Source organism: Bufo bufo, chromosome 1 (genome assembly GCF_905171765.1).
Source record: "Bufo bufo chromosome 1, aBufBuf1.1, whole genome shotgun sequence".
NCBI classification, from domain to species: Eukaryota; Metazoa; Chordata; class Amphibia; order Anura; family Bufonidae; genus Bufo; species Bufo bufo.
In genome coordinates, this window is record NC_053389.1 from 793,041,581 (window position 1) to 793,113,669 (window position 72,089).

At 45.5% G+C, this 72,089-nt stretch overlaps 1 protein-coding gene across 5 annotated transcripts; it reads left to right on the forward strand.

Annotated features, from left to right (window-relative positions):
- The first annotated feature begins 28,576 nt into the window (after window positions 1–28,576).
- Window positions 28,577–58,691, forward strand: LOC120986450 (nuclear factor interleukin-3-regulated protein-like). 5 transcript variants are annotated; one of them, XM_040415035.1, is made up of 4 exons: window positions 28,577–28,641; window positions 45,872–46,001; window positions 48,773–48,879; window positions 57,325–58,691. In XM_040415035.1, the coding sequence occupies exon 4, from the start codon at window positions 57,410–57,412 to the stop codon at window positions 58,406–58,408; it is 999 nt and encodes a 332-aa protein (XP_040270969.1). In that variant the 5' UTR covers window positions 28,577–28,641; window positions 45,872–46,001; window positions 48,773–48,879; window positions 57,325–57,409; the 3' UTR covers window positions 58,409–58,691. The 5 variants fall into 5 exon arrangements, with proteins under 5 accessions (XP_040270969.1, XP_040270971.1, XP_040270970.1 ...); XM_040415037.1 differs by lacking the exon at window positions 28,577–28,641 and adding an exon at window positions 28,884–28,982 and having other exon boundaries at window positions 48,770–48,879; XM_040415036.1 differs by lacking the exon at window positions 28,577–28,641 and adding an exon at window positions 28,884–28,982.
- The last annotated feature ends 13,398 nt before the right edge of the window (window positions 58,692–72,089 follow it).

Consider the following 72,089-nt stretch of genomic DNA (forward strand, 5'->3'; position numbering starts at 1 on the left):
AAATGGTGATGTCAACAAGGCCAAAGGAGGGTGGCAACCACATGAGGAGTCAACACAGTGTTCGAGTCACAGTGTAGGGAGGGTGGCAAGCAAATGAGGAGTCAACACAATGGCCCAGTCACAGAGTGGTGAGGTGGAAACCGCATGAGGAGTCAACATAGTGACCCATCACAGAGTGGTGAGGGTGGCAACCGCATGAGGAGTCAACACAGTGACCCATTCACAGAATGGTGAGGGTAGCAACCGCATGAGAATTCAACACAGTGGCCCCGTCACAGAGTGGTGAGGGTGGCAATCACAAGACGATTAAACACAGTGGCCCAGTCACAAAGTAGGGAGGGTGGCAACCACATTAGGAGTCAACATGGTGGCCCAGTCATAGAGTGGGGAGGGTGGCAACCGCTTGAGGAGTCAGCATAGTGGCCCAGTCACAGAGTGGTGAGGTGGGGGCAAAAGCAGTGGCAGTAACAGCACAAGATGGTGGGTGGCAGTAGAAGAAGATGGCAGCAGAGGCAGAAGGTGTATGGCATCAGGCGGGTGGCAGCATCAGAATAGTGGCTGAAGCAGGTGGCAAGAAGAAACGGGTCTTTTTTCACAAAGTTTGTGTGTGGTACCCAGAATTATCTAGTCTGATGCATCAGGCACTGGCATGTGGAAATCCTGTCTGATCCATGCCTGATTTATCTTTACAAAGGTCAGTCTCTCAACATTTTGGGTGGAAAGGTGAGTACTCCTTGGGGTAACTATGTTCCCCCACTGCACTAAACACCCGCACTCATACCACACTACTGGCTGGGCATTACTCGTCCAGTTGCGGCCACAAATCATGTTTGGCTGCCCAGTCGTCCAGGGGATTTTGGATATGGTGTGGCAGGGTGTAGTCCAAGTATACTACCACCTGCTGGTCCAGGTTCTGCTCCATGCCCTGCTGCTGCTGGTGGGTGGTTTCTTCAGTAAGAGGGTGAAGAAAAGTGTTCAATAGAGACTCCAGACTTTAGTTTCTGATGATGGAGCTGGTGCTGCTCCTGCCCCCCTCAAGCAGTCATGGCAGTGGAGCATGAGCGCAGAGGGTCCCCCGGTCAGACCTTTGTGAGGATGGACGATGGCGCAGCGACCAACTGACTACATAGGATGTTTCGATAGTAGTTGAGTTTATCCTTCCTCTCAGCAGGTGGAAAAAAGGCCCCCATTTTGGATTGGTAGCGAGGGTCTAACATGGTGGAGAGCCAGTAGTCATCCCTCTGCCGAATGGTGATCATACAGCTGTCACTAAGCAAGAAACTCAGCATGCATCTGGCTATTTGCGTAAGAGACTTGGAGGGACTCCCTGCCTCCATCTCCACTGCATACTGCCACGGTGTGTCGGGGTCATCTGCCTAGCCTTCCTCATCGCCCTCCCGCTCCTCTCCTGCCACTTGTGCAGATAAACCACTTATTTCTCTATATAGAAAGGTAATAGTGGCTCTCCCAGATCACTTCCTGGGGTGGTGCTCTTGTCTAAATTGGTTCACCCAACCACTAAAAGGTATAGGAATAGTCAAAAGTAAAGAATAGGCAGGCACTCTATATCTGTTTTTTATAGGATATTTATTTATTTGTTGTTGGTTATTTACAAAAGTTATTATTAAAAGTTTATTAGGGTTGCCACGTTGGTTCCTTTCTTATTAGTTTAAAATGTGAATTAGGGCATTGTAGTGTGAACTAAGTATGTTTTTAAAGTATTAGTTCATAGGAAAAAGGGCATAGTGATTGTGTGTAGTGCTGGAAAAAATTCCGGATGGTGGTGGGGGGGGGGGGGGGGGATAGTGAGGTATAGGTGTATTAGATAAAAATATGTAAAATCGATGAAAAAATCTACGAAAATATATAATCGATGAAAATAAATAATCGATGAGAATAAATAATCGATGAAACAATATAATCGGGAAAAAATACAAATTATATAGTTGATGAAAATAATCGATGAAAATAATCAATGAAAAAAATGAATGAAATGAAAATAATAAATTAAATAATAATTCTCGGACTATTATTTTCATTTCATTCATTTTTTTCATTGATTATTTTTATTGATTATTTTCATCAACTATATAATTTGTATTCTTTGGGGGCGAATTTACCCCACATTTAGCGCTGATTATTCAGCTCCGCGGGCTTGAACCTTCATGCAAGGGACTCCTATGATGACCCGCAACAAAGGGAGGACAAAATCGACGGGAACACCCGTGCCTTCACAGACCCTGCCGAAGCTTTTCAGGAACTCAGGCCGCAGCAATATGGCGGACCCGGCCCCTGCATCCCGGAGCCCAACGTCCTCTGAAGCCAGCAATACCTCGCTGCCACCGGACATTCAAGATCCAAGTCAGGCTGAACTTTATAAAAATATTGCCTCCCTATTCCGCTCTGAACTGTCCCAAGCAGTGGACGAGTTTTCCCACCAGATCCATGACCTGGGCACCCGGGTCTCTGACTTGGAGACGCGTACCGATGATCTATCGGACGCCCTACAATCAGATAAGGCGGATATTCTATCTCAAGCGGCACAGATCGCAGCGATGGAACTCAAACTAGAGGACCTGGAGAATAGAACCAGGAGGGGAAACCTCCGGATCAAGGGTCTGCCTGAAATCTTCACTGACCTCTCGGCCACTCTGTCGGCGCTGTTCCAGGCCCTGCTGCCGCAAGCTGATCCAGCGAAACTCCTGATGGATAGGGTTCATAGAGCCCTAGGGATACCTCGCTCAGATGCCTTGCCGAGGGACGTTATCCTCAAATTTCATCATCCGGGCACACGGGATCAAATTCTGGCTGCTGCCCGTAACCTCACTGAACTTCCCGGTCTCCCCTCTTCAGTGCATCTATATGCCTGGCTCTTTCTACCCTCCGCAGACGCAGGGACATGAGGCCGGTGACTTCGGCTCTGCAAAATGCCCAGGTGCGGTACAAATGGGGATTCCCTTTTTCCCTTTCTTTTCAACTTAACTCTCGGGATCATGTGATCCACTCACCCAGAGAGGGAATCGAGATCCTTCGGAAGGCAGGAGTTCCATGTGACCACGATCCAGCTCCAGAAGCCGCTCCAGAACCACAATGGCCAGCCAGGATCTGGACAACGATACCCTCGACTTCGCGGAGACCGACTTCGTCACCATCTGCTTAAGTCCAGGACTTCTGCTCTTGATCTACTGGCCTGTCATGGCATCAGGATCGTTGTTATCCTACCCTACGGTTCCGCTCCATACCCCTTTTCCCTTTTTCAGTATTACAGGACACTAGCTTTCATTTTATAGTCCTTTCATTAATAGCTGCTATTTTCCCAAAGCTTACCATCTAATAGGGACTCTGCGTGAAGGACTGTCATGTATGCCCCCATGTTTGGGTTCTTTAGGCTGGTTTGGAAGACTTCGTTAGAGTCCTCACCCCGCTCTACTGCACCCACCTATTTTTCTCAGGCCTATTTAGGCTTAGTTCTATATTGTTTTGTATGTTCTCAACTTATTATTCTTTTTTTTTCTTTTCTTTTTCTGTTTTTGTCTATGTCAGCGGAATTGCTCGTGTTGTTTTGTTGTATGGGTGGCGGCTGGAGGTGGCGCTCCTGAGGTGGATCGCACGGGCCCACTTCGCCTTTCCTACATACTCCTTGTTATCCTGCCATGTGTAAGTTGCTATCACACAACGTAAGGGGATTTAACTCCCCCAGAAAATGTAAGTCTGCTTTTTCTACATATATCAAACATGCACCTGATGTGATCTGCCTGCAGGAGTCCCACTTCACGCCCACCTCTCACCCCAAATATTTCCATCCACATTACACATGTTTCTATTCATCTACTTATGTTTCTAAAAGCAGGGGACCTATCATCTTATTGCATAATTCCTTCCCTTTTACACTACTGCACTCCATAATGGGAGATATGTAATTATTCTAGGCACCTACAGGGAAGAAACCCTGTGTATTGTAAACGTGTATGCGCCTACTGAGGATCCTATTGCTTTTTTTGTTTCTATGCATTCCATTATTGCACCTCTCACCTACCACAAGTTATTGTGGTGTGGTGACTTTAATTTTGTACCTAACCCTGTAATCGACCGCTCCACCCCCCCGGCTCAAATGCGCCCTTCATCCCACAACGTTAAAGTTAAGCAAGTGATGGAATCCCTGTCCTTGGCGGATACCTGGAGGGAGCACAATGGCCCCCAAAGGGGATATACTTCTTATTCTCCTTCTCATCAACTATACACCCAGATTGATTTAATCCTAGCTTCCTCCTCTTGCCGCCCCTCACTAGCCTACTCCAGACATGTTGTGTCCTCTTTATCGGACCATGACATGGTCATAGCTGATTTCGCACTAGTCAGTAACTCCAGTGTCCCTTTTACTTGGCGCCTAAATGAATCATTGCTGACCCGACCGGTTGTGTTTAATACATTACTGGACGAACTTAAACAGTTCTTTTTATTGAACAACACTCCGGACTCTGATCCTATGAACCTGTGGTTGACTCACAAGGCTTTCATGCGGGGCAAACTCATTCAGGTGGCATCAAGACTTAAAAAGGACAGATCTTCAGCTCAGGTTACACTAGAGTCTAAATTGGCTAAACTGGTGAGAGCCCATCAACAAACACCAACCCTATACCTACTGAAGGAAATAAAAGACACTAAAACTCAGCTGAATGCCCTACTTTCAAACAATACAGAAAAAGCACTCCGCTGGACGTCCTCCTACTATTACAAATATGCCAATAAACCAGATAAGATGTTGGCTCGCCAACTCAAGGCCACACAGAGACTTAATCAAGTTTACCAAATCCGTACACGGTCTGGTAGAACCACCACTCATCCAGACATCATATATACCACCTTCCAATCCTTCTATAAACAACTATACTCAGAACAAAATGGTGACCCCAGCGATAAGGCTGATGCCTTTCTTTCCTCCGCTTCCCTCCCAAGGGTCTCATCTGCAGCGTTAGAGGAACTCAATAGCCCCATCACGGCAGAAGAGGTGACCTACTCAATTAGAGCCCTGAAACTAGGAAAAGCCCCAGGCCCAGATGGCTATACAGCACTTTACTTTAAAAAATTTGCAGACCAGTTAATCCCCTTCATTACTAAATACTGTAACCATTTGTTACAAGGCTCCACACCCCCACCCGAGTTTTTAGCAGCCAAAATTACAGTGATCCCCAAACCACATAAAGACCCTCTCCTGCCCTCCAACTATAGAGCCATCTCACTTTTGAACATAGACAACAAGTTGTTCACCTCCATCCTAGCGCGTAGACTTAATGGAATTCTCCCCGGCCTGATACACAAGGACCAGGTTGGTTTCATCCCCAGCAGGGAAGCCCCGGATAATATACGGAAGGTGTTGGGCCTAGTTCATGAGGCGAACAGGACTTCAACTCCAGTAGCTTTACTAGCGCTGGATATAGAGAAGGCCTTTGATACAGTCTCTTGGGCCTATCTTTGGCGGACTCTCTCTCATTTCAACATTAGAGGCCCTTTTCTCTCTGCTATTCAAGCTTTGTACTCTTCGTCTCAGGCTAGCCTCAAATTACCTTCCTCACATCCGTCGTCCATACCAATTTTTAGAGGAACACGCCAAGGTTGCCCTCTCTCCCCAGCCCTTTTTGCCTTAGCCATGGAACCATTAGCGATAAAGATTAGATCTCATACAGACATAGCAGGGATCTCGGTTGGGGGTGTGGAGTATAAATTGAGCCTTTTTGCTGATGACCTTTTGTTAACACTCACCAATCCTATCATTTCATTTCCCTCCCTTTTGTCCCTTCTTAAATCTTTCTCAGCTGCGTCAGGCCTACAAGTTAATCAATCCAAGTTGGAACTTTTGTTGAGTAATGTCACTTTTCGGGTTTCTGAGATCCTTCAGAACGGGTTTCCATTTCTACACAACCTGCACTTCCTTCCATATTTGGGCATATCGCTGACCAAAACACTTAACACTCTATATAAATATAATTATCTTCCCATGTTCACTCAGATACGGAAGGACCTGCAGTCGTGGGAATCCCTTCCAGTGTCCTGGGTGGGTAAGATACATATAGTGAGAATGGTGGTCCTTCCACGGCTACTATACCTATTCTGCACCCTTCCGATCCCAGTCCCAGCGTCTGATCTGGGGGCTCTCCAGGCGGACATCCTTAAGTTTATTTGGGCCCATAAACAAGCTCGTATTTCTAAGCTTGTTATGTGTCGCCACAAGGCTCATGGTGGCCTTTCAGTGCCAGACTTAGCTCAGTACTACAGGGCAGCCAGATTAGCTCAACTGTTCCTGACACATCTCTCTGCACAAGCTCAACCTATATGGGTTACCTTTGAACAATCGCTGTTGGGGCCGTTCTCCTGAAGAGCCCTTATTTGGACCACCTCCTCGTTACCCTCTTCACTTCATACCAAATCCCAGTTCTCATATTACGCTTTGCTCCTATGGAGATCCATTAGGTTCAAACACTCCCTCCAATCCAAACCGTCCCCCCTAGAATACCTTTTGGGTAACCCGGCTTTCTCCCCTGGACTTCAATCTGGGGCCTTTTCGTGGTGGGTTGAAAAAAAATTGTGCTCCCTCCGGGATTTCCTAGTGCGGGGTAAAATCCTATCTATGCCTGATTTCCTTGAGAAATTCACCCCTCCAGCTTGTGAGCAATTCAATGTCCGGAGAGTATTCTCCTTTCTCCATTCCCTAAAGAATGGTTCCCATAAAATTGATTATACACCTTTTGAAAGGCTAATGTCCTTCTCTCCAGAGGCGTAACTAGAACTGACTGGGCCCCACAGCAAATTTTTGTACGGGGCCCCCCCCCCCACACACACTTACACACTTCTTCACAAACCGCCTCCTCCTGTGTAAACCCCTCTTATATGGCTATTTTGTGACTTTTTATTTACTGTCCTTTTTTAGCACAACTTTGTTTTTTATCATTTCCAGTTGCTGACGGCGTTTATATTCAACTCAACCCCTGTCTGATTTACCTCTACATATCCACAAGTATTTTATCCTCTGTACCTTTCATACTGCAGCCATGGACGCACTCATACACGCACTCTCCACATACATGGACGCAGTCATACACACACTCTCCACATACATGGACGCAGTCATACACACACTCTCCACATAAATGGACGCACTCATACACACACTCTCCACATACATGGACGCACTCATACACACACTCTCCACATACATGGACGCACTCATACACGCACTCTCCACATACATGGACGCACTCATACACGCACTCTCCACATACATGGACGCAGTCATACACACACTCTCCACATACATGGACGCAGTCATACACGCACTCTCCACATACATGGACGCACTCATACACACAGTCACCACATACATGGACGCACTCATACACACTCTCCACATACATGGACGCACTCATACACGCACTCTCCACATATACATGGACGCACTCATACACGCACTCTCCACATACATGGATGCACTCTCCACATACATGGACGCAGTCATACACGCATTCTCCACATATATGGACGCACTCTCCACATACATGGACGCAGTCATACACGCACTCTCCACATACATGGACGCACTCATACACGCACTCTCCACATATACATGGACGCACTCATACACACACTCTCCACATACATGGACGCACTCATGGACGCACTCATACACACACTCTCCACATACATGGACGCACTCATACACGCACTCTCCACATATACATGGACGCACTCATACACGCACTCTCCACATATACATGGACGCACTCATACACGCACTCTCCACATATACATGGACGCACGCACTCGTACACACACTCTCCACATACATGGACGCACTCATACACACACTCTTCACATACATGGACGCGGTCATACACGCAGTCTCCACATATACATGGACGCACTCATACACATACTCTTCACATACAGGGGTGCACTCATACACACAGTCACCACATACAGGGGCGCACACATATACAATACACATATATAGACACCCAGCTTTCCTGCTGTACCTCTCCCCCATACTCTAATGCCTTTGCACTTGTGCCATGCAGGATAGCAGGGAAGCTGGATGACATTTCATTATATAATTCACCCAGCTTTCCTACTGTACTGCAGGTCACAGGTGCACAGACTGGGAAAGCTGAATATTACCGCAGTAGTTCCCCTGACACTCACATCACTGGTGCAGTTGTGGCAATGCAACTGATGTTCAGCATGCTGGGCAGCATGGAAGGTTCAACTTCAAGCTGCAGGAATCGCGGGTAGAAAAGGGGGCGGGGCTATTATAGCTCCGCCCACATCGGGCCGTCCTGTTGCTGGTCAGTGTCCATCATAAGAAATGAGGAGGGGGAGAGGCGGAGCGATGTCCCTGATGTCAGGTCAGAGGTGCAAGTGCAGGAGAAGTCAGCTGCTCTGACAGGGGCCCGGGGTGACGAAGTACAGTGACTGCTCCCGGGCCCCTTCTGAGCTCGGGCCCCGAAGCAGCTGCTTCCCCTGCTTCCCTGATAGTAACGCCACTGCTTCTCTCTATATAAGCAGGGTCTACTGTCCCGGATCTATTCTACCCTCACTGCACCTCTGGAGGACTCTAAGCTTCGTTATATGTTGGAATGGGAGGCTGATCTGTTAGAGGAATCCAGTGTATCTAGATGGCACCAGCGCTCCCAGACACTCACTAAAGGGTCGTGGCAAACTACTCTGGCGGAGACCTCTATTAAGATCCTTCACCGGACATATCTGGTGCCGGCCAAATTACACCATTTCTATCCAGAGGTCCCCTCTACTTGCTTCCGGGGTTGTGGAGAGGAGGGCACGATGTTCCATACCTGGTGGACATGTCCCATAGCTTCCAGGTTGTGGGGTCGCATTTGTGATCTGCTCTCATCCTTGTTGGGGCACACCCTCCCCCCTACACCCTCAGTATTTCTGCTTGGAGACAAGCCATCTAAATTAACAAATGCTAAATTCAAGTTAGCCCAATTCATCTTGCTTGCTGCTAGGATCCATATTGCTTCTCAGTGGCGTTCCTCATCACTGAGCTATCAAGCGGTGATTGATAGGGTCAACAAGATTTACCAATTTGAACGGATGTCGGCTATCCGCTCGGATACATTTTCCTTGTTTGAGGGAGTCTGGGAGCCCTGGTCGTCCTCCCCCCACTCTGCCAATCTTTCTCTCTACCCTGAACTTTGATAGGTTACAGTATATTTTAATATGCAACTAAGAGATGGATATGAGTATGGGCCTTCTTTTTATTGATCGCCATCCGAGACTTAACCCATGAGATTTAGAACTGCATGACTGCTACCCCTGACTATATGATATTCCTCTTATTTTTGCTTAATTTATTGTATGTCTTTATGTTCTTTATATTATTTGTCTGGAATGTCTATCTGACTGGACACTACGTCCTTTATTTTATGCACAATGTACTGTGTACCTTATTATTGTGAAAAACTTTAATAAATACCATTGAAACATAATTTGTATTTTTTCCCGATTATATTGTTTCATCGATTATTTATTCTCATAGATTATTTATTCTCATCGATTATATATTTTCGTAGATTTTTTCATCGATTTTACATATTTTTTATCTAATACACCTATACCTCACTATCCCCCCCCCCCCCCCCCCCCCCACCACCATCCGGAATTTTTTCCAGCACTACACACAATCACTATGCCCTTTTTCCTATGAACTAATACTTTTAAAACATACTTAGTTCACACTACAATGACCTAATTCACATTTTAAACTAATAAGAAAGGAACCAACGTGACAACCCTAATAAACTTTTAATAATAACCTTTGTAAATAACCAACAACAAATAAATAAATATAGAGTGCCTGCCTATTCTTTACTTTTGATAATTTCTCTATATGTTGCTTGTGCGTGAATGTCCACCTTGTCCGCCAGTTCAGCCCCCACAGGGCTCAGGTGGCCTTGAGATGTAGGCGCAGCGGCTCCTGTCCCCTGGCCAGCCAGATTTATCAGCATCTGCTCCAGGATGTGAAGGAATAGAATGATGACATCCACCCCGTATTCCTGGCGACTGACAAATAAAGTGGCCTCCTCAAAGGGCCTGAGCAAACGGCAGGTGTCACGCATGAGCTGCCACTGGCTAACGTCAAAGTTACACAGGGGAGTGCTCCTGTCCGTCTGCATCATCAAGACACATTTACGGCCTTCCTCTGCTCATATAGTCGGTCCAACATGTGGAGGGTAGAGTTCCGAGTGGAAACATTGCATATTAGGCGATGTTTGGGAATGCTATTCTGCCCCTGCAGCTCAAAGAGGGCGTGCTTTGCAGTGTAACAGTGGCTGATGAGCATGCACCATTTCCTGGTAATTTTCAGGATGTCTTGCAGTTGGGTGGATGACTTCAGGAACCGCTTTACAACCAGATTAAAGACGTGCGCCATGCAACCCTCCTTGACACAGCGCAAACGCGATATTCTTCTTGTTATCGGTGACAATGGTTCCAATCTTCAGTTGGCAAGGAGACAGCAAGGATTCCATTTCCTCTTTTTTTTTTATAATTTTTATTCATTGCACCAGCACATTGTAATATATTACAAAAGTTTACAAGATAAGAGTAAGGATGGTACAAGATTCCATTTTCATCTTTTTATTTTTTTTTAACAATGACATATCAATCAATTTACAAATCAATATGTTCACATATTTGAAACCCCCCCCTCCCCAACCCTAATCCCTAACGCCCAATATCCCTGTCTGTTCTGACCAATCAGCTAATCCTACAATTCTAAGTTGAACCTGTTGGTATCAGCGTGATCCATATATATATCTCCCACGGAATTAGTCTATACATATTTTCCCTAGGGTCCCTTTGAGAGCCTCTATGTTATACCATTCTGTATACCTGAAATACTGCATAACTGTCTTAATCTTCCATTTCCTCTTGAAGAATGAGGAGCAGTTCCTCCCCAGTGTGACTCCTTTTGCCCAGGTGCACAACAACGTATCACTGCCGTGATCTGCATAGGTGGTATGCTGGAGGAGCACTCCAAATTGTGGCTACAGTGGAGGCTGAGGAAAAGGTTGGGGATGAGGAGGAAGTTGTCGCAGGACTCACAGCTTGAGAACGCAGAGGCAGCTGTGCCGTCACCTGGCCAAGTTGCTGGTGTGGTTGGGAAGGAACCACATTTACCCAGTGGGCCGTAAAGCACATATTTTGTGCTTGACTGTAGTTACAGCTCGAAACATCGCGCTGCCATGAACTTTAGCAGACACAGACTGGCTAAAGGACTGGCCCACCTTCTGTTAAACATAAGTGTGCAGGGCTAGTACAGCCTTTTTGGAGAAGTAATGACTGTTTGGGACTCTCCACCTTGGCTCGGCACAAGCCATCAGTTCTCTGAAATGTGCAGGATCCACCACATGGAAAGGGAGGGACTGTAGTACCAGCAACTTGGCCAGGAGCACGTTCAGCTTCTGCGCCGTTGGATGAGTGCACGCATACTGTTGTCTTTTTGCAATCGCTTCGGGGATCGATTGCTGATGAAATGAGTGACGAGGATTTGGAGGAGAAGGAGCATCAGGACCAGAAGATGATTGGAAGGAAATGCAGCCTTGACTGCTGGAGAAGAGGTGCGGGCCCCTGGGAGATGCAGCTGTTGCTGCATCAGGCTGTACCACTACATTAGCGCCATGGTTTTCCCAGGCCACTTTATTGTGAAGCCGCATGTGTTTATGTAGGGCCGTGGTGCCAACATTGGCATCCTGGCTGCACTTTACCTTCTACCCACAGATTCTACGAATGACCACGCTGACGTCCCCTGGCGACTTGATTTGAAAATTCCCACACTGGCAAAAATTGCATTTTCCCCCACCACTCCATGCTGACTGCCTGTTGCCACTGCCTCCTTGTACCTGTGTACCGCTAGTACCTTCCAGACAGGTAGGCTCCCGAGTAGAGTTGAGTGGACACCTGGAAGTTCGGGTTCGCAAAAATGTTCGAGTTCGGGACCCAAATTTGAACCCGAACCCTATTGAAGTCAATGGGGACCTGAACTTTTGAGCACTAAAATGGCTCTAAAAAAGTCATGGAAAGGGCTAGAGACCTGAAAAAGGCAGCAAAATATGAGAGCATGTCAAGTGCTCTGCAAACAAATGTGAATAGGGAAATGACTTAAAATAACATAAAATATGTAAAAATAAAAAATACTAATCTTGATCTAGGAGGAGGAGGTCCCTATGGAGTAGGAGGTTGAGGAGGCGGTGGATGTGGTGGTGGAGGAGGTAGCCAACACTGTTTTCTTTAGTTTTGTTTTTTGTTCAAATTTGAGTAGACCCCAAAACATTGGGAAATATAAAAAATAAAACAAAGAGAAAGTGCGCTGGAGTACAACAATGGCTGGGTGAGGCCGGTATACATGTTGGACAAGTTATTAAAGCAGAAGTATCGAAGGAAAGGAGGGGGCGCGGCAATTACCCACTCCCGACTTGGGGAGGTAGTGACGATAAAAAACAATACAGGACTCTTAAGATGCTCTGTTATTGGAATGAGTAATAAAAAATTACAGGGAATGTCACTGCGGTATTTTGGATGAGGTATACAGGAGAGGCCCTGCTGACTCTAGATAACTTCTGCCTGACCGCACGTCCCCGTGACGTCCGCGATCCAATTGGATATCTTCCCTATAAACTTTCGATGTTCTTTTATGTGCCTACCATGGTGATCACGGGGAATCAGGGTTCCATGCCGGACAGGGAGCCTGAGAAAGGGATACCACATCCAAGGGAGGTCAATGGCTGAAATCTGATCGGGTGGAAATGTGGGACAAGTTATTAAATTAAATTCAGCACATGCGCCAGGCAAGGGATGTGCGTCAAACCGGCTAGGCCCAGAGCTGCTACGAGATTTTGCCCATTATCGCACACCACCAGGCCGGGCTTGAGGCTGACTGGCACCAACCACTCATCGTTCTGTTGTTCCATGCCCGTCCACAGCTCCTGTGCGGTGTGGTGTGGGGTTTGTCCCCCAAACAGATAAGTTTCAAAACTGCCTGCTGTCGTTTCCTCTTTGCTGTGCTGAATTGGTGGTGAAGGTGTTACGCTGACCGGATGAGGAGCTGGTAGAGGATGAGGAAGCGGAGTAGGAGGTGGAAGCAACAGGAGGCAAAGAGAAACGCCCCTGCCACAAAGTACTGAGGGAAGGGGGAGGGCCAAACTGAGATCTTGCACCAGGGCCCATGAGCCATTAGCTACGCTCCTGCATAGCATTATGGGTGATCCCTACTTCCCAGGCTTCTTACTTTCACTTTGTAACATGTGTAGCAGCCATTTTAGAAAAAATCTGATTAATTACCACGAATCCCCAGGAAATTTGGATTTGTGACTAATCAAATTTTTCCTGAAATGGATCGAATTCCACTTTTGCCCAATTAAAAAACAAACACCTGTCTGAGGTCCCTCCGTCCCTGCGCTGTTGCTCCATTCTCAGCTGCATCCGGTCCCTGGCAAACTGGAAGTGGCTTGGTCCCGTGACTGGTGCAACCAGTCAATTGTCTCGGCAGTCACATGTGCTAGCACGGTACACCACTAGCAGGGACACGCTGTATTCTCACGTGACCGCTGAGGCCAGTGATTGACTGCACCAGTCACGGGACCAAGGCACTTCAAGTCCACCAGGAACTGGAAGCCGCCAGGAACGGGGCAGAGGTGGGACTGCAGACAGCTGTTTTTTGTTTTTTAGTCTGGACAACGCCTTTAAAGAGGCACTCCCATGCTTACCAGGCCCCTATTAGTCTCTATCTCCTGGTCCAGTCTCGTCACACAGAAGATGTCTGCTCAGCCGATCACTGACTGAGGCTGGTGGAGATCAGATCAGGAAGCAGAGACCAGAGAGGACCCGATAGGTGCTAGAGCGAGAGTGGTGGGATTCGGTGAGGGTGAGAATCCCTCCCTTTATTCCCCCCCCCCTTGGACAACCCCTTTAATTTTTGTATCGGGCACTGTATTCTTGATTGATCAGCTCTGTTCCTTCTCTGTACCAAATACAGACTCTTATGAATGGAGTTCAAGTCAGTCAGTCTTTTTATGCACAGAGAGACAATTAGGGGGCAGCCATCTTATCGACCTCAATGGTAGAGTGTTGTGGGCATGGTCTGTCACTGTGCAGGGAGGGGGATCATATCTAATAAGGTGCTTCATATCATTGTGAACCTGCTCTGTGATAATAATGAGATGACTGCTGCTCCAGGAAGTTTTAGCCTATTGGGAGTCTCTAGATAAAAAAGTCTAAATAAATAAGAAAAAACACTAATAAAAATACGTATAAATAAGTATTTATTCTTACTCGAAGCTATTACCTCCAGTAACCTAACACATGTAATAATATGTAGATGACTCATGTGTTCTGTATTGTCATATGTGCTATGTTTGTTACGTGGGTGTTACTGTGATAAGATGCCTTTGATGTGGGCAAATAGGGGCCCCGCTGTGTCTGTTTATTGTAATAAGAGGTAATTGGGCTCTCAGCAGTGATAATATGATCGGCTAATGCTTCATCTCGGGGAATGTAACAAGCCGAAATTGCTTTATTCAATGAAAATTTTATTATGTGCTGTAAATATTGTAATAACCATAACATTATAAGTCGAATGGGATGTACGTGTTTTCTAACTGTCCACGTGATTTACATTTAAGTGCAACCCTTTTATCCCTGCTAGAGTCCCGTGCAACTATTGACTGTATGCCAAGATGCATCCTCAGATTGCTGCTGTGCCAATGCACGTAAATATATCTAGTGTCCAGTGCAGAGTCCCAGCAAATCTAGTGGTTACCTGTCGTATCGCTGGTGAGACCACGTATTCAGCATCCTGAAGATACGCTGTCCGAGGTGGAGATGAGTGAATCAATTCCACACTAATCAAATTTGTTACAAATTTGCCAAAAATTCAGCTTCCAAACTTTTGGCGATTTCATACGGACAAATCGTGCAAAAACTGCAAGCGCCATCAAATTCAGTACACTATATATTAAATATATATTTTAAAGAGGACCTTTCACCGCTCCTGACATGCCTGTTTTAATAGCTTCATGCATTCCCCCATGTAATAACAATTCTGGGGCATCTAGTCTTATGGCTCTATGTTGTGCCATTCCTTTATTATTTATACTAGAAGTTATGAATGAATTGCTAGCAGCCTGCAGTAAGGGTACAGAGGGGTGGTAACCAGTTGGGGGAAGGGGGGGGGATGTACCTGCACAGTCTGACTCTATCCAATCAGTGCTGCCATTTTCAGACTGTGCAGGTACACCCCCCAACTAGTTACCACCGCTCTATACCCTTACTGCAGACTGCTGGCAATTCATTCATAACTTCTAGTAGAAATAATAAAGGAATGGCACAACATAGAGCCATAAGAATAGATGCCACCGGAATATGTGACACCGGAAAACCCTATAATAGTGAGGGGACACGACCACCGGCTCCCTGCACTTAATACGGACGGAGTCAGGGTCACCTACAATCAAGCCAGCAAGAAACACAAATAAAGGAAACAGACTTATCTGAGGAATCAGGAGAAGCAGCCTCCAGCAGTGAACACAATCCAGGAAGAAGTATAAACCGCAAAGTGAGGCAGTATGGGAGGGAATATAAAGGGAGACAATCAGTGCAAATAGGTGACAGCTGGGAGAAGGAAAGGAGATGAGAAAGTGAAACCAAAACAAAGAACATCATACAACAGGTAGAGAAGAACGTCTGCCAGATCTTCTGACAGAGCTGGCGGTGACAACAGGCCGCTGTGGAGAACACTATTATGGGAGTGGGGAGCTGTGCAGGTCACAGTTAACGGGGGGTGGGGCACTGCGGAGGTCACTGTTAAAGAGCTGGGCTGCTGTGAAGGTCAAAGTTAAGGGAGTGGGTTGCTGTAGAGGTCACTGTTAAGGGAGAGGGGTGCTGTAGAGCTCACTGTTATGGGGAACACTGTGGATATTATTTAAAGGGGTTCTGCACTTTCATTTAACTGATGATCTATCCTCTGGATAGATCATCAGCTTCTGATCGGCGGGGGTCCGACACCCGATCAGCTGTTTGAGAAGGCAGCGGCGCTCCAGCAGCGCCGCGGCCTTCTCACTGTTTACCGCCGGCCCACTGACGTCACGACTAGTATCAACTAGCGTGGGCGGGGCTAAGCTCCATTCAAGTGAACAGAGCCTTAGCCCCGCCCACGCTAGTTGATACTAGTCGTGACGTCAGTGGGCCAGCGGTAAACAGTGAGAAGGCCGCGCCGCTGCTGGAGCGCCGCTGCCTTCTCAAACAGATGATCGGCGGGGGTCCCGGGTGTCGGACCCCTGCCGATCAGAAGCTGATGATCTATCCAGAGGATAGATCATCAGTTAAATGAAAGTGCAGAACCCCTTTAACCTCACACAAAAACAATAAATGAAACAGTGGAAATATACCCTTGTAAAGCCGGGTCATCCTGCTAATATATATATATATAAGATAAGGACGGAGGATCACATCACCAGGGACGAGGGGCTTGCCCACAATGCTTTGCAGTCAACCTGACGGCCAACCTGGAAGGGGGATATTGACCGGTCTGTTTGATATTGACCGGTCTGTTTGACTAAATGTAAGGCCCCAAGCAGAGGCGCCATTCTGAGCTCAGGCACTGATGTATCAGACATACAAGGCAGATGGTTTAGAGTCGTTACAGGGACAGTGTGAGGGATTGGGAAGATATATTTAGTTAGGTAGATTAAATTACATGATAGAAAGACAGGTTTTATCATTAGGGACAGGATATTGTGTCTGTGCTTGAGCTGCACACTTTTAAAGTGACAGTACTCTTATAATGTGCAGGATTCAGCCTTTTTCCCTATTGCATAGCTTCCACAGTTCATGAAGCATCATCAGCAGGCTGCAGACTTGTGCAATTACGCTTTTTTTTTTCTCCAAATACCTATTGCAGTGTCTTCAATTAATAGTAATAATGTACAATAAGCGTATTTTCCAGCAGCACCAATCAGCACATATATTTTTATATTTGACTGTGTTTAGAACATGACATTGCTTCATCCGATACTACAGTGTGTGAATAAACCCCAGCAGAACAGGTATCTGCCTCCAATAAGGTATACATTTTGGGATTTTTTTTTAACTTTAAATAAAATAACAAATTGACGCGTTGTGTTATTAAACAGGCTGTTTGTTAATGCCATAGTTATATATGTCAGTGTCATTCTGACTTTACTATTGTTGTCTTTGCGTTAAAGAGCTTGAAAGGGGAGAGAGAGAACATTTTTGAACATTTTGTTTTAAAAATAAAGACAAGTGAAACCGATTGGTTGTTCCTTGACCATTCTTGGTGGCCCAGTGGTTTGATATTTAATGTCCCTTGTGGCTCAGTGGTTACTAAGTGAAGTGCACAGTACCTGATGATCCAGTGTTATTTAGACCCATTTATAAAGAATCCAGTTTTTTTTTTTTTATCCCAGTTACTCATTGTCCTATTGACCCATTGGTTTACCGTTTATCCCTTGCTCCCATAGCTCCTCCCTCCTATATATGTCACCCTGTGGTGGGAGGAGCAGATTCCATGTCACATAGCTCCTCCCTCCTGTCTGTGTCACCCTGTGGTGGGAGGAGCAGACTCCGAGTCGCATAGCTCCTCCCTTCTGTCTGTGTCACCCTGTAGTGGGAGGAGCAGACTTCATGTCAAATAACTCAGCTCCCCCCTCCTGTGTCACCCTGTGGTGGGACTAGCAGATTACATGTCACATAGCTCCTCCCTCCTGTCTGTGTCACCCTGTGGTAGGAGGGGCAGATTCATGTCACATAGCTCCTCCCTCCTGTCTGTGTCACCCTGTGGTAGGAGGGGCAGATTCATGTCACATAGCTCCTCCCTCCTGTCTGTGTCACCCTGTGGTAGGAGGGGCCGATTCCATGTCACATAGCCCCTCCCTCCTGTCTGTGTCGCCCTGTGGTGGGAGGAGCAGACTCCATGTCACATAGCTCCTCCCTCCTGTCTATCTCACCCTGTGGTGGGAGGAGCAGATTCCATGTCACATAGCTCCTCCCTCCTGTCTGTGTCACCCTGTGGTGGGAGGAGCAGATTCCATGTCACATAGCCCCTCCCTCCTGTTTGTGTCACCCTGTGGTGGGAGGAGCAGATTCCATGTCACATAGCTCCTCCCTCCTGTCTGTGTCACCCTGTGGTGGGAGGAGCAGACTCCATGTCGCATAGCTCCTCTCTTCTGTCTATGTCACCCTGTGGTGGGAGGAGCAGACTCCATGTTGCATAGCTCCTCCCTTCTGTCTGTGTCACCCTGTAGTGGGAGGAGCAGACTTCATGTCAAATAACTCAGCTCCCCCCTCCTGTGTCACCCTGTGGTGGGACTAGCAGATTACATGTCACATAGCTCCTCCCTCCTGTCTGTGTCACCCTGTGGTAGGAGGGGCAGATTCATGTCACATAGCCCCTCCCTCCTGTCTGTGTCACCCTGTGGTAGGAGGGGAATATTCCATGTCACATAGCCCCTCCCTCCTGTCTGTGTCACCCTGTGGTGGGACTAGCAGATTACATGTCACATAGCTCCTCCCTCCTGTCTGTGTCACCCTGTGGTAGGAGGGGCAGATTCATGTCACATAGCTCCTCCCTCCTGTCTGTGTCACCCTGTGGTAGGAGGGGCCGATTCCATGTCACATAGCCCCTCCCTCCTGTCTGTGTCGCCCTGTGGTGGGAGGAGCAGACTCCATGTCACATAGCTCCTCCCTCCTGTCTATCTCACCCTGTGGTGGGAGGAGCAGATTCCATGTCACATAGCTCCTCCCTCCTGTCTGTGTCACCCTGTGGTGGGAGGAGCAGATTCCATGTCACATAGCTCCTCCCTCCTGTTTGTGTCACCCTGTGGTGGGAGGAGCAGATTCCATGTCACATAGCTCCTCCCTCCTGTCTGTGTCACCCTGTGGTGGGAGGAGCAGACTCCATGTCGCATAGCTCCTCTCTTCTGTCTATGTCACCCTGTGGTGGGAGGAGCAGACTCCATGTTGCATAGCTCCTCCCTTCTATCTGTGTCACCCTGTAGTGGGAGGAGCAGACTTCATGTCAAATAACTCAGCTCCCCCCTCCTGTGTCACCCTGTGGTGGGACTAGCAGATTACATGTCACATAGCTCCTCCCTCCTGTCTGTGTCACCCTGTGGTAGGAGGGGCAGATTCATGTCACATAGCCCCTCCCTCCTGTCTGTGTCACCCTGTGGTAGGAGGGGAATATTCCATGTCACATAGCCCCTCCCTCCTGTCTGTGTCACCCTGTGGTGGGACTAGCAGATTACATGTCACATAGCTCCTCCCTCCTGTCTGTGTCACCCTGTGGTAGGAGGGGCAGATTCATGTCACATAGCTCCTCCCTCCTGTCTGTGTCACCCTGTGGTAGGAGGGGCCGATTCCATGTCACATAGCCCCTCCCTCCTGTCTGTGTCGCCCTGTGGTGGGAGGAGCAGACTCCATGTCACATAGCTCCTCCCTCCTGTCTATCTCACCCTGTGGTGGGAGGAGCAGATTCCATGTCACATAGCTCCTCCCTCCTGTCTGTGTCACCCTGTGGTGGGAGGAGCAGATTCCATGTCACATAGCCCCTCCCTCCTGTTTGTGTCACCCTGTGGTGGGAGGAGCAGATTCCATGTCACATAGCTCCTCCCTCCTGTCTGTGTCACCCTGTGGTGGGAGGAGCAGACTCCATGTCGCATAGCTCCTCTCTTCTGTCTATGTCACCCTGTGGTGGGAGGAGCAGACTCCATGTTGCATAGCTCCTCCCTTCTGTCTGTGTCACCCTGTAGTGGGAGGAGCAGACTTCATGTCAAATAACTCAGCTCCCCCCTCCTGTGTCACCCTGTGGTGGGACTAGCAGATTACATGTCACATAGCTCCTCCCTCCTGTCTGTGTCACCCTGTGGTAGGAGGGGCAGATTCATGTCACATAGCCCCTCCCTCCTGTCTGTGTCACCCTGTGGTAGGAGGGGAATATTCCATGTCACATAGCCCCTCCCTCCTGTCTGTGTCACCCTGTGGTGGGACTAGCAGATTACATGTCACATAGCTCCTCCCTCCTGTCTGTGTCACCCTGTGGTAGGAGGGGCAGATTCATGTCACATAGCTCCTCCCTCCTGTCTGTGTCACCCTGTGGTAGGAGGGGCCGATTCCATGTCACATAGCCCCTCCCTCCTGTCTGTGTCGCCCTGTGGTGGGAGGAGCAGACTCCATGTCACATAGCTCCTCCCTCCTGTCTATCTCACCCTGTGGTGGGAGGAGCAGATTCCATGTCACATAGCTCCTCCCTCCTGTCTGTGTCACCCTGTGGTGGGAGGAGCAGATTCCATGTCACATAGCCCCTCCCTCCTGTTTGTGTCACCCTGTGGTGGGAGGAGCAGATTCCATGTCACATAGCTCCTCCCTCCTGTCTGTGTCACCCTGTGGTGGGAGGAGCAGACTCCATGTCGCATAGCTCCTCTCTTCTGTCTATGTCACCCTGTGGTGGGAGGAGCAGACTCCATGTTGCATAGCTCCTCCCTTCTGTCTGTGTCACCCTGTAGTGGGAGGAGCAGACTTCATGTCAAATAACTCAGCTCCCCCCTCCTGTGTCACCCTGTGGTGGGACTAGCAGATTACATGTCACATAGCTCCTCTCTCCTGTCTGTGTCACCCTGGGGTAGGAGGGGCAGATTCATGTCACATAGCTCCTCCCTCCTGTCTGTGTCACCCTGTGGTAGGAGGGGAATATTCCATGTCACATAGCCCCTCCCTCCTGTCTGTGTCACCCTGTGGTGGGACTAGCAGATTACATGTCACATAGCTCCTCCCTCCTGTCTGTGTCACCCTGTGGTAGGAGGGGCAGATTCATGTCACATAGCTCCTCCCTCCTGTCTGTGTCACCCTGTGGTAGGAGGGGCAGATTCCATGTCACATAGCCCCTCCCTCCTGTCTGTGTCACCCTGTGGTGGGAGGAGCAGACTCCATGTCACATAGCTCCTCCCTCCTGTCTATGTCACCCTGTGGTGGGAGGAGCAGATTCCATGTCACATAGCTCCTCCCTCCTGTCTGTGTCACCCTGTGGTGGGAGGAGCAGATTCCATGTCACATAGCCCCTCCCTCCTGTTTGTGTCACCCTGTGGTGGGAGGAGCAGATTCCATGTCACATACCTCCTCCCTCCTGTCTGTGTTACCCTGTGGTGGGAGGAGCAGACTCCATGTCGCATAGCTCCTCTCTTCTGTCTATGTCACCCTGTGGTGGGAGGAGCAGACTCCATGTTGCATAGCTCCTCCCTTCTGTCTGTGTCACCCTGTAGTGGGAGGAGCAGACTTCATGTCAAATAACTCAGCTCCCCCCTCCTGTGTCACCCTGTGGTGGGACTAGCAGATTACATGTCACATAGCTCCTCCCTCCTGTCTGTGTCACCCTGTGGTAGGAGGGGCAGATTCATGTCACATAGCTCTTCCCTCCTGTCTGTGTCACCCTGTGGTAGGAGGGGCAGATTCCATGTCACATAGCCCCTCCCTCCTGTCTGTGTCACCCTGTGGTGGGAGGAGCAGACTCCATGTCACATAGCTCCTCCCTCCTGTCTATGTCACCCTGTGGTGGGAGGAGCAGATTCCATGTCACATAGCTCCTCCCTCCTGTCTGTGTCACCCTGTGGTGGGAGGAGCAGATTCCATGTCACATAGCCCCTCCCTCCTGTTTGTGTCACCCTGTGGTGGGAGGAGCAGATTCCATGTCACATAGCTCCTCCCTCCTGTCTGTGTCACCCTGTGGTGGGAGGAGCAGACTCCATGTCGCATAGCTCCTCTCTTCTGTCTATGTCACCCTGTGGTGGGAGGAGCAGACTCCATGTCGCATAGCTCCTCCCTTCTATCTGTGTCACCCTGTAGTGGGAGGAGCAGACTTCATGTCAAATAACTCAGCTCCCCCCTCCTGTGTCACCCTGTGGTGGGACTAGCAGATTACATGTCACATAGCTCCTCCCTCCTGTCTGTGTCACCCTGTGGTAGGAGGGGCAGATTCATGTCACATAGCTCTTCCCTCCTGTCTGTGTCACCCTGTGGTAGGAGGGGAATATTCCATGTCACATAGCCCCTCCCTCCTGTCTGTGTCACCCTGTGGTGGGACTAGCAGATTACATGTCACATAGCTCCTCCCTCCTGTCTGTGTCACCCTGTGGTAGGAGGGGCAGATTCATGTCACATAGCTCCTCCCTCCTGTCTGTGTCACCCTGTGGTAGGAGGGGCAGATTCCATGTCACATAGCCCCTCCCTCCTGTCTGTGTCACCCTGTGGTGGGAGGAGCAGACTCCATGTCACATAGCTCCTCCCTCCTGTCTATGTCACCCTGTGGTGGGAGGAGCAGATTCCATGTCACATAGCTCCTCCCTCCTGTCTGTGTCACCCTGTGGTGGGAGGAGCAGATTCCATGTCACATAGCCCCTCCCTCCTGTTTGTGTCACCCTGTGGTGGGAGGAGCAGATTCCATGTCACATAGCTCCTCCCTCCTGTCTGTGTCACCCTGTGGTGGGAGGAGCAGATTCCATGTCACATAGCTTCTCCCTCCTGTCTGTGTTACCCTGTGGTAGGCGGAGCAGACTCCATGTCACATAGCTCCTCCCTCCTATCTATGTCACCCTGTGGTGGGAGGAGCAGATTCCATGTCACATAGCTCCTCCCTCCTGTCTGTGTCACCCTGTGGTGGGAGGAGCAGATTCCATGTCACATAGCTCCTCCCTCCTGTCTGTGTCACCCTGTGGTGGGAGGAGCAGATTCCATGTCACATAGCCCCTCCCTCCTGTTTGTGTCACCATGTGGTGGGAGGAGCAGATTCCATGTCACATAGCTTCTCCCTCCTGTCTGTGTTACCCTGTGGTAGGCGAAGCAGACTCCATGTCACATAGCTCCTCCCTCCTATCTATGTCACCCTGTGGTGGGAGGAGCAGATTCCATGTCACATAGCTTCTCCCTCCTGTCTGTGTTACCCTGTGGTAGGCGGAGCAGACTCCATGTCACATAGCTCCTCCCTCCTATCTATGTCACCCTGTGGTGGGAGGAGCAGATTTCATGTCACATAGCTCCTCCCTCCTGTCTGTGTCACCCTGTGGTGGGAGGAGCAGATTCCATGTCACATAGCTCCTCCCTCCTGTCTGTGTCACCCTGTGGTGGGAGGAGCAGATTCCATGTCACATAGCCCCTCCCTCCTGTTTGTGTCACCATGTGGTGGGAGGAGCAGATTCCATGTCACATAGCTCCTCCCTCCTGTCTGTGTCACCCTGTGGTGGGAGGAGCAGATTCCATGTCACATAGCCCCTCCCTCCTGTTTGTGTCACCCTGTGGTGGGAGGAGCAGATTCCATGTCACATAGCTCCTCCCTCCTGTCTGTGTCACCCTGTGGTGGGAGGAGCAGATTCCATGTCACATAGCTTCTCCCTCCTGTCTGTGTTACCCTGTGGTAGGCGGAGCAGACTCCATGTCACATAGCTCCTCCCTCCTATCTATGTCACCCTGTGGTGGGAGGAGCAGATTCCATGTCACATAGCTCCTCCCTCCTGTCTGTGTCACCCTGTGGTGGGAGGAGCAGATTCCATGTCACATAGCTCCTCCCTCCTGTCTGTGTCACCCTGTGGTGGGAGGGGCAGATTCCATGTCACATAGCCCCTCCCTCCTGTCTGTGTTACTCTGTGGTAGGCGGAGCAGACTCCATGTCACATAGCTCCTCCCTCCTGTCTATGTCACCCTGTGGTGGGAGGAGCAGATTCCATGTCACATAGCTCCTCCCTCCTGTCTGTGTCACCCTGTGGTGGGAGGAGCAGATTCCATGTCACATAGCTCCTCCCTCCTGTCTGTGTCACCCTGTGGTGGGAGGAGCAGATTCCATGTCACATAGCTCCTCCCTCCTGTCTGTGTCACCCTGTGGTGGGACTAGCAGATTACATGTCACATAGCTCCTCCCTCCTGTCTGTGTCACCCTGTGGTAGGAGGGGCAGATTCATGTCACATAGCTCCTCCCTCCTGTCTGTGTCACCCTGTGTTAGGAGGGGCAGATTCCATGTCACATAGCCCCTCCCTCCTGTCTGTGTCACCCTGTGGTGGGAGGAGCAGACTCCATGTCACATAGCTCCTCCCTCCTGTCTATGTCACCCTGTGGTGGGAGGAGCAGATTCCATGTCACATAGCTCCTCCCTCCTGTCTGTGTCACCCTGTGGTGGGAGGAGCAGATTCCATGTCACATAGCCCCTCCCTCCTGTTTGTGTCACCCTGTGGTGGGAAGAGCAGATTCCATGTCACATAGCTCCTCCCTCCTGTCTGTGTTACCCTGTGGTAGGCGGAGCAGACTCCATGTCACATAGCTCCTCCCTCCTGTCTATGTCACCCTGTGGTGGGAGGAGCAGATTCCATGTCACATAGCTCCTCCCTCCTGTCTGTGTCACCCTGTGGTGGGAGGAGCAGATTCCATGTCACATAGCTCCTCCCTCCTGTCTGTGTCACCCTGTGGTGGGAGGAGCAGATTCCATGTCACATAGCTCCTCCCTCCTGTCTATGTCACCCTGTAGTGGGAGGAGCAGATTCCATGTCACATAGCTCCTCCCTCCTGTCTGTGTCACCCTGTGGTGGGAGGAGCAGATTCCATGTCACATAGCTCCTCCCTCCTGTCTGTGTCACCCTGTGGTGGGAGGAGCAGATTCCATGTCACATAGCTCCTCCCTCCTGTCTGTGTCACCCTGTGGGGGGAGGAGCAGATTCCATGTCACATAGCTCCTCCCTCCTGTCTGTGTCACCCTGTGGTGGGAGGAGCAGATTCCATGTCACATAGCTCCTCCCTCCTGTCTGTGTCACCCTGTGGTGGGCGGAGCAGATTCCATGTCACATAGCTCCTCCCTCCTGTCTGTGTCACCCTGTGGTGGGAGGAGCAGATTCCATGTCACATAGCTCCTCCCTCCTGTCTGTGTCACCCTGTGGTGGGAGGAGCAGATTCCATGTCACATAGCTCCTCCTCCTATCTGTGTCACCCTGTGGTGGGAGGAGCAGATTCCATGTCACATAGCTCCTCCTCCTATCTGTGTCACCCTGTGGTGGGAGGAGCAGATTCCATGTCACATAGCACCTCCCTCCTGTCTGTGTCACCCTGTGGTGGGAGGAGCAGATTCCATGTCACATAGCTCCTCGTCCTATCTGTGTCACCCTGTGGTGGGAGGAGCAGATTCCATGTCACATAGCACCTCCCTCCTGTCTGTGTCACCCCTTGGTGGGAGGAGCAGATTCCATGTCACATAGCCCCTCCCTCCTGTTTGTGTCACCCTGTGGTGGGAGGAGCAGATTCCATGTCACATAGCTCCTCCCTCCTGTCTGTGTCACCCTGTGGTGGGAGGAGCAGATTCCATGTCACATAGCTTCTCCCTCCTGTCTGTGTTACCCTGTGGTAGGCGGAGCAGACTCCATGTCACATAGCTCCTCCCTCCTATCTATGTCACCCTGTGGTGGGAGGAGCAGATTCCATGTCACATAGCTTCTCGCTCCTGTCTGTGTTACCCTGTGGTAGGCGGAGCAGACTCCATGTCACATAGCTCCTCCCTCCTATCTATGTCACCCTGTGGTGGGAGGAGCAGATTCCATGTCACATAGCTCCTCCCTCCTGTCTGTGTCACCCTGTGGTGGGAGGAGCAGATTCCATGTCACATAGCTCCTCCCCCCTGTCTGTGTCACCCTGTGGTGGGAGGAGCAGATTCCATGTCACATAGCCCCTCCCTCCTGTTTGTGTCACCATGTGGTGGGAGGAGCAGATTCCATGTCACATAGCTCCTCCCTCCTGTCTGTGTCACCCTGTGGTGGGAGGAGCAGATTCCATGTCACATAGCCCCTCCCTCCTGTTTGTGTCACCCTGTGGTGGGAGGAGCAGATTCCATGTCACATAGCTCCTCCCTCCTGTCTGTGTCACCCTGTGGTGGGAGGAGCAGATTCCATGTCACATAGCTTCTCCCTCCTGTCTGTGTTACCCTGTGGTAGGCGGAGCAGACTCCATGTCACATAGCTCCTCCCTCCTATCTATGTCACCCTGTGGTGGGAGGAGCAGATTCCATGTCACATAGCTCCTCCCTCCTGTCTGTGTCACCCTGTGGTGGGAGGAGCAGATTCCATGTCACATAGCTCCTCCCTCCTGTCTGTGTCACCCTGTGGTGGGAGGAGCAGATTCCATGTCACATAGCTCCTCCCTCCTGTCTGTGTCACCCTGTGGTGGGAGGAGCAGATTCCATGTCACATAGCCCCTCCCTCCTGTTTGTGTCACCATGTGGTGGGAGGAGCAGATTCCATGTCACATAGCTCCTCCCTCCTGTCTGTGTCACCCTGTGGTGGGAGGAGCAGATTCCATGTCACATAGCCCCTCCCTCCTGTTTGTGTCACCCTGTGGTGGGAGGAGCAGATTCCATGTCACATAGCTCCTCCCTCCTGTCTGTGTCACCCTGTGGTGGGAGGAGCAGATTCCATGTCACATAGCTTCTCCCTCCTGTCTGTGTTACCCTGTGGTAGGCGGAGCAGACTCCATGTCACATAGCTCCTCCCTCCTATCTATGTCACCCTGTGGTGGGAGGAGCAGATTCCATGTCACATAGCTCCTCCCTCCTGTCTGTGTCACCCTGTGGTGGGAGGAGCAGATTCCATGTCACATAGCTCCTCCCTCCTGTCTGTGTCACCCTGTGGTGGGAGGGGCAGATTCCATGTCACATAGCCCCTCCCTCCTGTCTGTGTTACTCTGTGGTAGGCGGAGCAGACTCCATGTCACATAGCTCCTCCCTCCTGTCTATGTCACCCTGTGGTGGGAGGAGCAGATTCCATGTCACATAGCTCCTCCCTCCTGTCTGTGTCACCCTGTGGTGGGAGGAGCAGATTCCATGTCACATAGCTCCTCCCTCCTGTCTGTGTCACCCTGTGGTGGGAGGAGCAGATTCCATGTCACATAGCTCCTCCCTCCTGTCTGTGTCACCCTGTGGTGGGACTAGCAGATTACATGTCACATAGCTCCTCCCTCCTGTCTGTGTCACCCTGTGGTGGGAGGAGCAGATTCATGTCACATAGCTCCTCCCTCCTGTCTGTGTCACCCTGTGTTAGGAGGGGCAGATTCCATGTCACATAGCCCCTCCCTCCTGTCTGTGTCACCCTGTGGTGGGAGGAGCAGACTCCATGTCACATAGCTCCTCCCTCCTGTCTATGTCACCCTGTGGTGTGAGGAGCAGATTCCATGTCACATAGCTCCTCCCTCCTGTCTGTGTCACCCTGTGGTGGGAGGAGCAGATTCCATGTCACATAGCCCCTCCCTCCTGTTTGTGTCACCCTGTGGTGGGAAGAGCAGATTCCATGTCACATAGCTCCTCCCTCCTGTCTGTGTTACCCTGTGGTAGGCGGAGCAGACTCCATGTCACATAGCTCCTCCCTCCTGTCTATGTCACCCTGTGGTGGGAGGAGCAGATTCCATGTCACATAGCTCCTCCCTCCTGTCTGTGTCACCCTGTGGTGGGAGGAGCAGATTCCATGTCACATAGCTCCTCCCTCCTGTCTGTGTCACCCTGTGGTGGGAGGGGCAGATTCCATGTCACATAGCCCCTCCCTCCTGTCTGTGTTACCCTGTGGTAGGCGGAGCAGACTCCATGTCACATAGCTCCTCCCTCCTGTCTATGTCACCCTGTGGTGGGAGGAGCAGATTCCATGTCACATAGCTCCTCCCTCCTGTCTGTGTCACCCTGTGGTGGGAGGAGCAGATTCCATGTCACATAGCTCCTCCCTCCTGTCTGTGTCACCCTGTGGTGGGAGGAGCAGATTCCATGTCACATAGCTCCTCCATCCTGTCTGTGTCACCCTGTGGGGGGAGGAGCAGATTCCATGTCACATAGCTCCTCCCTCCTGTCTGTGTCACCCTGTGGTGGGAGGAGCAGATTCCATGTCACATAGCTCCTCCCTCCTGTCTGTGTCACCCTGTGGTGGGCGGAGCAGATTCCATGTCACATAGCTCCTCCCTCCTGTCTGTGTCACCCTGTAGTGGGAGGAGCAGATTCCATGTCACATAGCTCCTCCCTCCTGTCTGTGTCACCCTGTGGTGGGAGGAGCAGATTCCATGTCACATAGCTCCTCCTCCTATCTGTGTCACCCTGTGGTGGGAGGAGCAGATTCCATGTCACATAGCTCCTCCTCCTATCTGTGTCACCCTGTGGTGGGAGGAGCAGATTCCATGTCACATAGCACCTCCCTCCTGTCTGTGTCACCCTGTGGTGGGAGGAGCAGATTCCATGTCACATAGCCCCTCCCTCCTGTCTGTGTCACCCTGTGGTGGGAGGAGCAGATTCCATGTCACATAGCTCCTCGTCCTATCTGTGTCACCCTGTGGTGGGAGGAGCAGATTCCATGTCACATAGCACCTCCCTCCTGTCTGTGTCACCCTGTGGTGGGAGGAGCAGATTCCATGTCACATAGCTCCTCCCTCCTGTCTGTGTCACCCTGTGGTGGGAGGAGCAGATTCCATGTCACATAGCTATTGACAATCTCAGACAACACTTGTTCAGCGGCTGTACCTTGTTACTTCTATGACATCACACATGTTCCAGACACACAGACACGGTATATCATAAGCTCAGAACAATCCATTGAGAAATGTCACTGAGTACAGGTATGATAGCTACGGATTCTTATACGCAATGTGTAGTTATTCAGACAGCCCTGTCCTTCCTTCAGTGACCCTGGGAGATCACACGGCTGCTCTACAAATGGCTGCTCTGTTTTCCTCTGCGGGTTACGTAAGTTCCCCTCCGGCTTCTCGTCTGAGCGCAGCTAATGTTACAGCATGTTACAGAACCAGCTCGCCCTGACCTCAATACTGGAGGAGAAGAGAGATGAGCGCTGGGAACTGAACACCAGTACAATACACGGTACTCCACCTCCAGACAGTGCACCGTATAATGGTAGTATCTATACACTGATAATAATCACACCGTATAATGGTAGTATCTATACACTGATAATAATCACACCGTATAATGGTAATATCTATACACTGATAATAATCACACTGTATAATGGTAGTATCTATACACTGATAATAATCACACTGTATAATGATAGTATCTATACACTGATAATAATCACATGTATAATGGTAGTATCTATACACTGATAATAATCACACCGTATAATGGTAGTATCTATACACTGATAATAATCACACTGTATAATGGTAGTATCTATACACTGATAATAATCACACTGTATAATGGTAGTATCTATACACTGATAATAATCACACTGTATAATGGTAGTATCTATACACTGATAATAATCACACCGTATAATGATATTATCTATACACTGATAATAATCACACCGTATAATGATATTATCTATACACTGATAATAATCACACCGTATAATGGTAATATCTATACACTGATAATAATCACACTGTATAATGGTAGTATCTATACACTGATAATAATTACACTGTATAATGGCAGTATCTATACACTGATAATAATCACACCGTATAATGGTAGTATCTATACACTGATAGTAATCACATCGTATAATGGTAGTATCTATACACTGATAATAATCACACTGTATAATAGTAGTATCTATATACTGATAATAATCACACCGTATAATGGTAGTATCTATACACTGATAATAATCACACTGTATAATGATAGTATCTATACAATGATAATAATCACACTGTATAATGGCAGTATCTATACACTGATAATAATCACACCGTATAATGGTAGTATCTATACACTGATAGTAATCACACTGTATAATGGTAGTATCTATACACTGATAGTAATCACACCGTATAATGGTAGTATCTATACACTGATAATAATCACACCGTATAATGGTAGTATCTTTACACTGATAATAATCACACCGTATAATGGTAGTATCTATACACTGATAATAATCACACCGTATAATGGTAGTATCTATACACTGATAATAATCACACCGTATAATGGTAGTATCTATACACTGATAATAATCACACCGTATAATGATAGTATCTATACACTGATAATAATCACACTGTATAATGATAGTATCTATACACTGATAATAATCACACCGTATAATGGTAGTATCTATACACTGATAATAATCACACCGTATAATGGTAGTATCTATATACTGATAATAATCACACCGTATAATGGTAGTATCTATACACTGATAATAATCACATGTATAATGGTAGTATCTATACACTGATAATAATCACACCGTATAATGGTAGTATCTATACACTGATAATAATCACACTGTATAATGGTAGTATCTATACACTGATAATAATCACACCGTATAATGGTAGTATCTATACACTGATAATAATCACACCGTATAATGGTAGTATCTATACACTGATAATAATCACACCGTATAATGGTAGTATCTATACACTGATAATAATCACACCGTATAATGGTAGTATCTATACACTGATAAGAATCACACCGTATAATGGTAGTATCTATACACTGATAATAATCACACCGTATAATGGTAGTATCTATACACTGATAATAATCACACTGTATAATGGTAGTATCTATACACTGATAGTAATCACACTGTATAATGGTAGTATCTATACACTGATAGTAATCACACTGTATAATGGTAGAATCTATACACTGATAATAATCACACCGTATAATGGTAGTATCTATACACTGATAATAATCACACTGTATAATGGTAGTATCTATACACTGATAATAATCACACCGTATAATGGTAGTATCTATACACTGATAATAATCACACTGTATAATGGTAGTATCTATACACTGATAATAATCACACCGTATAATGGTAGTATCTATACACTGATAGTAATCACACTGTATAATGGTAGTATCTATACACTGATAATAATCACACCGTATAATGGTAGTATCTATACACTGATAATAATCACACTGTATAATGGTAGTATCTATACACTGATAGTAATCACACTGTATAATGGTAGTATCTATACACTGATAATAATCACACCGTATAATGGTAGTATCTATACACTGATAATAATCACACTGTATAATGGTAGTATCTATACACTGATAATAATCACACTGTATAATGGTAGTATCTATACACTGATAATAATCACATGTATAATGGTAGTATCTATACACTGATAATAATCACACCGTATAATGGTAGTATCTATACACTGATAATAATCACACTGTATAATGGTAGTATCTATACACTGATAAGAATCACACCGTATAATGGTAGTATCTATACACTGATAATAATCACACCGTATAATGGTAGTATCTATACACTGATAGTAATCACACTGTATAATGGTAGTATCTATACACTGATAGTAATCACACCGTATAATGGTAGTATCTATACACTGATAATAATCACACTGTATAATGGTAGTATCTATACACTGATAGTAATCACACTGTATAATGGTAGAATCTATACACTGATAATAATCACACCGTATAATGGTAGTATCTATACACTGATAATAATCACACTGTATAATGATAGTATCTATACACTGATAATAATCACACCGTATAATGGTAGTATCTATACACTGATAATAATCACACTGTATAATGGTAGTATCTATACACTGATAATAATCACACCGTATAATGGTAGTATCATACACTGATAGTAATCACACTGTATAATGGTAGTATCTATACACTGATAATAATCACACCGTATAATGGTAATATCTATACACTGATAATAATCACACTGTATAATGGTAGTATCTATACACTGATAATAATCACACAGTATAATGGTAGTATCTATACACTGATAATAATCACATTGTATAATGGTAGTATCTATACACTGATAATAATCACACCGTATAATGGTAGTATCTATACACTGATAATAATCACACTGTATAATGGTAGTATCTATACACTGATAATAATCACACCGTATAATGGTAGTATCTATACACTGATAATAATCACACCGTATAATGGTAGTATCTATACACTGATAATAATCACACTGTATAATGGTAGTATCTATACACTGATAATAATCACACTGTATAATGGTAGTATCTATACACTGATAATAATCACACCGTATAATGGTAGTATCTATACACTGATAATAATCACACCGTATAATGGTAGTATCTATACACTGATAGTAATCACACCGTATAATGGTAGTATCTATACACTGATAATAATTACACTGTATAATGGTAGTATCTATACACTGATAATAATCACACGTATAATGATAGTATCTATACACTGATAATAATCACACTGTATAATGGTAGTATCTATACACTGATAATAATCACACCGTATAATGGTAGTATCTATACACTGATAATAATCACACCGTATAATGATAGTATCTATACACTGATGATAATCACACCGTATAATGGTAATATCTATACACTGATAATAATCACACCGTATAATGGTAGTATCTATACACTGACAATATTCACACCGTATAATGGTAGTATCTATACACTGATAATAATCACACCGTATAATGGTAGTATCTATACACTGATAATAATCACACTGTATAATGGTAGTATCTATACACTGATAATAATCACACCGTATAATGGTAGTATCTATACACTGATGATAATCACACCGTATAATGGTAGTATCTATACACTGATAATAATCACACTGTATAATGGTAGTATCTATACACTGATAATAATCACACGTATAATGATAGTATCTATACACTGATAATAATCACACTGTATAATGGTAGTATCTATACACTGATAATAATCACACCGTATAATGGTAGTATCTATACACTGATAATAATCACACTGTATAATGATAGTATCTATACACTGATGATAATCACACCGTATAATGGTAATATCTATACACTGATAATAATCACACCGTATAATGGTAGTATCTATACACTGACAATATTCACACCGTATAATGGTAGTATCTATACACTGATAATAATCACACCGTATAATGGTAGTATCTATACACTGATAATAATCACACCGTATAATGGTAGTATCTATACACTGATAATAATCACACCGTATAATGGTAGTATCTATACACTGATAATAATCACATAGTATAATGGTAGTATCTATACACTGATAATAATCACACCGTATAATGGTAGTATCTATACACTGATAATAATCACACTGTATAATAGTAGTATCTATACACTGATAATAATCACACTGTATAATGATAGTATCTATACACTGATAATAATCACACCGTATAATGGTAGTATCTATACACTGATAATAATCACACCGTATAATGGTAGTATCTATACACTGATAATAATCACACCGTATAATGGTAATATCTATACACTGATAATAATCACACTGTATAATAGTAGTATCTATACACTGATAATAATCACACTGTATAATGGTAGTATCTATACACTGATAATAATCACACCGTATAATGGTGATATCTATACACTGATAATAATCACACTGTATAATGGTAGTATCTATACACTGATAATAATCACACTGCACTGTATAATGATAAAGAGACAGTACTATTTTTCTGTGCAGGAATTAGGCATTTAAAAAAAAAAAAAAAAACTAATGCAAAGCTTCTACTGTTTAGGTAAGTATTACAATAAGCGTATTTTAGTGTATGAACAATATTTTGTCGCACAGTGGGAAACTGTAATTGCACCTGTTTTTTCCAAAAACATTTTGCAATTTTTCAGCAGTTTATTCAGTAAGTGTGCAATAAACCTATTTTAGTGCATCACCAGGAAGCAGCATATATATTTTGGTCGCAGAGGTTGCTATGTTGTGCTTTTTTCCGAAAAATCAGTTGCAAAGCTTCTACAGTTTATAAATGTACAGATAATATATTTCACAGCATCACCGTCAGTGTATATATTAGCTGCAGTTTTGTAAACAACTATTGAAAATTTTATTACAAAAATTTTATTTGGCACAAACTAGTGTACCTACCGTAACCTGACATATTGGTTTGTGTCACAGTTACTGCATGTCATAATAGTGGACTAACAAGCTGTGTCAGATCTCAGGCAAGCTCGGGTGTTGGAAGTGGTATTGTGGTCCCATGTGGTTAGCTGTATTGGACTTTGTCCAAATGCTATTTTTCTTTTTTCTAAAACATTAGTGAAAATGATCTTCCAGAAATGCATTTACCACAGTCACGTGCATTACCCCTAACGCACATTGTATTGAACTCTGTCCAAGTGTTAATTTTTTCCCAAAAATAGTAATGAAAATTGTCTTCCAAAAACTCCATTTACCAGAGTTTTGTACCTGACCCGTAATATACTGTGGTGGACTCAAATTCAATCAAACTGTCTAGATGTGCGAACAAGACCATCCTTCTCCTCCCCATGTCAGTATAACAGTCTGACCAAATTGTCATCACCGTCAACATCATCAGCCACTGTTTCTCCTGCGCCTCCTCTGCTCCGTTGTCAGTCATCCATAAAAGAATGTGTGGTCTCGGAAGCAGTAATCCACTTGTGTGCAAACTGAACTCCCACCTGGCCAAGTTGCTGGCACTGACGTACCTCTTAGCGGATTCCACTGGAACTGATGATGAAAATACCGTAATTATTTCCTTTAAAAAAAATAAAAATTCCATCTCAGCCGTGTACTGTCGTGGTCCACATGGTTCACTCCTCCCCCCCCCCCCTGTCACCAGGCAGTTTTTTGTAAAATGTTTAGTAGGCTGTTATTGGGGAAAATAATTCCTGTAGCCCCACGTAACATCACAATATCAGAAACAGCTGCTCTGACAGAATTGAAATTTAATAATGATATTGCAAAAAAGCTAGCTGACAAAAAAATTACAAATAAAAAAATGAAAAATCATATTACATGGAAAGGCAATTCGACAATTATCTGATATTGATACCTATGCACCTGTAAGTCTGTACAGGCAGATCCGGTATTAGTAGCATGAAAGTTTTTTTTGCAGAGGGCAGATAAAAGTGACCAGTGCATCGGCTTTGTCTGTGAAGGATTGCAGTTTGTTTTGAATAGCAATGCATTTTGGGGTATGGCGATGGGAACAGCTGGATGTACCTGTACTACAATATACAAAATCACTATATTAAATAATAAAATATTGGAGAAGATTTATAGATTATATGGTTGTGGTCTTGTCAGGTACAAAAGAGCAATTTGATGAATGTATTAATTATATAAATGAAAATCATCTTAATACGTTGAATACATATTGAATACCATGTTTTCTGTGGAATAGATGTTACGTAATGTCACGTGATATTACGTGAGAGGGGATATAATGAAAACTTTAGTAGGTAAAGCATTTTTTATGGTAGCAAATCAGGATCTACGATTATTATTATATGGTATTCATAATGGTAGGAATAATTCCAAGTATGTTTTTTTTTTTGTATAAGGCGTACCAAATTTTTCATACAAAGTTTGCATAATGGCTGTGCTTCATTGTACAATCATAACTGTGAAGGAGCAGGTCTTTTTTGGTTTTCCCTTATCTCTCTTTCAGCCATATTATTCCCCTTTTCAGCTGCACAGCTTGTAGCTGGCCAGCTAAGACCTGTCCTAGGTTGCTAATATAGCTTGTGTGTTTATACAGCTAGACCTGCCAATAACCTTAACACAGTTCCTATGTTTACAAGTTAAAGACAAAAGCAGAGTTATTTACTGTGACTTAATGTTTGGATGCCATATAACTGTTATATATATTGTCTTCACAGAAGCAGAAAAGATAATATGCCTTTAAGATTCATTATATAATGTAAAATAAGCTCAATGACACAGCAGAAACAACAGAAAGCATAGAGTTAAACTGTTGTTGCTGGGCAGGAGTCTTGACCAATCCTAGCCAGCCTCACACAGCCCAGGAGTTTTGACCAATTACAGCCAGCCTCACACACAGCTTGTGTGGGAAATTCCCCTAGCAGGAGCTGCTGAAATCATTATTCATCAAAGAGAGGAGCTGAACAGACACACACTCCACTAAGAGCAGAGAGGCCAAAATAGGTATTTAAAACAGTTATATAAGTTCCTATTGTTAATATAGTGATTAGAACTGTATACTGAACTGGTTATATGTATGTTTACTTACAGTTCCACCATACAAACAAACTACTGAGCCATACAATAATACAATCCAAAATTGCATACAAATGCGAACTGCTCATACTAGATCATAAGCAATTATATAGCGCAAATTGCAAACCAAGTAGAGCAAGTGAACTATTGGTTAACCTCAGATATACCTCTCAGAGAGATCATAAAGTGCCTAAATAACTTAAAGTGAGAGTACAGATACTGAAGAGAGAAATATATCCACCATTTTATGTTGAATGACAAGATTGAACAGTTGAACCACCATCTTATGCATTATCGCCATTTTATGAAACTTTATTCAACACCTGTTTTGCACATGGACTATCTGCTGCGGAGGTGGCAGTGTTATATATGAAGAAAAGTTGAAGTTAATAAAGAAGTTATTTCAAGCATTTGGTGTGCTCTTTAAAAATACTGCTTCCATAGAACGGCGCTAGAGGAATTACAGAGTAACAGACAGTCTGGTTAGACTAAAAGTCAGAGATATCAAAATTCTTCTAATGCCACAGCGCAAAAGGCACTATATAGTGCTGCGCCTGCGACAGTGAAACTATTGGGGCGAAGCAATAGCGCTCCTCAACTTACACAGTAAAGAGTGCATTAGAGCAGCGGAGCGCTGGCTTATGCCGCCGCGCAGCAACTGTTCCTTGAGTGAGCAAGCAAAAACACCTCAGCGGAGCTACCATAGAGGCCATAGAACGTGTGCATTAGTCAAACTGCAGAAAGAGTGCCAACCCTCCTGCGATCCCTAGAGAGAGAAAGAAACACATGGTGGGAGGCCAAAGTCCAGAGCTAGAGTGCCCGCACCGCTATCCACGGAGAGATCACGTACTGCAGCCAGCTAGTTTCCCACCACTAAGACCAAAGCCTGCAGCAGCGTATCCGAGCCAGTGCATCGCAAGTCTGCACAGAGCATCGCAAGTCTGCACAGAGCATCGCAAGTCTGCACAGAGCATCGCAAGTCTGCACAGAGCATCACAAGTCATCGCAGAGCATCGCAAGTCAGCGCAGAGCATCGCATCACAGCAAGAAAAGACACGTCTCCTTTAAGACTGACATTTGTTCCTGCTCTTCAGAATAAGGTCAGAGCTTTCCTTTTATTACTTATTATTGTACATAGGTTTTGGCATGAAGAGACATTTTCGTGTTCAGGAATAAAAGACAAAGGACAGTTTGTAATACACGGACTCTATTGCATTTAAAGTGAAAGTGATTTATTGCCTGCATCTATTGCTATTGCTTTTAGAGTGAAAGTCATTTATTTCTGTATTTATCAATATTGCCTTTAAAGTGAAAGCTCCTTTAATATTCTTATTGATTGTTATAGCATTTAAAGTAAAATCTCTGAGCCTAGTATTACCATGTCACTATTAGAGGATACAAAGATAGATAGAGTAGAGGGGTAAGAGCAAGAGAACCTGTCCGAGTTAGAAGAGTCTGATGCAGCATTAGTCTTGCCTCAAACAAATCTAGTACAAACAAGTGAACTAAGACGTTCATCACGTGCCAGAAAACCAACCCCAAAGATGCTGGAAAATCTGGAGCAAGAAGCAGCATTAAAGGAGAAAAAGTTTGCCCAAATGTATGATAAGTGGAAATTATACATTAGAGGCATTCGTGGAAAGCTAAAACAAGGAAGTATAAAAAGGAACTTGAGTGATATGGTAGAGACGGTAGAAGAATCTGAATCAGAGCTTATGGCAGCATATGTCAACAACACCTTCCCAGGATATTGTAAGGAACATGGACACATGTACTGCGGTCACTAAAGATTTAGTAAAGCTCATAAGAGAACTTTCATCTGCAGCTAACTATGATGAAGTTAAAGCAAGAAGTAGAATGAGTGAGCTTTTTATGAGAGACTATGCTAGGTCCTTAGGTGGAACCACAATCTCAAATGTAACTTCCTTTGCTAGCAGAAGTACTTCAGGCAAAAGAAAGGAATTAGCTGAACTTGCTGTCAAGAGAGCAGAAATTGAGATGGAAGCTGCCATTGAGGCACAGCGCTGTCAAATGGAAGCACAGCGCCATCAAATGGAAGCTGAAATGGAGGCACAGCGCCATCAAATAGAAGCTTAAATGGAAGCACAGCGCCAACAGATGAAAAGTCTGGAAAGGCAGAAAGAAGTTAAGATAATAGAAGCCAGACTCAGAGTACACGAAGAGGATATGAATCAGAGTAGTCATAGGTTCAAATCTGTACTAAGTGAAGAGGCAGACTTCTACTTTCCTACATACTCCCAGGAGAATGGAAGGAAATCTCCAGCACTTAGTGAGGAAATAAGTCATTAGCCTTTCATCCCTGCTCAGAAAGACAAAGAGAGGCCTAGTCCGGTGTCAGGAAAAGGGTGTGTGAATTTACTCTCTATCTCTACCAGAAAGGATAAAGAAAGGAACTCACCTAATTCAGAACAAAGTGAGAAAATAGAACCGGATGATTCTATTCCTAGATGTCACGGCAATGCTCAGGAGAGTGTTTAAACCATTGTCCCAGCAAGACAACAGAGAACAGTCCTAGCTAGACTTCCCGTTCTGGAACCTACTGTATTTTCAGGAGACGTACTGAAGTTCATAGAGTGGAAGGCAAGTTTTGAGATGATGTGAGCATCATTGCTTCAGTCCAGTTGACAAGTTATTCTACCTTCAGAGATATGTTGGTAGAGAAGCCAAGGAAAATCTTGAAGGTAACTTCTATAGAAAAGACGAAGAAGCCTACAAGCAAGCTTGGGGAAAATTGAATGCAAGATATGGTCATCCTTTCTTAGTACAAAGAGCCTTTAGAGAGAAACTGAATAACTGGCCTAAAATAGGTCCTAAAGAACACTTCAAACTCCAAAAGTATGGTGACTTCCTACAATTATACAGCAATGCCATCCCACATGTTCAAGGACTGAAAGTACTGAACAATTATCTAGAAAACCAGAGGATGCTAGCCAAGCTACCTGAAGAAGTGGCTTCTAGATGGAATCGCAATGTGACTGAACAGTTAGATCTAGGCAAGAATTTCCCAAGTTTTAAAGAGTTCTCTGAGTTCATCAATAAGGAAACACGTATAGCATATATTCCAGTAACATCATCTTACGTCTTAAAATCCTTTGAAGAAAGGCCTTCAAGAGAGATAAAACGTGCAAGAGCAACTAGCTTTGCAACCACCACAGCAGCTAAAGGTCCAGATACATACGAGATCAAGTTCAAAGTTACTACTGGGATCAATAGAGAGACAGAAGTGACAAATCTTCAGACTACCTTCAAGTGCATATTCTGTGGAGAGAACCACTCCATACACAAGTGCCAATTAAAGGAGAAGTCCCCAGAAGAAAAGAAGAAATTTATACTTGATAACCAACTGTGTTTTGGATGTCTAAGAAAAGGCCATGTTAGGCTACTTTCACACTCTCGTTTGGTGCGGATCCGTCATGGATCTGCACAAGCGCTTCTGTTCAGATAATACAACCGCATGCATCCGTTCAGAACGGATCCGTTTGTATTATCTGTAACATAGCCAAAACGGATCCGTCTTGAACACCATTGCAAGTCAATGGGGGACGGATCCGTTTTCTATTGTGTCAGTGAAAACGGATCCGTCCCCATTGACTTACATTGTGTGTCAGGACGGATCCGTTTGCCTCTGCATCGTCAGGCAGACACCAAAACGCTGCAAGCAGAGTTTTGGTGTCCGCCTCTAGAGAGGAATGGAGGCGAAATGGAGGCAAACTGATGCATTCTGAACGGATCCTTATCCATTCAGAATGCATTAGGGCAAAACTGATCAGTTTTGGACGAAAACCAAAACGCCAGTGTGAAGGTAGCCCTACTAAGAAGTGTAAGAAAAAGGCCACAAGCAGCATTTTCAAAGGACGCCATCCTACACCATTACATGAAGAACCTCCAGCTTATACAAAAGACGATATACCTCTAGATCGAGATCGCATACATACCTGTGAAACAGCCAATAAATGGGAGCACCTATCTGTCATATCTCATGAAATGTCCCCGCTGAAGGAGTTTGGTGTTGGACTGTTGATAGGTTACTACTGTCCTGAAGCCTTGGTACCACAAAAGGTAATCACAGGAGGAAAGGGTGAACCCTACGCTGTTCAAACTGATCTAGGATGGGGTGTTGTTGGAGAAAAACAGCAGATCGCAAACTCAAGACAGGATTGTGTCATCGAATATCTGTCCAAGAGTTACCAACCGGTAAGTCCAGCAAAAGTAATCGAGATCCTTGAATCCGACTTTGCAGACAAGTTCTAAAAAAAAGGGTGTATCCCAAGAAACCATAAAGTTCGTACACACTCTAGAAGAAAGTATTCAGCCCTAGCAAGATTGAAATGTTTGAAGAAAAGGATGAGAAGAGATCCCAAACTCAAGAATGATTATTTGAAATTCATTGAAGGTATCCTTGAAGAAGGACATGCAGAGAAAGTTAATAACCAACCTAAAGAAGAAGTGTGGTACATCCCACATCAAGGTGTTTACCACTCAAAGAAACTATAAGATTAGAGTAGTATTTGATTGCTCAGCAAAGTATGATGGTGTTGCATTGAACGATCAACTATTAAAAGGACCAGATCTTACAAACACTCTGCCTGGAGTACTCTGTAGATTCAGAAAGTATCCCGTAGCGGTCATGTGTGACGTTGAAAAGATGTTCCACCAGTTTCATGTGAAGAATGAAGATAGAGACTTCCTGAGGTTTCTATGGTGGGAGGACGGAGATACGGATCAGAGCCAGCAGAATACAGAATGAAAGTACACTTGTTTGGAGCAGCATCGTCTCCAGGTTGCGCCAATTATGGTATGAAGTACCTGGCCAATCAGAATGAAAAGGATTGCCCATCAGCAGGATAGGGCCGGCAATAAATAGCTATAGCTGCTGAAGAAAAACTTTTACGTAGATGATGGTCTCTCACAAGCAAGTGACATCTCACTTCTCTGTAATCCACCAGCACTGTACTGCTCTAAATGGAGCTCCGAGAATCATCATACATGAGATGGAGATTCATGGGAGCGATATATAACTACCTCGAAAAAATTGCAGGTTTAGGGTATGTTCACACGACCCGCATGTGTTTTGCGGTCCGCAAATTGTGGATCTGCAAAACGCGGATACCAGCCATGTGTGTTCTGCATTTCAAGGATAGAAGTGCCTATTCTTATTCACGGACAAGAATAGAACATGCTCTATATTTTTTGCGGGGCGGCGGAATGGAAGTACGAATGTGGACAGCACACGATGTGCTGTCCGGGATCCGCACCCATTCCACAAAATTGCTGAATGAATGCGGACCCATAAATATGGTCGTGAGAATGAGCCCTTACTAGAGAGGGCGTTTGTGCCAAGAAGTGGGAAGGATAGACATACTAGTTTGTTACCATGACACAATGTTGATTATGAAATCTGGTGCTATGGGTCTAAATGAGAGAAACATTTTTTTCCTCTTTTTTTAATGTTTTTTTTATATTTATGTTTTGCAATTTGTATTCTTGAAGAGGTTGTCTCACTTCATCAAATGGCATTTATCATGTAGAGAAAGTTAATGCAAGGCACTTACTAATGTATTGTGATTGTCCATATTGCTTCCTTTGCTGGATACATTTTTCCATCACGTTATGCACTGCTCGTATCCTGGGGGATCTAACCATCGCTGCAGCCCAGATACAAGGTGGCCAGGACGGGAGCTGCTGCGATATGCGGATTCCCACAGTCCCGGCCACCAGAGAGGCCAGAACTTTTTCCTAGTGTCCAAACATGACCACTGCTGATGGATTGCAGGGTGGTCGTAACCATAGAAAACACACAGTGTATAATGTGATGGAAAGATGAATCAATGTCAATGTTTTGTGTGGCAGCAGCAGCGAGGCAGCACCCCAGCAACAAGGCCTGGTCCTATTGGCACCTCCAGATTTGTTCTTGCCTGGTTCTCACACCAGGTCCTTATCCGCCTCCTCCTCTATGGACATCCTCCCGTCCCCAATAGCAGCAGGGCAGAGCGTCACTCCCACTCACCCTCCCTCCAGGCAAAATTGTATTACCTAGAAATGCTCTGTACACAGCCCACCACAGCTTTCGCTGCGCAGACGCCTGTCACCCGCGTATTGGACCAGGAGGCCCTCTCTGCCCCCGCTGAGTCACAGACCTCCTGCTGTCTCTGCTATGACAAGTAGCAGAAGCTGCAGCAGCAGCTAATTCAGTTTGATGAACATGATAGAACAGTTTTTTCATTCGCTGTTTCAACCTGATGCACATCAGCAAATGGATACGCATCGCCTGAACAACTAGGTTCATTTATTCCTAGACTGGGACCTTTCTCTGGCACATACCCTGTTCACTGACCCCATGGACTCTGGAGGGGCAGATTGGAACAGCGGCCAATGAATAGATCTGCCATTGCTAACAATAGCTATTTATTGCCGGCCCTATCCTGCCACTGTCTGCCTGTCCATCATGTTCTATACTATATTGCTACTGTTGCTGCCGTCGCAACTGCTGCTCCCAGTACTATTACTCCTACCTAGCCGCGCATCTCCTATCCATCATGTTCCATTCTGTGCTGCTGCTGTGGGTATTACTGCCATTACTACTACCCCTACAGAGCCACACATCTCCTGCCTTCTCTGTCAGGTTCCATACTGTGCTGCTACTGCTCTGTTATTATTACGCCTACACAGCTGCATATCTCCTACCTGTCAGGTTCCATACTGTACTGCTGCTGCTGCTGCGGCTATAACTGCCACTACTACTATCTCTACAGAGCCACACATCCCTTTCTTTGCCTGTCAGGTTCTATACTGTACTGCTACTGCTCTGTTATTATTACGCCTACAGAGCCGCACATCTCCTACTCGTCAGGTTCCATACTGTACTGCTGCTGCCGTGGCTATTACTGCCATTACTACTACATCTACACAGCCACACATCCCTTTCCTTGCCTGTCAGGTTCTATACTGTGCTGCTACTGCTGCCGTTACTATTATTCCTACAAAGCTGCACATTTCCTACCCGTCATGTTCCATACTGTGCTGCTGCCGTGGCTATTACTGCCATTACTACTACCCCTACAGAGCCACACATCTCCTGCCTTATCTGTCAGGTTCCATACTGTGCTGCTACTGCTCTGTTATTATTACGCCTACACAGCTGCATATCTCCTACCCGTCAGGTTCCATACTGTACTGCTGCTGCTGCTGCGGCTATAACTGCCACTACTACTATCTCTACACAGCCACACATCCCCTTCCTTGCCTGTCAGGTTCTATACTGTGCTGCTACTGCTGCCGTTACTATTATTCCTACAAAGCTGCACATTTCCTACCCGTCAGGTTCCATACTGTGCTGCTGCCGTGGCTATTATTGCCATTACTACTACATCTACAAAGCCACACATCTCCTGCCTTATCTGTCAGGTTCCATACTGTGCTGCTACTGCTCTGTTATTATTACACCTACACAGCCGCACATCTTCCACCCGTCAGGTTCCATACTGTACTGCTGCTGCTGCCGTGGCTATAACTGCCACTACTACTACCTACATAGCCACACATCTCCTTCCTTGTCTGTAAAGTTGTACACTCTGCTGCTACTGCTGCCATTACTATTACACCTACACAGCCGCACATCTTCCACCCGTCAGGTTCCATACTGTACATCTGCTGCTGCCATTTGTATTACTGCCATTACTACTACCCTTACACAGACACACATCTCCTATGCATCAGGTTCTATACTGTACTACGATAAAGATAAACCACGGCACTCATTATTGTAAGTTGAATCAATTGTTTTTTTTAATCATCAATCCATTAAGGAATAGATAATATATAAACTGTCTCTATACTGTACTACTGCTGCTGACGTGGCTATTTCTGCCACTACTACTACCCCTACTCAGCCACACATCTCACATACTGTGCTGGTACTGCTGCCATTACTATTACCCCTGCAAAGCCTCACAGCCTTCTCTTGTCCATAAGGTACTGTACTGCTACTGCTCCCAAAAAAAAATATCTTTTGGGATGCTTGTGTGTATGTGTATTACCCATAGCTATATATGTCAGTGTCACTCTGACATTAGTTACTACTGCCCTCTTTGCATTAAAGAGCTTGATAGTGGAATGAGGGAGAGAAAGAAAAAAAGAGATAAAGACAAGATAGAAAAATATGAGTCCTAGAAGACCTCAGAGTGTCATAAACCAATTTTCAGGCCAATTGGGCACTTTTCATTCGGGTCTAATATTTTTTGTAACTGAATCAAATTTTCTAATCATTTAATTTCAAGAAATTTGCTCATCTCTAAATAGAAGGTATATACACAGTATACATATTAATTAAAGGAGTTGTCAAGCCATTAATATTGATGACCAATCATCAGGATAGGTCATCAATATCTGATGGGCGGGGGTCCGACTCCCGGCACTCTGGCCGATCAGCTGTGAGACGAAGAGGTGGCACTCCATGCGAGCACCGCTTCCTCGTCTTTACCCTAGGTCTCGTCTCCTGTGGAGCGGCAGTGTAGTGTAATTACAAGCACGCGCTCCGTTCACTTGAATAGAGTGAGTACTTGTATTACACTGCACTGCCGAGGCGAAGGACAGTGTAATAAAGAGGGAACAGCGCTGACATGGAGCACCGCCTCCCTGTCAAACAGCTGATCGCCGGGTGGTGCGGGATGTCAGACCCCCACCGATCTGATATTGATGACCTATCCTGATGATAGGTCATCAATATTAACAGCTGGACAACCCCTTTAAACAGATTGTCCAGTCTTAGGTTCTGCAACGTATAAGTTGTCCCGTACTTTATCATACTGATTATTGCTATTTAAAGATCTGCGCTTGCTGTCAGTAAATGGAAATTTATCTTTGAGTCATGCACACCTGACCAGTCAATCTGTCCTGGAGGCTGGTTTTAAAGTCAGTATAAAACTGAGTCTGCTTATATAGAACCTACCAGTAGCCATTTGGCTCCAGGAGAAGTATATGGTGGGCTCAGCATGCATGTTGGTACTTGCATCCCTGGATCCGATGAAAGCTGTAATGGCACCGGACGGGGTTAAAAGCAGAGTGTGCTTGGCGTGCATGCTGACCTGCATTCCCTGGACTTTGTGTGGCTGTCATGGCCCATAAACAGGTAGGAACTAGTGTTAGGGACCACTCAGGTGAGGCGACCTTGACGTGGTGAGTGGCTTATTACGCTTTGGCCAAAATGTACACCAATGTCTCATCCAGCATGGAGGCAGGGCAGAGTACTGGTTACAGAGTGCGATCACATTTGCATTTTCCGTTTGTAAATGGAAATTTATGTTTACAAATAGAGGCTGTAAAAGAAGATTTGATTCATCTCACAGCAGAGGGTTTGCTTCAATTGTAACCAGTCTAGGCCATCCTCTGTGAGCTAAACTGAGGTGACCTGTGTGATGCAATCCTAAGCATTCTTGACATGTCTCATACCATTGCAGTACAGAACAGAGACCATCCTGTACTTGTACAGCCAGCGTGTCCATGGGTGTCATAATATGTTTGTAATTGAGACCTCCACCTATTACCTGAACAATAGGGTGCTGGTTAAAAGGGTGATCCCGTCAGGACCTTTTTCGGGGCATATGCCTGTCACAGAAAGGGATCTCCTGTTTGCAAAACATCTAACACTTCTGTATTTTTTCCATTTTCCAGCAACTTGCAAGTTACACTGTGACCCCATTCAGTTCAATGGCTGGTCACTCGATGGGTGTCGGGGGCAAGATTGCTGTGTAACCCCAGCCTGAATCCCTCTGTGCTCTGTGATATACTATGTCCCAGAAAGGTAGGTAACGTGAACTGCCATAATGTCACTGTGATGGAGCGGGTGCTGGCTCTATGATACAATGGAAGGTTGAGATTGGCGATAGCTCCGATCTTGGCTATTTAAAGTGGGTTATTTTCATATAATCAGCATGAAAAACTAGGTCTGTAATTTACTTACTTACAAAAATACTCCAGTTGTGAGATATTCTATTTATTTCATTATAATTGGGGTTTAAAGTCTGTAGCAATGTGCGCGTCCACCTACTGAGGGGGTCGCACATGCTTAGTTCCATCCTTTGACTGCCACCTGCCACTAGTTATATCTACTGTTAGTAGCTGTGACAGTCGCAGGTTGAGAGCTGACGCAGAAAACATGCACCTCCCTGAGCTGTGATAGGGAGAAAGCTGTGGCAGAAAGGACATGTCCCCCTGAGCTGTGATAGGGAGAGAGCTGCAGCGGAAAGAGCATGCTCCTGAGCTATGATAGGCAGAGAGCTGCAGCAGAAATGACATACGCCCTGAGCTGTGACAGAGTAGAGAGCTGCAGCAGAAAGGACATATCCCCTGAGTTGTGATATAGAGAGAGTTGCAGCAGAAAAGAAAACACCGCTGCAGTTCAAAGGACTTGCCCCCTGAGCTGTCATAGGGAGATATATGCAGCAGAACCCCTGAGCTGCCAGTTTGCAATAAATCTAGCAGTGCCATTAGAGCAACGATTGTGGAGATCACTGGATCCATGTGAGGCACAGGACTGGGTCCAGCTTTCTTTTCCAACCAGCCCCTGGATCTGAATGCTTTTGTAATTACATATAATGAAAAATTTTGTAAAGCCACTGAGTTATTCAATAAAATGTATATAGTGCCACCTGCTGTTTGCTATTTTTGTAACTTCTCTGTCCACCTCCTGAGGTGGACACACATGCTCAGTTCCATCCTTCAACTGCCACCAGCCATACCTTCTGCTAGAAGCTGTGACAGTTACAGGGAGAGAGATGCAGAATAAAGCAACACCCCCTTAGCTGTAACATGGAAAGAGATGCAGCAGACAGGACACAACCCTAAGCTGTGAGAAGGTGAGCGCTACAGTAGAAAGAACATACCCCCTAAGCTGTGATAGGGAGAGAGCTGCAGCTGAAAGGACACCATTTTAGCAATGAATGGGAAGATCTCTGGATCCATGTGAGGTACAGGGCCGGTTCTAGCTTTGTTAGGAAGGTATTATCATGTCCTATATCCAGATATGAGTCCGATTTTGGGATCTGGTTGTCAGATGGTAGCTACATGGGCATTTCTCTATAAGAAGTCAGCTAGCCTTCTGTGACCAGCACTGCAGTGAAGATGGTACATGGCTGCATGTACCAGGTTCATGTAAATGTGGGAATATGAAATGTTCTTTATGTAAATATAAGTGGAAATCAAGCAGTACAGAATCTAGTATAGATTGGCAAACATCTTTAGACCGTTTTAATTCCAACAGACACAATCAGGGGCATTTATCATGGCATTTATGTCACTATTGTGGCGTAAATAAGTCGCAAATTATGGCGACTGCTTAAAGGGGTTATCCAATGTCATAAACTCCCCCCCCCCATATGCCGGGCCCCTCACACGGAATATACTTACGCCGTTCCCGGTCCCCGCACCGCCAATGCTGCTTCTCCCTGTACATGGATGAAAACATCCGGTGTCGGGGGGAGCAGCCAATGGCAGACAGGGACGAGCAGGGTAAGTATATTCCATGTGAGGGGCCCGGCACATGGGGGGCTGTTTATGACATTGGATAACCCCTTTAAGCTTCTATGTATTTTTCCGAAGCGCAGAGAAAAGGGGCATCTGCCTCTTAATAAAATCAAAATAGTGCAAATTGGTGCATCTAGGTTTTCTACACCCTTTCCTGACATCCTAAGAGGTGGTGCTTAGCAGAAAGCAGGCGGGCTGCATTTTAAAGGGGTGGGGCCTTTTTGGTGCACCATTTGCACCAAAAAAATCTGTCTCAAAAAAAGCCAACCAATAGTAGAGTCAGAAAAAATTGTCTATCCCTGCAGCACATTTATCATCCAGCCTGAGCTCATATGATAAATCTGCTGCAGGTCGTTACGAGGGAACCTCCAGGCTGCTACCTCCTGGAGTAGTCTCTTTGTGGTTGACAGCTGACCCACAGGGATCAGATACATCGGTGCGGAGGGAACAGGGGAAACCATGGTTGGGGCTGGCAGATTATGAGCAATCCAATAAATAGTCCAAGGTTTGGGCAGGCAGTGAAAGGTCAAAATAAAGGTCAGGTCAGGCAGCAGAGGGTCAGAAACCAGGAATAGGGCAGAAGTCAGTACATGGGCAGACACGGATACAACTTACCATAATCGGGAGGCTTTGTGGATTGTAAATCTGGATAGCAGCTATCCACAGGGATTACATTCATGTACGGATCTGATGTATTTTTTACTAAGTAAACATGTTTCTTCTGGTTTGAGCATTATCGCGATCACCATTATTTGTGGCTATACATATAATAACTAGGTGTTTTTTCACTTGGTAATTATCATTGCATATATTCCTTGTGTATCGTAGTTGGGCAGGAGTTAAGGTGAAAGAGGCAGTGGGTGTGATCTGATTGTTTTACTTGGGAGGAGGGTGCAGTGATGTAATGGGCCTCCTATATATTAACTGGTAACCTGTGTGAAAGGCTCAAGGATGACTGGAGTCGAAACGCGTAAGCTTATTTTTTGCCACTATGCACGTTTTTTATTTTTTTATATACAATTTTAATAAAGGCTTGTTTTTATCTAGCAGTGCTGAAGGATTTTTCTATATATGAACTTTTCAAGTGGTGGAGCTGACATTATGGTTTCAACCTTCGGAGAACTGTCCAGATGGCACCTGTGAAGTGAACGCTATTGGTGAGCCATATATGTGCCCTTTATGTGTTACTATTTGCTGTGGATTACCGTTTAATTTATACTGTACAGGGGAATGCCGTAAAAACAGAACCCAAAAGACGCAGGCGGAATACAAGTCAATGGAAAAATAGAAAAGTTATAGCTCTCGAAAACCTAGAAATTAAAAAAAAACTAACTCCTGGTCCTTAAGGCCAAACCCTTCATTAACCAAGATAGGAAAATAGGAATCTGCTATTTTCAGAAGTCCCATACAGGTGTGTGGAGAGTGGACACACATAAGCAGTTTGCTCTGCCTTTACTTCAGGGGCCCTGTTTTGGAGATAGGAGTGGGTCCACCCTTAAAGGGGTTGTCTCCTTAAGGGGTTAAGGGTACAGGACCACTGATATGGGGCCCATGGTGACGGGGTGGACCCGCCGCTAAACTGCATCCATTGCTATGCTACACACCCACCAAAAATCATCCAATTTGGTATATAGTAATAGCCACTAGAGGGAGCCTACTGCATACAGAGCTACACAGTTCCCAATCTGTCCATTATTACCTGTAGGAATCCATTCTCTGTAACCACCCCCTAGTGGTAGCTGTAGGTATCAACAGTTTTGATGTTTTTACTCTTTTACCCTCAGTATATCCAGTTTTAGTAACCATAACACTTTTTTATCTTCGCATTTTTTACCCTCTTGTTTGGGGTTAGGGCCCATTTTCAGTTCTGTAAAAGGTGTGCACCCCCTATGGGCTTAGAGCACATGAGACCCTTATACATTTCACCACGCGTCGTGGGAAAGCAGTGACATCTTTAGAGACAAGAATATAGAGCAGAGATTATTTCATGTCATTTGCATAGTCCAAATGTTTTTAAAACAATTCAATGAAAAAAGGTCTGAACCGTGTACAGAGGCTGACAGATGCTCGCACGCCCGCAGCATGACCACACTATCGTAGATCAGCAGGGGATTGTAGGTGAGCAGTATCTAGGTCTATTCATTACAGTACTATCCCTCCAGCAGTACAGAAGGCGATGTGATATTTATAGCGGGATTACTACTAACCGTACTACTACTGTACATATTGTCCTGGAGAAAGTCTCACATGTCTGATTAGTTCCGCATGGCTGTGGTCAAACAATAGAATTCCAAAAATGTTTAGTATAAATCATTTTATGCTGTTATATCATGAGTATTATATGTGATTATGATTATGTCATTGTGTATTCCCAAATCCTATCTATCTATCTATCTATCTATCTATCTATCTATCTATCTATCATCTATCTATCTATCTATTATCTATCTATCTATCTATTATCTATCTATCTCATATCTATCTATCTATCATCTATCTATCTATCTATCTATCTATCTATTATCTATCTATCTATCTATCTATTATCTATCTATCTCATATCTATCTATCATCTATCTATCTATCTATCTATCTATCTATCTCATATCTATCTATCTATCTATCTATCTATCTATCATGTATCTATCTATCTATCTATCATCTATCTATCTCATATCTATCTATCTATCTATCTATCTATCTATCTCATATCTATCTATCTATTATCTATCTATCTATCTATCTATCTATTTCTTATATCGGTCTGTCTCTCTGTCCGTCAGTCTATGCTTCCCAACCGTCCTGGATCCAGTGGGACAGTCCATAATCTTGGCCTCTGTCCCAGTGTCCCAGGACAGGTGCCAAATGTCCTGACTTCAACTGTATGTGTGTCCTCAGGACGCATATACAGTCGAACACAATGGTGAAACAGGGAGCCATCAGCAGCTTGCTCCACCATTCACTGCTGCAGGTAGGTCGGCACAGGTAGGCGGGATACAGTGACATCATCACACCTGCTGCGACAGCGCAAACGAGACCAGAGCCGATCTGACCGGCACAGCTTGTGGTGGGAACATGGGATAGGTGAGTATACAAACTAAGGGGGCGTCCCTGTGTGTGGGGGGACGTATGTAGGCATCATACTGTATGAGGGGGCTATCTATGCATATCTCCTATCTATCTATTATCTATCTATCTATCTATCTATCTATCTCATGTCTATCTATCTATCTATCTATCTATCTATTATCTATCTCATATCTATCTATCTATCTATCTATCTACAGTATCTATCTATTATCTATCTCATATCTATCTATACTAGTCATATATGCTGGGAGTAGTAGTCCTCATCACACCCAGCTTTCATTAGGTACATGATCTCTTAATGCTCCTACATGAGCTTCTGCAATAGATATAATTGTCTCCAGTTTATGCAATGCTGGGAGCTGTAGTCCCCACCATGTCCTTAGCAGATATTGTTATGCAATGTCCACATTGCAGCTGGTGTCAGTAATATTATATGGCTATCTCTTTATACATGGAGGAGGGGAGGGGGGTATTAGCAGAGAAAAGGAAGAGGGATGTGTAGGGACAGTCTGGAGAGGGGAGAGGCTGGCACATTCTCACAGGACGCACTAGGGTTAAGTAAGGTGAACGCTCAGCCTCAGCTGAACTCTGTAGGGCAGGGAGAGAAAGACGCACACTGTGTATATACAGTGATAGTGAGCGAGAGACAGAGCATGAGACACCCAGGGAGACTGCTGCAAGCACCCAGCTCCTGCCTGCTCCAGCCTGACAGCCAGGACCCTCTGCAGCTGCCCACACAGGTACCCAGGGGGAAAGCCCAGACCAGGAGCAGCCTGGCCTGCAGAGCTGACACTCTTAACAGTTGGTTGCTCTAGTGTATAACTGATGGGGGTGAGAGAGTGAGGTGCTGCAGGGCTGACACTCTAATAACAGGGTGCTATAGTATATCACTAATGGGGGTGAGAGAGTGAGGTGCTGCAGAGCTGACACTCTAACAGGGTGCTCTAGTATATGACTAATGGGGGTGCAAGATTGAGGTGCTGCAGAGCTGACACTCTAACAGCAGGGTGCTCTAGTATATGACTAATGGGGGTGAGAGAGTGAGGTGCTGCAGAGCTGACACTCTAACAGCAGGGTGCTCTAGTATATGACTAATGGGGGTGCAAGATTGAGGTGCTGCAGAGCTGACAATCTAAACAGCTGGGAACTATAGCATATGTCTAATGGGGGTGCAAGAGTGATGTGCTGCAGAGCTGACAATCTAATAACAGGGTGCACTAGTATATAACTAATGGGGGTGGAAGTGTGAGGTGCTGAAGAGCTGACACTCTAACAGTGTAATATAGTATATGATTAATGGGGGTGGAAAAGTGATGTGCTGCAGAGCTGACAATCTAACAGCAGAGTTCTCTAGTGTATAACTAATGGGGGTGAGAGAGTGAGGTGCTGCAGAGCTGACACTCTAACAGCTGGGTACTGTAGTATATAACTAATAGGGGTGGAAGAGTGAGGTGCTGCAGAGCTGACAATCTAACAGCTGAGTGCTAGTATAATATATGACTTATTGTGGTAGAGGTGTGACGTGCTGCGGAGCTGACATGCTAACATCAGGGTGCTTTAGTATATGGCAAAAGGGGGTGAGAGAGTGAGGTGCTGCAGAGCTGACACTGTACTTCCATATAGACAGAGTAGGAACAGCAGGGAACTGTACTGTATGATTTATATATACACTATTGGGTACAGCAGAGCTGACACTAGTATGTGCCGCTATATACACTGGATCTGCAGACCTGACACTCTAATATGTGACTGCTATATAGGTGTGACTGCGCTTCGTCTGATTTCGGTGGTATATGCTGCCTGTATTTGCATGCATCCGTTGGATCTGAGGCACACCCAAGTTTGATTGTCTATTTCATAAGATAATTCTCGGCTTTCCAAGAAATGGTTACACAATTATTACTGAATATTAACATACGCGCTCCTGCCTCCCCTCCGACCAACCTGCTGTGAGCGCCAAACGTGCTCTATGGGTCTTGATGAACAAGTGTGTGGCTGGTGGTTCTCACTGTTGATTCTCTGCAACTTTGGAAATGCAGAGTAGAAGATGTCAGAGATCATCTGTGAGGTCTAGGCATGTCATAAGAGAACTGAAACAGACAGAAAAACCCTGTTAGAAAGACGTGGAGGATCTAGGGTGATGGAATGGGTTCCGATTTAGCTTTAGATTTAAAGATGTAATTTGGGCTAAAGATTGAGTTCTAGATGTAAGGGTAACAGTAAGGCCTCATGCACACGACCGTTGTTGTGTTCCGTTCCGCAAAATGGGGTTCCGTTGTTCCGTGATCCGTTTCCGTGTGTCTTCCTTTATTTTTGGAGGATCACCAGACATGAAGGAAAGTAAAAAAAAGTCTAAGTCAAGTTTGCCATGCAAATGATAGGAAAAAAACGGACGCAGATGAAAATCTTGTGTGCCTCTGCGTTTTCACGGTCCCATTGACTTGAATGGGTCCGCGAACAGTTTTCCGTGAAAAAAAATAGGACAGGTTATATTTTTTTGACGGACTGGAACCACGGATCATGGACGCGGATGACAAACGGTTAAAAGTCAATGGGTCCGCAGAAAATCACGGAAAACGGAACAACGGACATGGAATAAAACAATGGTCGTGTGCATGAGGCCTAAAGGTGGTTTGGGATATAAGATCTAGGTCAGGGGTTACAATTAGAGATCTGGGTCATGGTTTTAAGGTTAGGTCAAAGATCTAGTTAAAAATCAAAGTCTAGCTCTGGGGTTAGACTTAGTGATCTAGAATTGAGATACACGATCACGATCTAGAGCTAAGGCATAGTGTGTTACAGATCATTAGGGTTCGAGGGTTGGAGATCTAGGTCATGGTTTTAAGACTGGCTTTAGAGATCTAGATCTAGACTTAGGCTGCGTTCACACGGGTGAGATTTCCACGCGGGTGCAATGCGGTAGGTGAACGTATTGCACCCGCACTGAATCCCGACCCATCCATTTCAATGGGGCTGTTCAGATGAGCGGTGATTTTCACGCATCACTTGTGCGTTGCGTGAAAATCGCAGCATGCTCTATATTCTGCGTTTTTCACGCAACGCAGGCCCCATAGATGTGAATGGGGTTGCGTGAAAATCGCAAGCATCCGCAAGCAAGTGCGGATGCGGTGCGATTTTCACGCATGGTTGCTAGGAGACGATCGGGATGGAGACCCGATCATTATTATTTTCCCTTATAACTATGTTATAAGGGGAAATAATACAATTTACAGAACACCGATCCCAAGCCCAAACTTCTGTGAAGAAGTTCGGGTTTGGGTACCAAACATGCGCGATTTTTCTCACGCGAGTGCAAAACGCATTACAATGTTTTGCACTCGCGCGGAAAAATCGAGGGTGTTCCCGCAACGCACCCGCACATTTTCCCGCAACGCCCGTGTGAACCCAGCCTTAAGGTTCAAGGTCTAGCTATACAGTATAGGTTATTGATCGAGGTTTGGGGTAGAGACTGATGGTTTATATGTTAGATGTAAGGGTTAGTGGTATGGATAATTAAGGTTCTAAGGTTACAGGTCTAGGTTTAGCGATCTAGGTTAAGGTTGGAGATTTAGGTCATGGCTTTAAGATTAGTGTTGGAAATATAGCTCTAGGATTAGAGTTAGAGCTTTAAGTCATGGTTTTAAGGTTAAGGTTAAAGATCTAGAGTTGAGACGCATTTACACTGTTCTGATGAGATCCTATGACAGAACCCTATGACAGAACTCAATACCGGAAAACTTTAACGCTAGTGTGATAGTAGCCTTATAATAAAAAAACACTTGGAGGAGAAGATAAGACGCAGGTCACAGTAGTGAGTAGTGTTGAGCGAACTTCTGTTTTAAGTTCGGCGTCTAAAGTTCGGCTTCCGGTTAGCGGAAAATCCCGATATGGATTCCGAATTCCGTTGTGGTCCGTGGTAGCGGAATCAATAATCGGCCATTATTGATTCCGCTACCACGGACCACAACGGAATTCGGAATCCATATCAGGATTCTCCGCTAACCAGAAGCCGAACTTTAGACGCCGAACTTAAAACAGAAGTTCGCTCAACACTAGTAGTGAGCCATTTCTACATATAGGGGAATACAGCACCACATACCTCTTACATCCAGTGACATCTCCTGTCATGTAGACCTTCTCTTTCCTCTTCTCCTCCGTTTGCCCCAGACCACCATGACAAATTCTTTCAGCCGCATCTCGTCTCTACAGAGTTTGTTACACAGACATGTTAGATTTCTCATAATTGGGGTCATTTATCAAACTGATGTATAGTACAATTGGCTTAGTTGCCCATAGCAACCAATCAGATTCCACTTTTCATTCTCAAAATGAGCTGTCTAAAATTAAAAGTGTAATCTGGTTGCAACTAAGCCAGTTCTACTTTACACCAGTTTGATAAATGACCCCCAAATGTCCCTATAGTGTCTACAGCAATTATAATGTTCCCTAGAGTACCCCCAGTAATAATAAGATCCTATATTGTGCTCCAGGTAATAATACCTGTATAGTGTCCCTGAAAAATATTGTCCCCTAATATGTCCTTGTAATAGAAATGCCCCTATATTTCCTACCCAATAGCGACATCCCCCACACTGCCATCACAGTAGTAATTGTCCCCTACAGTAGTAATTGTCCCCCAAAGTAGTAATTGTCCCCACACTGCCCCCACAGTAGTAATTGTCCAAACACTGCCCCCACAGTAGTAATTGTCCCCCACACTGCCCCTACAGTAGTAATTGTCCAAACACTGCCCCCACAGTAGTAATTGTCCCCCACACTGCCCCCACAGTACCAATTGTCCCCCACAGTATCAATTTCCCCCAGAGTATCAATTTCCCCCACACTGCCCCCACAGTATTGATTACCCCCACACTTCCCCCACAGTATTGATTTTCCCCCAGACTGCCCCCACAATAGTAATTGTCCCCCACACTGCCCCCACAGTAGTAATTGTCCCCCACACTGCCCCCACAGTAGTAATTGTCCCCCACACTGCCCCCACAGTAGTAATTGTCCCCCACACTGCCCCCACAGTACCAGTTTTTCCCCACACTGCCCCCTCAGTATTAATTGTCTCCCACACTGCCCCCTCAGTATTAATTGTCTCCCACACTGCCCCCACAGTATTAATTGTCCCCCACACTGCCCCCACAGTAGTAATTTTTCACTCACACTGCCCCACAGTATTAATTGGCCCCCACACTGCCCCCACAGAATTAATTTCCCCCCACACTGCCCCCATGTAGTAATTTGCCCCCCCATTGTCCCTTCAGCAATATGTATCCTCGCCTCCTGTGCCCCCCAGTAATGTCCCCCAAAGTTGGCTTGGCACACAAAAAAATAAAATAAAAGCCAATACTTACCTGTGGAGCTCACTCGTAGATAGGCAGGCGCGCGGCGCACGTCACTGTGCTGCGTCCCGGCACAGGCGCGTGATGAAGTTATCGCGCCGGCTCCGCCGGGCCCGGGTGAATAACTTTGCAGTCCGTGCACATTATGTTATGTGCACGGCTGCGGCGGGCCCCCATCCCGGCCGGGCCCTCGGACCACGTCCGAAGTGCCTGACCGGTCAGTCCGCCCCTGGTTTCTGGGTAGCAGATCCCTGTTCACACAGCACAATCTTCTGATCAGAAACAAAGATTGAGGTGTGTGCACCAAAGATTATTTCTCCTGATGAACCAGTATTTTGCTCTTTTATCAAGCGATTTGCAGCACCTTTACACAGGCAGATTTTCTGGAACAAGCATTTGCATTAATGTTTGTTCCCAATAATCAGTTCAAATATAGGCCTGTGTAAACTCACTTTTAGTATTCATGGTCTCACTCTATAATTAGGGTTAGTGATCGAGGTTTGGGGTTGAAACTGACAGTCTAGATAATGGTAAAGATAATTAGAGTTTGAGATGTTAGTCAAGGTTTTAAGGTCAATGTTAGAGATCTAGCTCTAGGGTTAGAGATGCAGATCTAGGTCATGATTTTTTTAAAGGTCTACTTTGAGTAGGTTAGTGGTTGCTAAATAAAAGAGCATTATGCCAATAGATTACCTTTAAAGTGACCTGGAGTGGGCCCAAGTGATGTTTAAAACAAGCAAAATTGACTTTACAGCTGTGACACCACCAATTTACTTAGTCCCAAGGTTTTTTGACCCATCAGATTACTAAAGCATATAGGGTTGTCCCCTTTATTAACATGTTTATAATGTGAAGGTGGTGGTGTGGCTTTCTCTTTGGAAGATTTATTTTCATCAGTTGAGGAGGTATCTGAATATGTACGTGGCTTCATAATCCTTTGAAAAAAACATAGTGTAATGTTTTCCTTTTCCTTCAGGGGCACTGCAGCAAAATAGAATGAATGTAAAGTGTCATCAAACATCAGGTCCATCTAGTAATCTGTTCTGGTTAGCTTGTAAAATATTTTACATACATAACTGCCAGGAACTGACACATTGTGATATAAAACTTTGTACTTTCCTTCTTCTGTGTCCTGACTTAGTCCCTCTCTTGATTTCACAGGATTTTGCTCTTTGACCTCCAATTGTACACAATCCTGGCTCAACTCAGTGACCTCTCCCCTCCAGCCCTCTCCCCTCACCCCAATATGAATGGTCAAGTGCCTTGTCCTACTTCCGAGGATCTGTCCTCTCACCAGGCTCCACCTACTCTCGAACCCTATGCTCCTCCTCCTCCTCCAGCTACTACACAGGACACTCTCGAAGATGCCTCATCTCCAGGATCCCTCCTGTCCACCTCTGGCCTCCTCCTTGCTCGTTCTCTCCTTAGTCGCCGGAGTAGTACTTCACCAAACAATTCACCATCATCCTGTAGCCTTCGCCGTCGTCGAGAATTTACTCCAGAAGAGAGAAAAGATGACACTTACTGGGACAAGCGGAAAAAAAACAACGAGGCGGCTAAACGCTCAAGAGAGAAACGTCGTGCTGGTGACATTGCCCTAGAAGGACGCGTCATTGCTCTTTTGGAGGAGAATGCAAGGCTGCGAGCTGAGCTGCTTGCTCTTCGATTCCGCTTCGGCCTGGTACGGGATCCATGTGAGGAAGCTCGTGGGTCGTATGCACAGCCATGCGGTCTTCATGATCCTACTCCACCAAATCCTCCTCCACCAATGCCTCATTCAGAAGACTCTGGATTCTCCACACCCAGTGTCGGCAGTCCAGTTTTCTTTGAAGACAGAGTTCCTGAACAGGAGCCTCAAAATTTACCGCCACCATCCATAAATTATTATGGATCAGTTCCAGTAGAGACTGTAGAACATCCTCGTGGGAGACTTGACATTCATCCTGACACATATAAAAGCCTCCCACACAAGTTGAGGTTTAAAGCCTGTGCTCCAGGTGAGGACGGACCTCATGTCGCAGCACCCGTTTCTAACAGTTTTCCTACTGAAGTGGCCCAAGGTTTCCCCCAGCAGCCAATGGCCTTTCCACGAGGACGGTGGGGAAACCAAGGTCAGGATGGATCTCCCAGTCAGGCTGCAGAAAACTCTGAACTTAGGTCTCAACTTGCCTCACTGTCCGCGGAGGTGGCCCAGCTGAAGAGAATTTTTTCAGAGCAGATGACGGGTCGAAGTGGACCTGATTAGTACTGTACTTTAGTCATAAGCCACAAATCGTTGCAAATTGCTAATAAGAAATACATGAGAAACTTATTACAAAAGCCACACAACTGGTTTCCTCTATTTACCTAAAACACGTCAGCTGCTCCACATAAGAAGGCATGATTTCATAAGTCTGGTGCTAGAAAGACATTACTTCCTTTGCGAAAGGATACTGAATTAGTCCAGTTGCTGAGATATACAATGGACTGATGTGACCTCTTTTCCTCCACTGGAGGGAGTGCGTAATATAATACTGTCTGGAACAAGTAAAAAAAAAAGTGTTTGTGTTTTACGTCTCGTGGTGCCAAAAATTTTTAAAACACGTCCTGTTGGGCCACGTTGCTGCAATTTCTTCACGTTTTATCTCTCTACACTTGCGCAGGGACATAGTGACCTCTTTATATTTTCACTCCTTTGTTATTACATCACCACCGGCACTATGGCACAGGACTGCCACAGCTTCTCCTCAATCGGCAGATGTTAGGACACAGATGTAGAAGAAAATACAGCATGTTCTCGTGAAACAGTCACGTGTGTTTGTGATCTATGAGTTATTCCCATTATACCAGTCCTTTAAGTGTCCTTTTTCATGTCTGTATTTCAACGGTTCCTACTATATTTGTGTGTTTTGCCACAACTTTTTTGTATTTGACTCTTTTTGTTGGGGATTCATCAACTCTATGTCAGGTGTGGGAAAATAAACATGGACTTCTAAGGGGGCATATATGTAAATTAAGTAGAGTTATCGCCTGAGGGTCAAATACCAGTATTCTGAAAGGTCGTAAAATGTTGATGATATGTTTTACATTACAGAGGTGCGGGACCGTTCAGTAGACGTTTGGCCAGTCCAGGAATCTTCTGTTTGGCCATTCTATATACCTCATAGCTAGTTTTTACCTTCCTCCCACTTACCTCCTTGTTGATATTCCCAGATACAATTTTTGGGGGGATTTTCCAGGTCCTTGTGTCTCTAGGCCTTCTCCACTTTCTGTCTTGTTGAATGCTCAATTTCTCATTTCTTATCCTATTCTCATCATTTGTCTGGCAAGAAAGGGTGGAATATGGGGTAAACTGTTCTTTCTGTAAAATAACTTGCCAATACTACACCCCTTTGCCACCCAAGTAGGTTGTTTTTGGAACATACAAGAACTAACTTTGTAGATTTCTTTCTTGTAGTAAATTCTTCATTAGTGGTGTAACCATAACATTAGCTACCACTGTCTGTAGCTTATGTCTCTCATGCACTTTCACAACCTCTGTCTCTCTCTATATGTCATGGTTGTAATCTCTCTTAACTCTCCTGGATTTCATGTCTGAACTTTTCCAAGCTCCTTCTGCCATGTTTTCCTTTTGCCACTATCTCTTCTCACCATTTTCCCTTCTTAGATCTGGCTCACATTCCATAAAATGTGGATCTACCAGAGTTTCCTAAAGTAGTTAGGCAGAGGAGACTATTAAGACCTATCGTGGAAGCCAGTCTTCATTATTAAGACTTGTAGGCTGTACCAAGGCAACATGTCTTAACAGGTGCCATCATATGTGGCCATAATCTCAGCCAGCAGTCGAAAGGGGCTCTCCCTGAACCAGTAAATAGGGTATTCTACCCTGTGAGGCCTTGATTCATAGAACACAGCTTTCCACCATATGAAGTACCTTCTGCAGGTAGCAAAATTGTGTTTCCTTAACGTTCCTCATCTTTAAATCATCTTAATATTTCCATCATCTTCTTCCTCAACTACCAAATGTTTCATGGTGAAGTGTTCCTCAGCCCGCCTATGTTCTCCATCTTCCCTTGGGCTCTCTTGGTTCTTGTCAAATAGTGAAAGTCCTAAAAAATGTCCATAAATTGCACCTCCACTTCCCACAGAGCACCCTAAGAGACTGTCTGCTCTATCTTCCCCTTGTCCCAACCCTTTATTTTTCTTTCTCTGGAGATGCCATGTTTTGGTTGCCAATCCTGTGTAGGGTAATAGGGCTGCACAGTATTCCTCATATACCTCCCCCACATCCCTTCATCTCACCTGCTTAGTATGTGAATATACACTACACATGTGTTAATTACTGATCTTTGTAAATAAATAAATGAATTGTTTTACAGTATGGACATATTGTTTCTTTGAGTCAACCTGATTCTCAAAATTTTGGGGTTCCACAGTAGGGTTGGAACCAATGGTGGCCGATCCAGTATTAGGGATAATAAGCCTGGTTAACTAGACCAATGGTCTACAAATAGAAGAACCAGGAAACTGTAACTTCTAGCATGCCCCGACAGCCACTGGTTGTCAGTATATCATAGGGGGTTATACAGTAGTTCCCCAAACAGTTGGGGATACAGGGTGTTGACCACAGTGCTAGACCATTAGATTATGAGGGATCAGTGCCTGTTGGATTTTTACATATTTTAAACAATAGGTGTTGGTGCCCAATCAGTTTCCAGGCGGTATCTTGTTATCACGAGTAACACCACCATTTCATCTCTGGACTACATGTCCAACATTGATTTGCATGTCCCATTCATCCATACAGTCATCCAATCAATAGATGGAGGTCTTAAAGGGGAGCTCCAGCCTAAATTTTTTTCTATGTTATCAAGTTTAAAAAAAAAAAAAAAGAACATAGGGGTAGGGCCTGTGAGCTGGGATACCTCCTAATGCCAGAACATAGGAGTTGTGGTGCTTGTGAAGAACCTGAACTCATATGACAACGTTTGGTGCTTCCATAATCAGTAGTGGAAACCTTGGCCTGGTGCCACCATTAGATTTACCAATTCTAAGAAAGGCAGCAATGTCTGTGTACACCGTTATATAATAATTTGGATTGATTTCCTAATCATATCACACCCTTATGTAATTCCAGAGAGAACCCAGAGTTACATCACTGCTTACATAACACGCTGTTTTAACCTGATTATCACTCTCAAAATAGAATAATGAAAAAGTGACCTTATGCAAGCTGACTGGACGGATCATATAATTGCACATCTTAGCGCTAGGCCCACTTCATTGAAAGGGTTGCTCATTTTGCCTTTTTTATTAGAAGTAGCCTCCAACCGATCAAAGTAAGTAGGTGTTCAATTCCTCTACAGCGCCAACACAGGGCAAATTAAGTATTACAAGATGCCCAACAAGCGTGATGGCTACAAGGGTCTTACAAGAGGCAACAAGCTTAGTAGTTACAAATCTCTTTAAAGGCAACAGGCTTGATGGTCGCTACTTGGTGACAACAGGCTCACTTTCTCCTGTGGCTTTGCACCTAACTAAATGGGCATTGACAACTCTGCCCCTGAGGAAGAAGGCTATATTACTTGTTCCTGGTCGTTGCTTCTCTCCATGTGGTGACACTTAGGTGTGCTACAGGCCAAAGATCCACATACATGCTCATAGTCTACAAGCTTGGTGCATTCTCAGCCACAGCCATTTGTACACAGGCATTTCCCTCTTCAGAAAGCTGGCGATATGGCTTATCATAAGTCTTATGAAAGCTTGCTAGTGTGAGGGCTAGAAAGCACTATGGATGGCTACCCCTGCTCAATGCTGCCCTCTGCTGCAGGTGTCACTGACCCAAATTCTACCGAGGTTCCTATAGAGGTGTATCAATTGATAAGCATCAGACACTCCCACTTGCTACCTAACTACCACGCGGGGAGGCTGGTCCACTCTTTAGCAGCAACTGTGCCATTCTCACAGCATGGCACTGAGGTCTGCTCAGCACCTAAGTTTATTGACTACAGAAAAATGCTGCACAGTGATGAGTAGTCCTAGATGATTGCGACATACAGGACCCTCAACCCCTTACAGGCCAAAATAATACAATGCAGTATTTCAGTATTTTACAGTTTACGTAAATTACAGTGCAGTTTAACACATACATGCGGTGTCCATCAACATACAATATACATTGCATTTGGAAAGTCTTCAGACCCTTTCATTTTTTTTTCACATTTTGTTATGTTGCAGCCTTGTGGTAAAATAAAAAGAAAGTTTTTCCCATCATTCTGCACTCAATACTACATAATGAGAAAGTGGGAACATTTTTACTAATTTATTAAAAAGGAAAAACCAAAATTTTGCATGGATATAAGTATTTAGACCCTTTTCTATGACACTTGACATTAAGCTCTGGGAGCCTCCCATTTCTCTGGATCATCTATGAGATGTTTGAACACCTTGATCGGAGTCACCTGTGGTAAATTCAGTTGATTGGAGATGATTTGGAGAGACACTGCAGCACTCCACCAATCTGCACTTTATGGCAGAGTGGCCAGAAAAAAGCCTCTCCTCAATAAAAGACACATGAAAGCTGCCAGGAGTTTGCAAAAAAAGCACCTAATGACAAGATTCTCTGGTTTGATGACACCAAGATTGAACTTTTTGGCCTCAATTCTAACAGAGATGGCTGGAGAAAACTGCTCATCACCTGCTCAATACCATCCCTACAGTGAAGCATGGTGGTGGCAGCATCATGCTGGGGGGACAGGGAGACTGGTCAGGTTAGAAGGAAAGCTGAATGGAGCAACAAGATATTCTTAATGAAAACTTGATGCAGAGAGCTCTGGACCTCTTGCTGGGCTGAAGGTTCACCTTCCAACAAGACAATGACACTAAGCACACAGCCAAGACAACACAGGGGCGGCTTAGGGATAACTCTCTAAATGTCCTTGAGTGGCCCAGCCAAAGCCCTGACTTGAACCCAATAGAAAATATTTGGAGAGACCTGAACATGGTTGTCCACATCCAAACTGACAGAGCTTGAGAGGATCTGCAGAGAAGAATGGCAGAAAATACCCAAATCCAGGTATGCAAACCTTGTGGCATCATCCACAAGAAGACTGAAGGCTGTGACTCTGCCAAATGTGCTTCAACTAAGATTTCTCACTTTCTCATTATGAGGTACTGAGTGCAGATTGTTGGGGAACACTTGATTTTTTATAGATTTTTTATTTTAGTGCAAGGTTGCAACATAACAAAACGTGAAAGAAGTGAAAGGATCATCTGAAGACTTTTTTAATGCACTGTACATCTTACTTCTGGTATAGATCCTCAGGTCATTTAGCCCACTGTGGTACACACCTTACTTAGTATCACGCTGGCGTCTCACATGGCACATCACATGTCGTATCAGTTCTTTACATTCGCATGTCACATAGAAAGCACATAACTGCCGTTTTCCACAGTAAACAGTCAAACAACAGTCAGACATGGATGGTATTAATTACAAAAGGATAATTTTTTTACTTGTGATTTGTCACTTTTTTTTATAAGTTTAATTCTTTTTCATTATTTATTTTTAGATTTCTTATACCCAGCCATTGAGTGAGCCTGTTAGGCCCTGCCTTAGGCAGTATGTCCTGTGCTCCCATCCATGGTAGACAGGGGGGCTTTGTTAGGTCCCAAGCTGCCATGGCAAACCATCAACACCTCACGATTGTATCACTGGGACGCCGATGGGCTTACAGAAGAGACAGTAGTATCTAAGGGGCTAAACAGCCAAGACCAAAGATTCCTTCGATCTCAGCCAATAAAGCAGGAGCTTAGCTGTCATTAGACAGTTGAGTATGTAAATGATGTGGCCCTCATATTCCTTCTCTTGTGTGTTTCACTTTGGGGGTTTATTGTTGGCATGTTGCGTGGCTCCATATTGCCTTGGCCCTTGTGAAGTTCTGGTGAGCCACTGTGCAGTAGCCTGGTTTGGAGTGGCCCCAACTCTACGCTGGGTCCCCCGGACACCGTTGAGGTGTCGCCATGTGTTGCTGCTCTCCGTAAGGGATGGTAAGGCATGATGCACCACAATGGGAAATAAGTCCAGAGAGTCAGAGTCTACAGTAAACCAGGGTGCTTCTTTACTGGAGGAACTCAAGTGCAGAACAATACAGATGAGGCATAGGGCTGGCTTCTTCAATCTCCTCCCTGGCAGAAGAAGGGTTTGATGCTGAGGAAAGGCCTGAGCTAGCTGTCCCTGTCTCTCTCCCTCTCTCAGGAGGCTGGTACCCTGGCCAAAGGCTGGTGGCCCAGGGTCTGTGGCAGCGTATCCCTGTCTCAACGTCTTCTTCTGGTCACTCAGTAGTCTGGCAGAGTCTCCTCTTCTAAGCACTGTTCCCTAACTGCAGAACCCTAGGGGCTCTGACTGCTCTCCTTATATACAATTTCTAGCTAGACTGGAACCTTCTAGTGGGAGGGGCGGAGTGGAGGAACTCAGCAGAAACAAATACAATGTTACAACTCCTTTCTCTCATAGACTTGCATTAGAACTTCAATGATACTCAATGGCAATGACGCAGCAGTTTTCCAGACAAAAACAGGTTTTTAGACGTAATAACATAGAAGCACCTGGCATTCAAAAGGTCAGTCTGTCTGTTTTTGGTGGTAAACAAGTCTGGCTTTTTCCCTCCAAATCATGCTTTTCTTTAAACCCTATGGTAGCTGTGGAAAATTACCACTATCTCATTATTAGCTAGAAAGTCCCGAAAATGTCTCAGTTCCAAAGTACCACTGCACCAGGGCTGTACAACTGTTCGAGGTGACGGTGTTGCAGGAGGAGGTGCAGCATGAGTACAGCCACCATGGCAGAGAAAGTGAGACAAGGAGCCTAAGTGGAGTGGTACAGTGAAGTCCAGAGGTGCCACTCTGAGACTGTTAGTGGACCAGAGAGAGAGAACAGGAGTTATAGGCCTTTAGGGCCCCTCTGTTGCATAAGATAACACAAGTATTATAGATGATAGGCGGAGGCCCTTTTACAGATTTTTCACTGGGACTCAGAAGTCAGTGGTGTAGTATAGGGGGGGGGGGGGGGGGGGGGCAGAAGAGCAATTGCACCAAGTGCCAAACTTCCAGGATCCACCCTGGCCCAAACTGGGAATCCGCCCTACCATGTAGATTCCTGGGGAGCCTGACATGACAGAACAATAACTGAACTGATAATGCGAACCATGCATCATTAGTGCAGTTCAAAGGCTTAGAAGGCAAAGGACCTGTGATATCATCACAGGTTCTGAACCCTCTAAGAGTTAAGGAACTGAACTACATGTTTGGAGGTTAGGAGGGTGCAGGAGCAGGACCTGTGTTGACATCATCAAAGGACCTTCACCCCCAATAGCATATTTACTGCTGCCAGTGGGGGAGGGATTTTCAGAGGACAATACTGCTGCCAGGGGGATAGGCGGTCAGGGGACAATACTGCTGCCAGTGTGGGAGAAGCTGTAGGGGAAAATACTGCAGCCAGCGGGAGAGGTGTTGTCAGAGGACAATTCTGCTGCCAAGGAGATAGGTGGTCAGAGGACAATACTGCTGCCAGTGTGGGAGAGGCTGTAGGGGAAAATACTGCACCCAGTGGGAGAGGCATTGTCAGAGGTGGTCAGGGGACAATACTGCTGCCAGTGATTGGGGGGTTGTCAGGCAGGGGTGTTGCTAGGGTCTCAAAGGATCCAGGGCCCAAGACCCAATGAATATGGTCCAATTCTCTAAGGCTACTTTCAAACTTGCGGTAGCTTTCTCCTGCAGGCTGTTACGGCGGGGTAACAGCCTGCCAGATGCATGCTACCGCTAGTGCACCGTGCCACCGGAAGTTTGCTCTGGCCCCATTCACTATAATGGGGCGGGCCGGAGGTGCCGAGAGGCGCTGGAATAAAACTGCAGCATGCTGTATTTTTTTTCAGCCCACCTCTTGGCATGTTTGCCGTACTCCCCGAGAGGTCGACCCTCCCCGCTCACACTGCATTTTGCTGTACTTGCTATACAGCAGCACATACAGTACCTCTCACATCCAGGGCCTCCCAGGTGATGTCTCCTCTGATGTAGATCTTCTCTGTCATCATCTTCTCCACTCGGTCCAGACAACTTCTCTCAGCCGCCTCGTCTCTGCAGAGTGTGACACACAGACATCTTAGCTTCCTCACTTTTCTATCATCCCCCAACCTGGTGTCCCCACAGTGTTCTCCTGCTGCTCACTGTGCTCCCCAATACCCCCAAATACTATCCTGAAGAAAAATAAGTGAGTACAGATAACCCCCCCCCATAGTAATACTGCTCCTCGTAATCCCACCAATAGTAATTCCCTTCTAGAACGCCCTCCTTAGTAATACTGCCTCCTACAGTGCCCCCAACCGTGATAATGTTCCCCAAGAGTGCCCCCATTAGTCGAAGATTAGAAGAGCCCTCCATTATTAATAATGACCTCACAGACCCCTCAGTACTAATAAGGCCCCCCATAGTGCTCTTTGTAGAAATAAGGCGGATCTATAAGATCCTCCTTTAGAGCCCCCAGTAGTACTAAGAACGCCTAATGTCCCCTGGATTTAAAATGCCCCCAGTATTTATACTGCCCCCTCCTGTTATAATACTCTCCCCTGAAGTGCCCCTGTAGTTATATTCCTCCTCTTAGGCCCCTTTCACACGGTGAGTTTTCCGCGCGGGTGCAATGCGTGAGTTCAACGCATTGCACCCTCACTGAATCCGGACCCATTCATTTCTATGGGGCTGTGCACATGAGCGGTGATTTTCACGCATCACTTGTGCGTTGTGTGAAAATTGCAGCAAGCTCTATTTTGTGCGTTTTTCACGCAACGCAAGCCCCATAGAAGTGAATGGGGCTGCGTGAAAATCGCAAGCATCCACAAGCAAGGGCGGATGCGGTGAAATTTTCACGCACGGTTGCTAGGAGATGATCGAGATGGGGACCCGATCTTTATTATTTTCCCTTATAACATGGTTATAAGGGAAAATAATAGCATTCTGAATACAGAATGCATAGTAAAATAGCGCTGGAGGGGTTAAAAAAATAATAATAATAATTTAACTCACCTTAATCCACTTGTTCGCGCAGCCGGCATCTCTTCTCTATTGTTCTGTGAGGAATAGGACCTTTGATGACGTCACTATGTTCATCACATGGTCCGTCACATAATCCACCACCATGGTGATGGATCATGTGACGGACCATGTAATGAGCGTAGTGACGTCATTAAAGGTCCTATTCCTCACAGAACAAGACAGAAGAGATGCTGGCTGCGCGAACAAGTGGATTAAGGTGAGTTAAATTTTTTGTAATTTTTTTTTTAACCCCTCCAGTCCTATTGTACTCAGCATTCTGTATTCAGAATGCTATTATTTTCCCTTATAACCATGTTATAAGGGAAAATAATACAATCTACACAACCTTGAACCCAAACCTGAACTTCTGTGAAGAAGTTCGGGTCTGGGTACCACATTCAGTTTTTTATCATGCGCGTGCAAAACGCATTGCACCCACGCGTTAAAAACTGAACAACGGAACGCAATCGCAGTCAAAACTGACTGCAATTGGGTACCTACTCGCGCGGGTTTGCCGCAACGCATCCGCACCTTATCCGGACACGCTCGTGTGAAAGAGGCCTTAGTGTCCTCACAAATTATAATTCCCCAGCCCCTCCACCATACAGTGCCATGTAAATAACACTATTTCCCTCCCTCCGCCATAGAGTCCCATGTAAATAACATCACACCATCTCTCCAGCCCCCTCCAATATACAGTCCCATGTAAATACCATCCCTCTCCGTCTACTGCCCCCTCCAAAATACAGTCCCATGTAAATAACATCATCCCCTCCCCAGTCTCCTCCAACATACAGTCCCATGTAAATAACATCACTCCATCCCACAGCTGCCATCAGCATACAGTCCCATGTAAAAAACATCCCTCCCTCCCCCAGCCACCATCAATATACAGTCCCATGTAAATAACATCACTCCCTCCCTCAGCCACCTTCAACATACAGTCCCATGTAAATAGCATCACCCCCTCCCCCAGTCACCATCAATATACAGTCCCATATAAATAACATCACTCCCTCCCACAACCACCTCCAATATACAGTCGCATGTAAATAATATCACCCCCTCCCACAGCCGCATTCAACATACAGTCCCATGTAAATAACATGACTCCCTCCCCCAGTCACCATCAATATACAGTCCCATGTAAATAACATTACTCCCTCCCCAGTCACCATCAATATACAGTCCCATGTAAATAACATCACTCCCTCCCACAGCCGCCTTCAACATACATCCTCATGTAAATAATATCGCCCCCTCCCCAGCCTCCTCCAACATACAGTCCCATGTAAATAACATCACTCCCTCCCCCAGCCACCATCAATATACAGTCCCATGTAAATAACATCACTCCCTCCCCAGCCACCTCCAATATACAGTCCCATGTAAATAACATCACCCTCAACCACAGCCGCAATCAACATAGAGCCCCATGTAAATAACATCACTCTTGAACATTTAGTCCCATGATAACATCCCTCCCTTCAGCCCTAACATACAGTCCCAGTAAAATAACCACAACTCCCAGCATTGTTCTGCCTCTCCATTCACTTACCTCTCCTCATCTACAGAGATCACCACAGCTTCTTCTCCTCTTCACTGCCGTCCTCTCCTGCACTGGTCACATGATGGTGACATCATCGCAGGTCCTTCTCCACACCTGCCTTCTGCACTGATCACATGACCTGTGATGTCATCACAGGTCCTTCAGATCTTGCAGTGCATTAGATTCAATTGTAGAAACTCCCCTGTTGTCAGGAGACAATAATGCTAGATATTTTGTACTTAATGAGGATGTTTATTTGGAGCTGTTGGGAGATATTTAATGCTGCACTGTGGTATTTGGTACTGATGGGGTACTGCCTTCTCCTTTTCTCGGTGCATAGCACTCAATGGGCACTATGCAGTGAATGGACACAGTGGTTACTCCACTTTTCCTTCAGTGGACCCAGCGATCACGTGTCACAGGTCATGTGTCACAGGAGAGTGCAACACTTAGTTTGCCCTGGGCGCTGGCAACCTTCTCTACGCCACTGCCAGAAGCTTCAAGTTATACCTGTTGTTGATGGAAATCCTATCTCACTGATGTAACAGCGCAGACCTGCCAGTGTATTATCCGGAGGCTAGGGGGAACAGCAGTAGATAGGGGAACCATGCAATCAACATGAAGGTTTTCCTACATCTACTTTAGGAATTGATTTCTGTCAGTTCCCATTCTGGCCACTAGAGGGAACCGAATCTACACTCTACCACAAGGACCACAGGAATTTTAGTTACGTTCCTCAGATATTTCTGAATCACGTAGTGGAAAATGAATGGTATCAGAGCACAGAATGCAGGATGATGGTCACAGTACTGATACAGCAGGGATATTCTCCGGCATATCCTCACAACCACACGTCACCATCCACAAATTCAGAGCGCTTCTCTTCTGAAATACTCTGTGCTGCTGCAACCACAACTCCCTGACCTTACTGGTAGAATAAATACAGAATAATATCCTCGGATCAGACTTCATTCCAACTTAAAAAAAACAATTTAGCTGATAGCCGAGGGCTTCGGTCTAGACAGCCAGAAAGAAAAACGCAGTCCCTTGAATGTAATTTATTTCTGATGTCAGCGTCCACTTCTAGATAATCACCCCCAGCGAATGTCCAATAATCCAGACTCCTGAGGACTGAATTATAGAAAGTTCTGACATATTACACATGAGATATGAGAATGTCTGCGTTGTGGGCAGCTGCAGAGGTGGAAACCTCCTTCTGAAATGGCCAATAGTCTCTGCAAAATTCTAATAAATGCTAATAGATATGAGATACATGGATAGATAGACAGATAGATAGATAGATATGGAATAGATAAAATATAGATACATGATAAATGTAAGCCCTTCTCCATTCTGATGCGGCAGCCCCACGAGGGGTTACATGACGCGCTTCAGTCTTTACACACAGGAAGGATTGTAGAAGTACAGGTGAGATTTATTTCTCCCATTCCTTGTCACTTTGGGGGTCCTTTAGAAGGTGCATTTTTCCTACTAGTTTAATTGTGGGATAACAATGTACCAATATCCTAATCTAAATGGCATCCGCCCCATTGAGGTGAACCAAAGGCAGACACATCCTAACTAGGGATGAGCGAATCGACTTCGGATGTACCAAAGTCCCAGCCCAAAATGGTTGATAACAGAGAGAAATAGATAACATTCAAATGCACAGCAAGAGATCAGAATTTCCAATCTTTCTCCAAATGCGTCTGGACTTCTTCTCTGATTCTCTGTTCTTTTATCCAGGACTTTACTTTATGGGGGCGTTCACTCTGATCCTGGCTGGCTCGCCACAAATACACCATGTTTTACTGGGTCTTTCACTAGCTTTATTACTAGGAGTCCCTGCCTCGTCTCAGTGTCCTGCTGGTTACTCTGCCTCAGCTCCCGCGCCTCTGTATCTTACCAGTGCTTACTCACCAGACACACGGGTAGCTAGAGAGGCGCGAGGTTGCCGCCGAGCAGTGCTGACAGTGGCTCCATAGTAGTGCAGCGTGCCAGGCCTCAAGGGCAATACATGAGCTACGGTGGGCCGATGGGGGTAGTAGTTGTTCATTTACTCACGGTTAGCAGAGCCTCCGTGGGCCGGCAGTGCAGTGGAGGGAATAACAGCACTAAATCCTCAGGGAATACAAGCCAGATGGAAGTTGAGGTGCCCTTGATGGTATAGGTGTTTAAGGTGCTTTGGTGGCTTGGCCCCTGTGTTCGTGATGCCAGCACCGTAAGGTGAAAATGTTGAGAGTAGTAGAAAGGATCAGGAGTCAGTTATAGTAAAACAGTTGAACATTTACTGAATCAATCGTCTCAGTTACAGTTCATCAATACAGCAAAAGCAATAATCCAGATGTTGATTTAACTGGCGGTCCTTATAACAGATCTGGCAATTGTCAGTTGAGGAGTTCTCTGATGCTGTTACTTTACAGGCAAAGAATGGGTAAATTTTCACTAAGTCCACTTTCTAGCACTCAGGTACTGAATATAATGATTTCCTATTTATTTTGAGCAATCCAATAAGGGCGTTCTCCCTTGTGGCAGGCAAACTCTCTGCTACATTATTTGATGCAGGATGCTCTCCTGAAATATTCAGGTCCACTATGTCCCAGAAGGCCTTCAGTGGAAAAAGAATAGTTCTGCGCACTAATTATCCAGTTGTGGTCAAGGTACCTTTAAGTTCCTCCTGGTCACTGGTGCTGGTGAAGTCCCTTGGCTAGACTCAGCTCTACTCTTCACTAGACTTGCTTTATATTCATACTTAGACTTACTGTCTTGTGCTGGGCTGCAGTAAACTCTTAGTTGGTCCTCTCCGGGCTTGATCAGGGCCCAGAGGAAAGAAAGACAGCTACATTCTGGTCTGCTCCTCCATTCACCTCCTTCTACTCTTCTCTTACTCTACTCTAAGTCAGCAAACCCCAAGCTATATATAGTATGTGGCGCCAGCACCACCTAGGGGCGAATAAATGTAACGACAATGTCAGCCTGATGTTAGGAAATACAATACATTAAATACAGATAATTATACAGAAATTTAAAGCTCACCACTTGTGCACACATAAGTGGGGATGCTGCAGTAGGTGTATGCTCTGCGGCTTTGCTACATTTTGGACAATATTATACCCTGTGTATATATATATATATCATCCAGTAATTAGCTCTATACGTAAGAGTTCATCTCAATTCACGTTGTAATAAATTCTATAGTTTCCTTTGGGAGAAAAACAGAACTGGATCGCACATCCACAATGCCATGCTAAGATCTAATTAAATTCGATTCTCAGCGCAATATTAAAGTGTACAGCCCCCTATACTGCATGCT

What these genes read in the sequence shown, in the direction of transcription:
- LOC120986450 (XM_040415035.1), top strand. Translation starts at nt 57,410, where the DNA reads ATGAATGGTCAAGTGCCTTGTCCTACTTCCGAGGATCTGTCCTCTCAC.